Genomic DNA, 72,089 nt, shown 5'->3' with positions numbered 1-72,089 from the left:
CCAACCAACCAACCAACCAACCAACTTTATGCAAGTGTGCTTACTGGGATTAAAAGAAGGAATGCTTTTCGTTTGAATTATCTAGCAACTGCTTCTGAAGGTTGCTAGGACAATCTCCAAATGCCATCAGGGAACTCTTTCATTGCCATTTTAGAAAAAGAGTAACTGTGTCAACACACCACCTACCGCTGGAATCAAAATTTAGGAAGTCTGAGAATTCCTGAGCCAATGTCTCGTCACTGGCAAAGGCACAGATGCAAGCAAAGAAATGAATACACCTCTGGGCCACCTCATCCTTGGAGGCATTCGACTTATGCGATTTCAGAGCCTGGCAGGAGCAGAAGAACCGGCGCTCGGGCAAGCTTTTGGCACTGATTTTCTGCACAAAGGATGTATGCAAATACCCCAAACTATGCTTCTGGCTTGCCTTGCATTTCACCACCAAAATGTTTTTAGTAATCCTCTGTACAAGGGGACCTGTGGGCTCTGTGGCCAGCTGCCAGATGGTCTGCTTGGTTTCTGGGGAGGCCTGCATTGCATTCAGGACTGAGCTTTTCAGAGTCAGAGGGGTGGCTTCTGCCTGGCAGTTCACTGCCAGCTTGATGTGCTGGCACTGATTCTCCACAACGCTCTGGGTGGCAGCTTTCAGGCATGAGGGGACATAACATCGTCCAGAGCTCAGCTGAGTGATGATTGTCCCATCCACCGTCTGGATTGTCGTCTCTGACACACCTAGCTCCACAAAGCACCGGTGATCAGGGCCCCGGTCTCTTTGCCGCACCGAGTAAACCTGCAGATCAGAGCCTGTTATGATTTTGACAGCTTCAACACTAGGCTGCTTCCGTGCACCATAGCGGAATATGGTTCCACATGTCTTGTTCTTACAACTCAGTCCCCGGGTTCCATTGTATGTGCCGCATCGGGGACACTTTCTGATTCCCCTCAATGTGGCCTTCCCCAAATCAGACAAGAAAGCTGGGACTTTAGTCCTCAGAGAGTTTGGCTCCATTTTTCAAAGGCCCTAGAAAGAGCAATAAACCCATCAACATGAATACACACTCATACATACACACACAGCAAGTTAAAATCATTTATAAGATTTAGTACAGAAAATAAAATGTAAAGAAATAATCTACCATTTTCAAATTGTACCTTCATAACAGAACATTCACTTAAGCCATCAAGCAAAAGGAAACTTTGCCTTTCACATTATTATATATTTTTAAAAACATAACAACTAAAGCACTTCTCTAGGTTCAGCACTGTTTTCTACAACAACCTAGATTAGTTAACCTAATTTTTACATGCACAGATGTTTAATTTGAATAAGAACCGGAGAGTTGGAGAGATGAGTTCTTTCCTTCCCAACATTTCCCATAAAACGCAAGCCTATCCTACCTGTATCAGCTGCCACAGCATCCAGAATACAGTGTAACCTGAATCCATAAGACCTGAAAGGTGTTTCATTAGTTTAGGATGATCATAGAAGACAGGCAAAGACACAATCATTTGCAGAGTAAATGATACTGTTTAACCCAAAGTCTTTTGAAGTTTGAACTCTATGGTGTAACAATGCAGACATTCTGCCTCCCCTTTCTTGGCCAGCCAATGGCAAAGCTCCTGCCCAGTGTTCCAGAGTCGAAGATTCCCAACTGCCCTAAGTGGAGATCTTGGCAGTCTACAAAACAAGAAAAAATGTTAAAGTTATACAAAAGTCTCTCCTCTTAGAATAGGAATCTAAGTCTTCCATAGATATTTGAAAAATATTTGACAGAAATTCTTATTCTTATGGAAATGCTTGGCTTGTACTTCTAATTTAAAGCAGGTAAAACAGTGCTAATGTCATTCATTACACAGAGAGTTGTCAAGAACACCCAGAGCCATGATACATAATCGGCCAAATACTCATCCTTCTTAATAATAATGTATTGCATCTTAGAGTGCTTTATGCTAGTCAAAGCGCTTTCACATTATTTCATTAGAACCTCACAATACTAGGATCTCATTTGAGCCAAACAACCACCACTCTTCATATGAAAATTAAAAAGTTAAGTAACTTGAGGCACCTGGCTGGCTCAGTCAATAGAGAATGTGATTGTTGATCTTGGGGTCATGAGTTTGTGCCCCACACTGGGCATAGAGATTAAACAAAACAAAACAAAAAACAAAACAAAACAAAACAAAACAAAACAAATCAAAACATGGCTCAGCTGGTTGATCCTCTGATTCTTGGTTTTGGCTCAGGTCATGATCTCACAGTTCATGGGATTGAGCCCTGCACTGGGCTCTAAGCTGACAGCGCAGAGCCTGCTTAGGGTTCTCTCTCTCTCCCTCTGCCCCTCTCCCCTACTCTCTCTCTCTCTCTCTCAAATAAGCTTAAAAAACAAACAAAATGCTAAAAAAACTTTAAAAACATTTTTTTTAATGTTTATATGTTTATTTTTGAAAGAGAGATAGATAGAGAGCAAGTAGGGAAAGGGCAGAGAGAGAGGAAGACAGAATCCCAAGCAGGCTCTGCACCATCAGCCCAGAGCCCGATGCTGGGCCTGAACCCACGAATCGCAAGATCATGACCTGAGCCGAAACCAAGAGTCAGATGCCTAACCAACCGAGCCACCCAGGCGCTTCTTAAAAAATTTTTAAATTTATATAAAAAGTAACTTGCCTGAGGTCACCCAGCAAAATCAGCAATGTGGTTTCCAGTGTCTGTTAGGAAGAGTGTGAATCTCTGCTTTTAATTTCCCCTCTAATATTATGAAAATTTTCAAATATAAAAAAAAAAACAAACAGAATTATACAGTGCACCTCCATATGCCCACCCACTAGATTCTACAATTAACATTTTACTATATTTGCTTTATCACATATCTATTTATTCCTTTCTCCATCCATCAATCCCTCTTATATTTTACTGTATCTCGAAGTAGTTTGCAGACATCAATTCAGCATGCATATTATTAATTAAAGTTCAACATTAAAAAAATTTTTTTAATGTTTATTCATTTTTGAGAGACAGAGCATGAGCGGGGGAGGGGCAGAGAGAGAGGGAGACACAGAATCAGAAGCAGGCTCCAGGCTCTGAACTGTCAGCACAGAGCCCAAAACGGTCTCAAACTCATGAACCAATAAGATCTTTTTTTTTTTTTCTTAATGTTGAACTTTATGGGGAGCCTGAGTGGCTCAGTCGGTTAATCGTCCGACTTTGGCTTGGGTCATGATCTCAACGGTTTATGGGTTCCAGCCCCTCATCAGGCTCTGTGGTCCAGCTCAGAGCCTGGAGCTAGCTTCGGATTGTGTCTTCCTCTTTTCTCTCTCTACCCGTCCCCCGCTCGCATTCTGTCTCTCAAAAATAAACGTTAAAAAAATAATAAAATATTTTATTAAGATGGGGGGGGTGGCAGGCGCCTGGGTGGCTCAATTGGTTAAGCGTCTGACTTTGGCTCAGGTTATGATCTCATGGTCTGTGGGTTTGAGCCACGCATTGGGCTCTGTGCTGCCAGCTCAGAGCCTGGAGTTCAGATTCTGTCTCCCTCTCTCCCTGCCTCTTCCCCACTTGTGTGCGTGCTCCCTCTCCCTCTCTCTCTCAAAAATAAATAAACATTTAAAAAAAAAGTTTTTTTGGGGGGGTGCCTGTGGCTCAGTTGGTTGAGTGTCTGACTCTTGATCTCAGCTCTGGTCATGATCTCATGGTTTGTGGGTTTGAGCCCTGCCTCAGACTCTATGCTGACAGTGCAGAGCCTGCTTGGGATTCTCTTTCTCTCTGTCCCTCAACACTCTCTCTCTCAAAAATAAACTTAAAAAAAATATTTAAAAAAATCTTTTTTTTAAAGTTTGCCCAGGGGGAGGGGAGGGACAGAGAGAGAGAATCCCAAGCAAGCCCCACATTCAGCTTGTAGGCTGATGCAGGGCTCGAACTCAGGAATGGTGAGATCATGACCTGAGCAGAAATCAAGAGTTGGACACTTAACTGACTCAGCCACCCAGGTACCCCTTTAAGTAATCTCTACACCTAACGTGGGGCTTGAACTCACAACCCTGAGATCAAGAGTCATGTGCTCTACAGAGTAATCTAGCCCGGTGCCCCAAATTTCAATATATTTTTTTTAAATTTTTTTTTCAACGTTTATTTATTTTTTTGGGACAGAGAGAGACAGAGCATGAATGGGGAGGGGCAGAGAGAGAGGGAGACACAGAATCAGAAACAGGCTCCAGGCTCTGAGCCATCAGCCCAGAGCCCGACGCAGGGCTTGAACTCACGGACCGCGAGATCGTGACCTGGCTGAAGTCGGACGCTCAACCGACTGCGCCACCCAGGCGCCCCTCAATATATATTTTTAAGGCAATCTGCTTGTGATGTTGAAATTGGCTGTTACTATTGCTCTTGCCCCCTGACCCCAAAGGATGATGTTGATGAAGTATTTTCCTTCCACATTTTCTATAGTCTATTTGCTAATCAACAAATTGTAAAGTACAAATAAGGAAAGTCTAAGAATGCCCACGTTTTCATTAGTGCTATAAATTAATGGCCCAACTGTAATATGTGTTGTGATGTATCCACTAAGTGAATAAAGCTTTGTGAAATATAATCTATTGCAGTTTTCCACCTTGGCACTCCTGACATTTAGGGCTGACATTCTTTGTTGTAGGGAAGAGTTCTATACATTGTAGAATGTTTGGTAGCATTCAGGGTCTCTACCCACTAGATGCCAATAGCAGTCAACTCTTCCTCCCTATGTGTTAAACAAACAAACAAACAAACAGTTTCCAGATATTGCTGAATGTCCTCTGGGAGGCTAAGTCACCCATTAAACACCCCTAATCTAAGAGAGCCAGGGTGGCTCAGTCTGTTAAGTGTCTGACTCTCGATATCGGCTCAGGTCATGGTCTCACAGTTCGTGGGATCAAGCCCTGCATCAGGCTCCATGCTGACAGCATGAGCCTGCTTGGAATTCTCTCTTTCCCTCTGTCTATTCCCCTCCCCCCACACACGCTCTCTCTTTCTCTCTCAAAATAAATAAGTGGGGCACCTGGGTGACTCGGTTAAGCATCTGACTCTTGGTTTTGGTTGAGGCCATGATCTCATGGTGAGCCTGCACTGGGCTCTGTGCTGCCAGTATGGAACCTGCTTGGGATTCTGTCTGTCTCCCTCTCTCTGCCTCTCCCCCCACCTCTCTCAAGATAAATAAATAAACTTTTTTTTTTAAAAAAAAAATTTTTTTTTTCAACGTTTATTTATTTTTGGGATAGAGAGAGACAGAGCATGAACGGGGGAGGGGCAGAGAGAGAGGGAGACACAGAATCGGAAATGGGCTCCAGGCTCTGAGCCATCAGCCCAGAGCCTGACGCGGGGCTCGAACTCACGGACCGCGAGATCGTGACCTGGCTGAAGTCGGACGCTTAACCGACTGCGCCACCCAGGCGCCCCAATAAACTTTAAAAAAAGTTTAGAAAGGGGAACCCTCTTGCACTGTTGGTGGGAATGCAAACTGGTGCAGCCACTCTGGACAACAGCATGGAGGTTCCTCAAAAAAGTAAAAACAGAATTACCCCATACCCAGCAATAGCACTACTAGGAATTTATCCAAAGGATACAGGAGTGTTGATATGAAGAAACAGATGCACCCCAATGTTAATAGCAGTGCTATCAACAATAGCTAACATATGGAAAGAGCCCAAATGTCCATCAACTGATGAATGGATAAAGAAGATGTATATATATATACACAATGGAACACTACTCGGTGATGAAAAAGAATGAAATCTTGCCATTTGCAACTACGAGGATAGAACTGGAGGGTGTTATACTAAGCAAAATGAAGTCAGTCAGAGAAACACAGATACCATATGATTTCACTCATATGTGGAATTTGAGAAACTTAACAAATGACCATAGGGGAAGGGGAGGAAAAATAAGATACAAACAGAGAGGGAGGCAAACCATAACAGACTCTTAAATACAGAGAACAAACTGAGGGTTAATTGGGGGTGGACGACTGGGGCAGTGGGGATAATGGGTGATGGGCATTGAGGAGGGCACTTTGTTAGGGTGAGCACTGGGTGTTGTATGTAAGTGATGAATCACAGGAATCTGCTCCTGAAGCCAATACTACACTGTATGTTAGCTACCTTGACAATAAATTAAAAAAAAAAAAAAGTTTAAATAAATAAATAAGGTTTAAAAAAACAAAACCCTAATCCAGAGACATTAGTTTGTTTACACAGCATTTCCTTTCTAGGCCAATAAACTTCTTTAGCAGGTATTTTCATTCAGCCACACGTGGGTTCTTAAGAGAGAATGTTGTTCCAAAGTCAAAAGATAGAATATTTAGTTTGCTCTTTACCACCAGTTATTTCTTTGACCAAGTTTAACTTCTGAGTTTCAGGTTGGCTTTCATTTGCAAAATAAAAAATATATATGTATATATAAATAAAATATAAACATATAAAAAATATATATTATAATATATGATATACAAAATATAAATATATACAAACATATAATATACAATATATTAATTAATATCAATATAATTATTTACATATTAACATATATTTATATATAAATATATTAAAATATAGAATATATAATATACGAATATATATTTATATACATTTATATAAATATAAACAATAAATATATATTATATATAAATATATGTATAAATAAAAATATATATGAAATAGCTTAATAAAAATTTATTTCTATTTTTAAATAATTCTTTTTAATTTTTTAAATTTATTTATTTTGCAGAGAGAAGCAGGCATTCCTGTGCACATACATGAGCAGGGGAGGGGCAGAGAGAGAGAGAGAGAGAGAGACAGAGAGGGAGAATCCCAAATAGGCTTCATGCTGTCAGCTTGGGGCCTCACTCAGGGCTTGAACTCACAAACTGTGAGATCATGATCTGAGCCAAAGTCAAGAGTCGGACATCCAACCAATGAGCCACCCAGTCACCCCCGGAATTAATCAATTTCCAAATTACACTGATGATGATGACTTAACATATCATTAAAATGGGAAAAAAATAACTTTGTTCATTAAGGGAGGAACTGGTTTGCCAATTATACATGGTGAAGACTTAAGGTGCTGTAGTTTTAGCATCATCATAGGAATTCCACTCTCCTTTTATTTTTTATTTTACTTTTGGGTTATTCTCTGAAGAGGGCAATTTGTTAGTATCTTTCAAAATAAAAAAATGCACACTTCTTTAAAAATAACTTTTAATTTGGGAATAACTTTAGATGTAAAGAAAAGATAAAAAACATCGGAGAGATTCCTGTATACCCACCCAGCCTCCCCAAGTGTTAACATCTTATCAAATCATGAGAGATTTGTCAACACTAAGGTTTTAACATTGGTACAATACTATCAACTCTACTACATACAGACTTTATTAGGATTCACCAGTTTTTCCACTAATGGCACTTTTTTTTTTTTAAGTTTATTTGAGAGAGAGAGCACAAGGAGGAGAGGAAGAGAGAGAGAGGGAGAGAGAGAGAGAGTCCCAAGCAGGCTCTGCACTGTCAATGCACAGCCCCATGTAGGGCTCAAACTCAGAAACTGTGAGGTCATGCCGAGCTGAAAACAAGAGTTGGATGCTCAACTGACTGAGCCATGCAGGAACCTCCTAATGGCACTTATTTAAGAATAATTTTTTTTTAAGATTTTTTAAAATATTCTTTTTTAATTTAATTTAAAGTGATCTCTACACCCAACATGGGGCTTAAACTTAGAACTCTGAGATCAAGAGTCGCCTGTTCTACTGACTGAGCCAGCCAGGCACCCCAACAATAAACTTTTTATTTTAGAATAATTTCACATTTTCAGAGAAGTTGCAAAGATAAAATAGAGAGTTCCCAGATACCTTTCACTCAGTTTCCCCCAATGTTAACATTATATATTATTACCACAGGGCATTCGTCAAAACTAAGAAGCCAACATTAGTACATTATTATTAACTAAACTAGACTTTCTCCTTTTTTCTGTTCCAATCCAAAATACCACATTGCATTTGTCATGTCTTCTTAGTCTTCTTGGAGCTATAGTTTTGTCTTTCCTGGTTGTTCATAATCTCGGTAATTCTGAAGAGTCAGGTATTTTATAGAGTGTCCCTTAATTTGGAGTAATCTGATGTTTTCTCTGCATATTTAAAAATTATTTTACTTTATTATTACTTTTTTTAATGTTTATTTTTGAGAACGAGAATATGCAAGCAGGGGAGGGGCAGAGAGAGAGAAGGATGGGGGATCTGAAATGGGCTCTGTGCTGACAGCAGAGAGCCCAACACAGGGCTTGAACTCACAAACTGTGAGATCATAACCTGAGCCAAAGTTGGATGTTTAACCAACTGAGCCATTCAGGTGCCCTTACTTTTTTTTTTTTTTAATTAAAAAAATGTATTTATTTATTGAGAGAGAGAGAGAGAGAGAATGTGTGTGAACAAGCAGGGGAGGGGCAGAGAGAGGTGAGAGAGAGAATCCCAAGCAGGCTCCATACTATTAGTGCAGAGCCTGCCACGGGACTTCAATTCACAAACCTATGAAATCATGAACTGAACTGAAATCAAGAGTTTGAGGCTTGGGGCACCTGGGTGGCTCAGTTGGTTGAGGGTCCAACTTCAGCTCAGGTCATGATCTCACAGTTGGTGAGATCGAGCCCGGCGTGGGGCTCTGTGCTGATGGCTTGGAGCCTGAGGCCTGCTTTGCATTCTGTGTCTCCCTCTCTCTCTGCCCCTCCACCACTCATACTCTGTCTCTCTCTCTCTCAAAAAATAAACATTAAAAAAATTTAAGAAAAAAAAGAAGGAAATGGTTGAATTATGGTATATCCATATAATTGGAATACTTTCCAAAAAATAAAATATTCTACATTTATTTAAATAAAGACTGAGGAAGTTTCTTATGTGTTGATTTTTCAGATCTTTAAGACATGTAGAAAGGCAAGGTATAGGGGCGCCTGGGTGGCTGGGTCAGTTAAGCGTCCGACTTCAGCTCAGGTCATGATCTCACGGTCCGTGAGTTCGAGCCCCACGTTGGGCTCTGTGCTGACAGCTCAGAGCCTGAAGCCTGTTTCAGATTCTGTGTCTCCCTCTCTCTCTGCCCCTCCCCTGTTCATGCTCTGTCTCTCTCCGTCTCAAAAATAAATAAACGTTAAAAAATTTTTTTTTAATTAAAAAAAAAAAAAAAAGAAAAGAAAAGCAAGGTATAGAACAGCCAAGTATGATATGCTGTCAACATATCAGGAGAAGGAAGGAAACATATATACACAATATACATATACAATAAAATAATTTCCTAAAATTTCTTTAACTTAAAAAAAGTCTCCTAAAATTATACAATATAAAGGCAAAATTTAGGGGCAAAAATTATCATTAAACATATCTTATCCTATCTCACTTTATATACTCAAATAAATTCAAGGCAGATTAAAATGTTCAAGTATAAAAGTTGGAACTGTTAACATAGTAGGACAAAGGGAGGGGATTTAACATTTTTTAAGGATATCAGAATGATCATGGCCTAAATGACACAAACCCCAGAATCCTGACTGTATTGGTGTGTTTGTGTGTTTTTTTAAGAAACCTCTTTATTGGGGCGCCTGGGTGGCGCAGTCGGTTAAGCGTCCGACTTCAGCCAGGTCACGATCTCGCGGTCCGTGAGTTCGAGCCCCGCGTCGGGCTCTGGGCTGATGGCTCAGAGCCTGGAGCCTGTTTCCGATTCTGTGTCTCCCTCTCTCTCTGCCCCTCCCCCGTTCATGCTCTGTCTCTCTCTGTCCCCAAAATAAATAAACGTTGAAAAAAAAATTAAAAAAAAAAAAGAAACCTCTTTATTGAGGTATATTTTATAGACCACAAAATTCATCCATTTTAAGTATACAATTCAATGACAGTATAATGACAGTATAATGACATCCATCACTACAGTCCAGTTTGAGAACACTTCTATCACCCTAAAAAGACCCCTCTGGCCATTTGCAGTCAATTACCATTCCCACCCCCAGGCAATCACTAATCTGTCTTATTGTCTCTATAGATTTAGATTTTTTGGACATTTCATATAGATGGAATCATACAATATGTGGGATTTTGTGTTTGTATTCTTTCATTCAACATGCTGTTTTCAAGGTTGAACCACATTGTAGCATGTATTAGTAATTCATTCGCTTATATTGCTGAAAAGCATTCCATTGTATGGATATATCATTTTGCTTATCCATTCACCAGCAGACAGATAACTGTTCTGTTTCCAATTTGTGGCTATTATCAACATGCTGCTGAGAACATTAACATGCAAGTCCCCATGTAGACAAGGATCTTCATTTCTCTTGGGTATCTAGATACCTAGAAGTAGAATTACAGGGTCATAGTTTAACTTAAACTTTTTAAGAAATGACCAAACTGCTTTCCAAACTGAAAAGCATTGTTATATTCATACCAGCAACATAAGAGGGTTCCTGCTTCTCCTCTTCTCTTCCTGGCCAACATGTATTATTATCTTCTTCTTTCAAAAAAAAATGTTTATTGATTTGAGAGAGAGCAAGGGAGGGACAGAAAGAGAGGAAGAGAGAGAATCCTAAGCAGGCTCCTTGCTTTTAGCACAGACCCTTACATGGGGCTCACTCGCATGAACCACGAGGTCATGAACTGAGCTGAAATCAAGAGTCTGACGCTTAACCGACTGAGCCACCCTGGAGCCCCTTGTCTTATTATGGCCATTTGGTTATAGTAGGTGTAAAGTGGTACCTCCCTGTGCTTTTAACTTGCATTTCTCTAACGAATAATGATGTTGAGCAACATATTACATGCTTCTTTAGCCAGATCGATCTCTTTGGGGAAATACTATCAAAGATTTTGCTCGCTTTACTTTATTATTCATTTTTAAAGTAGGCTCCACGCCCAACACCAGGCTTGAACTCACAACCCTGAGATCAAGAGTCAGACCCACGGGGCACCTGGGTGGCGCAGTCGGTTAAGCGTCGACTTCAGCCAGGTCACGATCTCGCGGTCCGTGAGTTCGAGCCCCGCGTCGGGCTCTGGGCTGATGGCTCAGAGCCTGGAGCCTGTTTCCGATTCTGTGTCTCCCTCTCTCTCTGCCCCTCCCCCATTCATGCTCTGTCTCTCTCGGTCCCAAAAATAAATACACGTTAAAAAAAAAAAAAAAAAAAGAGTCAGACCCTCCCCTGACTGAGCCACCCAAGCACCCCTCACCCATTCTAAAATTAGACTGAGGGGGTTTGGCTGGCTAAATCAGTCGAGAATGCAACTCTTGATCTCAGCATAATGAGTTCAAGCCCCACATTGGGTTGTAGAACTTACTTTAAATAAATAAATACATACATACATTCTGATTATATTTGATTACATAAAAATGAAAATTTTCTGCATGGAAAAATATATCATAAGCTAAGTACAAAGGTGAAAAAAAAACTTGAAGAATAAAAGAAGTGCAAGGCTTGTACACTGAAAACTTCAAAAGTCATTGAACGAAATTAAAGACCTAGCAAAATGGAAATGCATCTCATGCTTGCAGACTGGAAAACTAATATTGTTAGGAAGGCACTACTCCCCCAACTGATCTACAGATACAACATAATCCCTATCAAAATCTCAGAGTTTTTTTGCAAACTAACAAGGTGGTCCTAAATTTTATATAGAAATGCAAGGCACCTGGTAGAGCCAAAACAATCTTGAGAAAGAACAACACAGTACAAGGACTCACACTTCTTCTTCTTCTTCTTTTTTTTTTTAATGTTTATTTGTTTTTGTGAGAGAGAGTGAGAGAGAGAGAGTGAGAGAGAGAGAGTGAGCAGGGGAGGGGCAGAGAGAGAGGGAGACACAGAATCCAAAGCAGGCTCCAGGCTCCGAGCCACCAGCACAGAACCTGACGCGGGGCTCGAACTCATGAATCGTGAGACCATGACCTGAGCCGAAGTCAGATGCTTAACTGACTGAGCCACCGAGGCGCCCCTCACACTTCTTGATTTCAAAACTTACTATAAAGCAAATTAAGGCAATGTGGACAGAGAAGACAAATACTGTATGATTTTACTTACATGTATAATCTTAAAAAGCCAAACTCATAAAACAGAGGATGGAATGGACTGCCAAGGATTGAGGGGTGAGAGAAATGGGGAGATATCAGTCAAACGGTACAAACTTCCAGTTATAAGATGAATAAATTCTGGGGATCTAACGTACAGCATGGTGATTATCGTTAATAATAGTATATTATATTGCTAATATACTTCAGCTAATAGCTGAAAGCTGCTAAGAGAGATGTTAAACGTTCTCACCATACACAAAAATGGTTATTATATGACACGATGGAGGTGTTAGCTAATGCCTTGGTGGTAATCATTTTGCACTGTGTAAGTGTATCAAATCACACTGAACACCTTAAACTTACAGGATGTTATGTCAATTATATCTCAAAAAAGCTGAGGGCCAAAAAGACAAGAAGGCACTGGCACGAGGGCAGATATACAGAGCAACAGCATATAATTAATTAATCAAGCATATAATTAAGAGGTCAGAAATAATCTCTCACATTTATGCTCCACTGATTTTTGACAAGGATGCCAAGATCATTTAATGGGGAAAGAATAGTCCGATGAACAAAAGGTGCTAGGACAAGTGGATATCCATCTCTAAAAGAATCAAGTTGGAAAAAAAAAAAAAATTAAGTTGGACCCATACCTCACACTGTATACAAAATTTAACTCAAAATGGATCACAGACATAAATGTTAAGAGCTAAAACTATAAAACTCTTAGAAGAAAACTTAAGGGTAAATCTTTGTGACCTTGGATAAAGCAATGGCTTCTTATATATGCCACCGAAAGCATAGATGACAAAAGAAAAAAAGAGAAAAACTGAACTTCATCAAAATTAAAAACATCTGTGCTTCAACCAGCACCATCAAGAAAGTGAAAAGACAACCACAGCCTGAGAGAAAATATTTGCAAGTCATATGTATGATGAGGGCCTTGTGTCCAGAATAGATTACAAGACTTTGTTACAAGTCAACAATAAAAAGACAGATAATCTAATTTAAACCAGGAAGGGGCACTTGGGTGGTTCAGTCAGTTTAGTGTCTGACTTCAGCTCAGCTCATGATCTCATGGTTCGTGAGTTCAAGCCCCACATCTGGCTCCATGCTGACAGCGTGGAGCCTGCTTGAGATTCTCTCTTTATCCCTCTCTCTCTGCCTCTCCACCACTCATGCTCGCTCTCTCAAAATAAACTATAAAAAAATAAAAATTATAATAATAAAATAAAACCAGGCAAAGAGGGGTGCCTGGGTGGGTGGTTTAGTTGGTTAAGTGTCCGACTCTTGATTTCAGTTCAGGTCATGATCTCACAGTTTGTGGGGTTGAGTCCTGTGTCAGGCTCTTTGCTAACAAAGGGAGCCTTCTTGGGATTCTCTCTCTCTCCCTCTCTCAAAATAAATAAATAAAACTTTTAAAAAGTCTACAGGGGTGCCTGGGTGGCTCAGTCAGTTAAACATCTCACTTTGGCTCAGGTCATGATCTCATGGGTTCATGAGTTCTGGTCCCACATGGGGCTCCAGGCTGACAGTGCAGATCCTGCTTGGGATTCTCTCTCTCTCCCTCTCTCTGCCACTCCCCCGCTTGTGCTCTCTCAAAATAAATAAACTTCAAATACACACACACACACACACACACACACACACACACACACACACACACAGGATCTGAATGGATATTTCTCCAAAGAAAATAAATAGCCAAGAAACAAATGAAAAGATGTTCAACATCATGTAATCAGGAAATTGCAAATCAAAACCACAATGTGACGCCACTATACAGCCATTAATGACTAAAAAAGGCAGACAATAACAAGTATTGTCATGGATATTGAATAACTGGAGCCCTCACACATTGTTGATGGTGTTGTAAAATGGCAGTCATTTTGGAAAACTGATTGTCGGTGGTTCCTCAAAATGTTAAACAGTGTTACCATATGACTTCCAAGAGAATATATACCCAAGACAATTGAAAACACACAAAAATTTGTACATGTATGTTCACAGTAGGAGTGTTCATAATAGCTAGAAAGTGGAATCAATCCAAATATCCAACAACTGACGAATGGATAAACAAAATGTGGCATATCCACACAATGGGATATTATTTGGCCCTAAAAGAGAATGAAATTCTGTTACATGCTTTATGAACCTTGAAATATACTAAGTAAAAAAAGCCAGACACACCCCCGAACTGTGAGATCATGACCTGAGCCCAAATCGAGTTGGATGCCTAGCTGACTAAGCCACTCAGGCGCCCCCAAAAAAGAAAAGTGATTTTAAACATCCAAAATTATGTCTTACAATGAGCAAGAGGCAAATTAAAACAAGACAATACTTTGGCAAAATGACAAAAAGGATAACTGTTATTACTGTGTTCATGAGGATGTGGAGAAGCAGGTATTGCACATTGTTGGTAGGGACATAAACTGCAACATCCCCTTTAAAGGGATGTAAATAAAATAAATGTAAAACATATATTTGTACATAGCAATTCCACTTATAAGATTTCATGAATTCTACTCTCACATGTACACAAAGCATGTACAGGGGTACTCCATGCAAAGTTATCCAGAACCGCACAAGAATGGAAACAGTCTTAAGAGCTGACTAAAAAATTATGGTGCAGGCATACAACATGCTACTATAAAGGGATTAAAAAGAATGAGATAGACCTATATGTACTGGTAAGGAACAAATATCAAGATATACTGTGGAGCGAAAAAAGGCACTTCATATATGATACTCCTGGTTTAAAAGAGAAAAAAAAGATAGGGTGCATGCACGCACACATGTGCACACACACACAGACACACACACACACACACACACACACACACACACACACACACGTCCATGGTCCAGAAGTGACTTAGAACTTGGGAAATCGTAGGAGGGAGACTTACATTTCACTGTTCTATACTATTTGAATTTTAAACATGAACTAGTATTACTTATTATAGATTCTATACTGCAAGCATATACAAACAGGTAACACAACTTGTAAAGAAACTGTATTTGCCAAAGAAAATGAAAATGCTAATTTGAAAAGATATATGCAGCTCTATGTTCACTGCAGTATTATTTATAATAGCCAAAATATGGAAACAACCTAAGTGTCCATCAATGGATGAATGGATAAAGACTTGTGTGAGCATGTGTGTGTGTGTGTGTGTGTATAAAATGGAATACTACTCAGACATAAAAAAGAGGGAAATCTTGCCATCTGCAACAATGTGGATGGACCTCAACAGTATTATGCTGAAATAAGACAGAGAAAGACAAATACCATGTAACTTCACTTATATGTGGAATCTATAAAACAAAACTCATACATATAAAAAAAGACTGGTGATTGCCAGAGGGGAAGGGGGTGAGAGGGTAGGAGAAATGGGTGAAAGCGGTCAAAGGTACAAACTTCCAGATATAAAATAAGCAAGTCATGGGAATGTACTGCATGATGACTACAGGAGATAATATTATATTGAATATTTGAAAGCTGCCAAAGGACTAAATCTTAAAAGTTCTCATCACAAGGAAAAACAATTTTTTTTTGTAGCTTTGTATGGTGACTGATAACCAGACTTATTGTGGCCATCACAGTGCATACAAATCTTGAATCATGTTGTACATCTGAAACTCATATGTTACACATGAATTTTACCTCAATTAAAACAAACACAGAAAAAAACAAACAAACAAAGCACCTGGGTGGCTCCGGTGGGTTGAGTGACAGACTCTTGATTTTGGCTTAGGTCATGATCTCATGGTTTGTGGGTTTAAGCCCTGCACCTGGGTCTGTACTGACAAGTACAGAGCCTGCTTGGGATTATCCCTCTCCCTCTGCCCCCCCCCCCCAGGGAGATAAATAAATTAAAACAAAACAAAAAAAAAGGTAAGAAAAGAACCTGTATTTGAATCCTGCCTAAAAAAAGAGGTCTCTTTTCATCAAGTTCACAAAACAGCCTCCTCAGCAAGATGGTGTAAAGGGACTAGTGCTGGCAGAGCTAACCCACCCACGATTCCTGGAAGTGGTGCATTTTCATCCAGGTACTGTTCAGCTGCAAAGCCGTACAGTTTAGGGGATGCTGTTTAATGCTTGTGAAGCAACAGTAACTCAAGAGAACGTATGATTATCATGAATAAAAAAACTTGCTAACTTTTACTGAGTACACGTAAGCCCCTCCCATGCATTTACTCAGGTATTGCTCACCACGATCCAGTAAAGTGGGTACTATTTACCATCTTACAGTTGAAGAAATTGGCTCAAAGATAATGATTTGATGAATGCTCACTGCCAGCAACCAGACAATCTAACGAGAGTTTGTAACTGATAGGATTCCTTGTCAAACCACAAGGGGAAGGGACATGCCTAGTAGCCAGGACTCCCGACTCCTGCGCCAGACAGCTTCCATCAGACCCGCGCGGTTTCGGAGTAGCAGAGGAAGGCCAAAGCAGCCCTGCGGGCACGAGTCTGGGAACCCCGCTTCCGGGAACCGGCCCACCCCAAGAAGTACCACTCGGGGACCTGCTTCCCGGCATCCTTCCCGCGCGACTGCTCACTTCCGGCCCTAAGTGGGCCTAAGCATAAGCATCACCTGGCCAAGCACCCTGCTCCTTGGACACGCTCTCCGCCGGGATTCCTGGCTTTACACCCTCGTCCCACCGCCGCCCCCGCCTTCTGTCAACACGGCCCCCTTTCCTGCTCCGCGCCCCCCGCCCCGGTCCCAGGGCCCGAAGCTGATGACCGCCCTCACCTCCTCTCTCTTCGCCTGCCGCGGCCTTTTACAAACGCGTCCAAACTGTTCGCTGTAACGACAGTCGTTATTGGTCAGGGCCGCCCACGCGCGGTAAATACCCGCCCACTCCGTTCGCGTTGTCTGATGGGAGTTGTAGTTGACTCCTGTAGGCGGGTAAGAATTGTGGCGGATTGCCTTGGTGGAGTCTGAGCTAACCTGGAGGCTGTAGCGCTCAGTGGGGCCGGAGTGCTTCTGGCCGACCCTGCTGGGACAGAAAGCACCGATAGGGTTCTAGGGCTGATCATGACTGCTTCAGCCCTGAGAGAACCCTGTTTCTGGTAGAATTCATTGGTAATTGATTTAAAAAATCGCCTAAGATGATCTGTATTATTACTATGATTTATCGTTTTGTCAAGGGAGGTCGTGTTCCAAAGTATTCACTGTTCCTAATACTTGTGTGTTTATATCAAGTTATCTTTTTCTACCTTCCTCACATGCTGACATACTAGAACGTTTTCCCTTGTAATGAATTGAAATCGGCTTCCTATGTGTTTTAGTTCTGTTCCTTGGAATCACACAGAGTAAATCTTTGTTCATTGTTGAAGAAAGCTTCCGAGTGCAGTGTGTTAAGGATGAGGCCTGTGTGTTGGAGAACTCTGGAATGAGATTTCCTGAAGTTTTGGGCCTTGATTCTGTTACTTTATAGGGGTGGCACGGTGGGCAGGTTGTGTAAGAACCTTAGTCTTCTCATCTATTAATAAGAGAAATGGTTCTTTCCAGGACTCTAATTTGCTATATTGTTTCTCAAACTGGAGGAAAGTGGATTAGGGCACACTTTTCCAGAGTATTTTTCCAATTTTGTGACTCTGTTTTGATTATAAGCTTTTAAAATGATGATCAGTATATCCTGGGTCATCTGGATGATCACCTAATAATACCGTAGAGTTTCAGTCCCGGTTTGTGTTTGATTGTATCCGTGCAAAGTGATTCTCTAGAGCAGTTGTTCTTCTTCTGGGAGCATTGCTACAAGCATCTAGTGAATAGATGCCATGGATGTTATTTAGGATCCCATGGGGCATCAGACTAGCTCACTCAGTAGAGCCTATGACTTTTGATCTTGGGGGTTGTGGGTTTGAGCCCCATGTTGGGTGTAGAGATTACTTAAAAATAAAATCGTAGGGCACCTGGGTGGCTTAGTCAAACATAAGTCTCTTGATTTTGGCTCAGGTCATGATCCCAAGCTCATGGGATCAAGCCCCAAATCAAGCTCTGTGATGAGCATGGAGCCTGCTTGGGATTCTCTCATCCTCTCCCTCTCTGCTTCTCCCCATCTCCTGCCCTCTCTCAAAATAAATAAACATTTAAAGAAATAATAAAGAAAATAACATCTTTTTAAAAATCTTACAGTACACAAAACAGCCGAGCCCTCACAACAAAGAATTATCTGGACCCAGATATCAATAGTGCTGGGGCACCTGGGTTGCTCAGTTGGTTAAGCGTCTAAGAGAGAGAGGGAAACACAGAAAGGGAAGCAGGCTCTGTGCTCCGAGCTGTCAGCACAGAGCCCGACGCGGGGCTCAAACTCACAGACCATGAGATCATGACCTGAGCCAGAGTCAGATGCTTAACCGACTGAGCCACCCAGGTGCCCTAAATAAATAGACTTTAAAAAAAGAGTTAAAAAAAAAAAGCCACTAGTGCCAAAGTTGAGAGACCCTGTGTTAGAAAGTGGGGAGAAGGGACTGTAAGGTATCCTCCAAACTGAGAAGGCACTTTGAAACCAAAAAATGAAGCAGGCAGGCAACTCCATACAGTTTACAGAATCTTATTCAGGGTAACTTACTGACAGGGAGGATCCAGAGGGTGATGATCCAGGCAGCTGTGCAGCTAGTCTTTGCAAAGTCCAGATCTAAATTTGCAGATTTTATAGAAAGGAGGGGTGGTCAGGAGGGCACTGAGGTGAGGTCAAAGGGTCTGCATACAATTCATTGATAGCTAACCTTTAACAGACCTCATGGTGCCATCTGTGCATCGAGGAGGTAGGTGGAGGGAAACTGTTATCTCTACTAGTTATCTAAACACATTTAGGGAAAGCAAGAGCAAGCCTCCCCACATTCTGGTCATGGCATACATCAACCTCTAAGGCGCCTGAAACGGCCCCAGGGGAGGTCATCACAGGTACATGGATAGGTGGTGGGGCCAAAGATGGAGTCAGTAGTATCAGAGCTCCTACACTCTGTTTTAGAGAGAGTGGTTACAATGTTTTCAATGGAATTGCCCAAATGTGTCCTAAGAGATTTGTGGGTTTTCAGTTTAGATATGTTGTATGTTCCAGTCAGGAAGGAAGCTGTCAAGCAACCCCATTCTATTTTTAAGTAGTTTTTTAAGTAGGCCCCACACCCAACGTGGTGCTTGATCTCATGACCCCATGATCAAGAATTGCATGAGATACCGAGCCAGCAGGGAACCCCTAAGCAACCCTATTCTAGAAGAGGTTTCTTCCTTCCAAGCCATACACTCAGGGTTCTTCTAAGAAGAAGAACCAAAGAAGGGCCTTTGAAGAAGCATTACCATCCTGGAAGTCCCTTCTGAGCCTTCTTATAAATAGAATTCTCAGATTGCATAATATTCTCATTATGGTTTGACACAATGAGACAAAATGAGGACACAATGAGCCTTCCTTCTCTATTCTCTGAACATCATTTTTTTCAGCCTCGAGGTAGATTTTTTCTTAAAGTTTATTTTATTTATTTTGAGAGAGAGGGAGGGAGGGAGAAGGAGGGAAAGAGGCAGAGAGAGAGGAAGAGAGAGAATCCGAAGCAGGCTCCACACTTTTAGCACAAAACCCAATGTGGGGCTCAATTCCATGAACCTGATCATGACCTGAGCTGTTATCAAGAATTGGACGCTTAAACCAACTTGAGCCACCCAGGCACCTCCATTGTGATTCTTGAATCTGAGAATTCCTAGCTTTCTACAATTGTGGAAAATTCTCAATCATTATCCCTTCAAATATTATGTATCTCATGTTGTTTTATTTTATGAAAGTCTAGTTTAAATGTATGGTAGGGGTGCCTGTCTGGCTCAGTCGGTAGAGCATATGACTCTTGATCTTGAGGTTGTGGGTTTGAGCCTCACATTGGGGTAGAGATTACTTAAAAACAAAACCTTTAGGGGCACCTGGGTGGCTCAGTCACTTAAGTGTCCAACTTTTGATTTCAGCTCAGGTCATGACCTCATGGTCATGAGATGGAGCCCTGCATGGGGCCTTGCATTGGGCTTCACACTGGGTGTGGAGTCTGCTTAAGATTCTCTCTCTCTCTCTCTCTCTCTCTCTCTCTCCTCTGCTTGTGTGCACTGCTCACTCTGTCACCCCAAAAAAGGAAAAAAAAAACTTTAAAAAATGTATTTTAGATTTCTCATTTTATTCAGTCAGTCCACTGAATTTTTAATTTTGGCTGTTGTATTTTTAAGTTTATTTTATTTATTTTGAGAGAGACAGAGAGAGCATGAGCTGGGGAGGGGCAGAGACAGAGGGAGAGAATCTTAAGTGCGCTCAGCACAGAGCCAGAGGTGGAGCTCAATCCCAGAACTTTGAGATCATGACCTGAACTGAAATCGAGTTGGTCACTGAATGGACTGAGCCACCCAGCTGTCCCTCAGTTATTGTATTTTTAATTTCTAGAGGCTTTATCAGTTTCTTTTAAATTCAAGGGGTGCCTGGGTGGCTCAGTCCGTTGAGCATCCAACTATTGATTTTGGCTCAGCTCATGATCTCTTGGTTCATGGGATTGAGCCCCACGTCAGGCTCTGTGCTGATAGCAAAAGGAATCTGCTTGGGATTTCTCTCTCTCCCTCTCTCTCTCTGCCCCTCCCTTGCTCTTGTTCTCTCAAAATAAATAACGTTAACAAAACAATGTTGAAGCACCTGAGCTTATCCTCCATCATTTGCTAACTCTAGCATCTCTCTGGGCGATTTCCATCCCATAGATCAAACTATCACCTAAATGCTGAGGACTCCCATCTCTGGAGTATTCAGTCTGGATCTCCCTTCTAAATTCCGTACCATTACCTACTGGTGATTTGATTGTCACACACATTCAAGCTGCCCATGTTGAAGGCTGGAACTCATTAGCCTTCCTCTCCTGCCCTCTAAGTAACTTCTATCCTTACCTGCCCTCACAAACTTCTCCTTTTCCTTTTACAACCCCAGTAACTAGCCCCACCATCCATCTGATTGCTCAAGCCAGGAGCCGGGGAGACATCTTAGCTAAACACAAACTAGATCAATGGCTCCCTGGGACCTTTACAATAAAAAGTCCATCTCACTTGGCATAGCATAAAGAATTGGCCTTGATTTGGTCTTTTAGTTTTAGCTCTTATCACCTCACACCTAGTACTCTAGCTGGCAGTACTATCAGCACATGGCAGAAAAGCCATCTGGTCAAAAGCAGATTGTACAAGATAACAATTTGATTGATTTATTAAGTTCAGTAAACATGTATTGAAAATGTATTATTTGCCAGGTACTGGCCATATATGGTATTATTGAAAATAGTCACCAGCTTTGGGTTTAGTGAAAAACGTGTTTGTTTTTTTTTTAAGAACATAAGTTTTAAAGATATAATCATACAAATAAATATACCAGTTGGCCCTCGATCATGGGTTTAAACTGTGTGGGTCCTCTTATAGACTTTTTCCAATACAGTACAGTACTATAAATATATTTTGATTTTTAAAAAAATTTTATTTAAACCCAAGTTAGTTAACATATAGCGTTAATAGTGGTTTCAGGAGAATTTGGTGTTTCATCTCTTACATCTAACACCCAGTGCTCATCCCAACAAGGGCCTTCCTTAGTACCCATCACCCATTTAGCTCATTCCCTACCCACCTCCCCTCCAGCAACCCTTAGTTTGTCTCCTATTTTCTTAATAACTTTTCTCTAGCTTACTTTACTGTAAGAAAACAGTATATACTTATAACTTACAAATTATGTGTTGATTGTATTATTGGCAAGTCTTCCAGTCAACAGTAGGTTTGGGGGAAGTCAAAGGTTATACACGGATTGTCGACTGAACAGGGTGTTCCTAACCTTTGCATTGTTCAAGGGTCAACTAAAAATTGTGACAAATGCTATAAAGGAAAAGCTTTATAAGATGGTATGAGAAGCTATTGACTTATGACTTAGATTGTGGGTAAAGGAATGCCTTTTAAAGGAAGTGACATTAAAAAAAATTTTTTTTTTTTTTTTTTTGACAGGGAGAGAAAGAGAGATCGTGAGCAGGGGAGGGGCAGAGAGAGGGAGACACAGAATCTGAAGCAGGCTCCAGGCTCTGAGCTTAGAGCTCAGAGCCTGACTCAGGGCTTGAACCCATGAACCGAAACAGGAGATCATGACCTGAGCCAAAGTTGGAACCTTAACTGACTGAGCCACCCAGGCGCCCCTAAATGAAGTGACATTTAAGTGGAGACCTGAGGATACAGCAGGCAAAAGGCATTTAGGTGGCAAGACCCTATAATAGGAGTCTCTCAGTCCCCAATCCACTTCTTTGTTTTGTCCAACATGTCTCCTCTCCATCATTGAGCCAGTTGGCTCAATGTTAGGGTTTGTCAGTAGAGGGCACTGGGGGAATAATGTGAGGCAACGGTGTTGGGAAAGCACTTCCCTTATGGGTGCCGATTCTCTTCTCTTTTTCAGTGTGGGAGCCAGTGGGTCAGTGTATGGAAGACCCAGTGATGCTCCTCAGTGGAGCATCTCAGACCACTCTCTCCCCTGCCTACAGCTGCCTTCCACGGGAGTTTTGGCTGTACCAGCTTACAGATGTTTCTAGGAGTGACAGATAAAATACAGAATGCCCAGTTAAATTTGAATTTCAGTTAAACAAAAATGTTTTTAGTATGCTACATGCATTATTTGGGATTGTGGTTTTTTTGCTACTTCTGGCAACCTTGGCTGTTTTCCCACCTGGTGGACTATTGCTACAGACCAGCTCTAGCTGGTTCATGCTCTCTGGCAACAGATGATTTCTATGGACCAGCTATGGCCCATGCCCTCTGGCAGGTTTCTTTAGCAAGCTGCACGTTCCTGTGAGAACCAGATCTTCTCTGAAGAAGTCAGAATGTCAGGGCTCTCCTAAAACCCTAGTTCTTTCATTGTCCACTCTGTTTATAAGTAGTAGCTTTTTTCACCTGTGACTTCTGGCTCCCTTTAACAAAGTCCTTGTTTTACCCCATTTAGTAGTTAACCACTCTTGCTATTACTATTAAATTTCCTTTTCAAATTTTTAGTGTTGGTTTCTGTCTCCTGACATAAAGTGTTAAAGATGAGTGTGGAACAGAAGGGCTTACGGGACAGTGAATGGCCTGCTGTCAAGATGGAAAGCACAAATCACACAAATGGCAATGCAAACCATATTCAAGATTAAAAAAAAAAAAATTTAAGTAATCTCCACACCCAATGTGGGGCTTGAACTCACAACCCTGAGATCAAGAGTCACACGCTCTGCCAACTGAGCCAGCCAGGTGCTCCCTCATATTAAAGATTTTAGATTACATCCCAAATGCAATTTGAAGCAAATTTCCAAGGGGAATGGCATGTGTCACAATCAGATTTACTTGTTTAAAAGATTCTTTTGGGCTTCTGATTCTGTAGAAACATGTTAGCAGCCTGGATCTAGATCTTTCCACTCCTCGTAGAACATAGACCAACAAGGAAAACATATGACCACAGACCCACAAACAATATCTTAAGTGAAACTAAGGAGGCAGAGAAACTTAAAATTCCACATTGAGTGGTACTGGATGGGAGGTCAACAGAGAACAGTCGGGAAGAATGGGGTGAGAAGTGGGCTGGTGGCACATCTCAGAAATTGCCAGCAAATATTCACTCTGAGAAGAGCCACACCCTGCATGGAGTCTGCTGTGAGGACTGGACAAATGTGGGAGTGCTGAGAGATACGTGAAGTACCCGGGGTTCCAGAGGTCTTTTAGAAAGCAAGTTATGGGAGCTCTTTGAAAGGCAGGAATTAGGTTCCTTAATGTAGCAGATGAAGGAACTCAGGGAGCTGAGAGCCTGCACAGAAGTCCTGAGCAAGGTCACATCCCAAGAGAGACAATTTATTGTAGCCTAAGGAGAAAGTGAGAAACCTAAATGGGGTCCCTCTCTTTTATTCTCCTGCTGGTACTTTGTCTATGAAAATCCAAAGGTTTCAAATACAAATAAATAGAAAGGAATAAACACAGCCCTTGTGCAGACACTCTAAAAATAAGAGTAGCCAAGCTTACTTAGAGTTTCCCTGGAGTAAACACACAAGAAAAATGTTCCCACAAAGCAGCTGCCAATACAACATTCTAATGTGAATTTAAAAAACAAAGCAAATACAGCTAAGAAATACTAGAATCCTTCACCCCTTTCAGGATGGCTAAGATAAAAAACACAAGAAACAGAATGTGTTGGTGAGGATGTGGAGAAAAAGGAATCCTTGTGCACTGTTGGTGGGAATGCAAACTGGTACAGCCACTGTAGAAAACAGAATGGAAATTCCTAAAAAACTGAAAATAGAATACCATATGATCCAGTAATTCTACTATTAGGAATTTACCCAAAGAATACAAAAACATTAATTCAAAGAAATATGTGCACTATGTTTATCGCAGCACTAATAGCCAAATTATGGCAGCAGCCCAAGTGCCCACCGACAGCCAAATGGATAAAGATGTAGTGTGTGTACATAACTCAGCCATAAAAAAAAAAATATATTGCCACTTGCAACAACATGGACGGATCTAGAGAGTATAATGCTAAGTGAAATGAAAGACAAATGACTTGACTTACATGTGGAATTTGAGAAAAAAATAAATGAACAAAGAAAAAGTGAAACCAAAAAAAGCCAGACTCTTAACTATGGAGAACAAATTGAGAGCTACTGGAGGGGAGTCGGATGGGGTGGGAGGAGATGATGGGTTAAATAGGTGAAGGGGATTAAGAGTACACTTTATCTTGGAGCACTTGGGTGAGCGTCTGACTTCAGTTCAGGTCACGATTTCAGTTTGGTTTGTGAGTTCCAGCTCCACAATGGGCCCACTGCAGTCAGCACAGAGCCTGCTTCGGATCCCCTGCTCGCGTACTCTCTCTCTCAAATACAATATTAAAAAAAAAATAGAAGAGTACACCTATCTTGATGAGCACTAGTAATGCATAAAACTGTTGAATCACTACTGTACATCTGAAACTACTATCTATCACTGTATGCTAACTATACTGGAATTAAAAAAAAAAAGAATAATTATTCAGGGAAGTTACATCCCTGAGGTAAAACAGAAATTGGTATTAACCTAGGACACAAAACATGACAAAACCATTTCAGAAACGAAGACTAAATTAAAAGGAGCACAAGTGAGTCTGGATAGCACAGGAAGCATGTTCAAGGAACAGAGATTAGAAATGAGAAAAGCAAACAAAAAGATAAAAACAAACAATTAAGAACAAATGATGTAAACAGATGACAAGCAGAGGAGATCCAATATACGATATCCTAAGCAGTGGAGTAGTACAATTATTTATGAATGTAAGTTAGGAAAACTTTCAAAACATCTTAGTACATGTATTTGGCCCAGAAAGGGAATATTTCCTTTCTGGTAGGATTTTCTTCCAACATTAAAGTCTTCTCACATCCTCCACCAATGGCTCACTCTGGATTATCTACGTTGCCCGATCTAACAGATAATCAAGTTGAGCCCTCTCACCATTAATCTGGACTGGCTGCCAAGTTGCTTCACAGCTGCTATCCAGGATTCCCATACTGGATCCCATTCCTAGACATGTATTTTTTTTATTTGCTCTCATTTTAATGGAATTTATCTAGTAACTGAGAACCAGCGAATTCAGGAAGAAAATCTTTTGAGAAGTTGCAGGTCAAAAATGTCTATTCTATGGTCACCCATGACAGCACGTGTGTATAAAATATCATTGGATACAGAACTCAAACTTTTGAAGACACTACCCCACGGATCCCTAGTTTCCAATGTTGCTGTTACTATTCTCGATTCTTTTGATCTATGGTAAACTTTATTCTCTTTATGTCTCATGTCCTAAAATTTCATGGTGGTATGCTTTCTAACGGGTCTTTAATATTTATTGTGCTAATTTAATAATAGCCTTTTTTCAATCCTGAGACTCATCACTTTATCAAGGAAATTTTATTTTCTAATAAATTTCAACCACTGCCTTATTTTCTCAGTTCTCTTCCTTAGAACACTTATTGGTTGTATTTAAACTTCCTGAATTTATCCCTATTTATTTTTCCCCCTCCACTTTTGATTGCTGTTCTAGAACATTTCCTTCTTTTTTAATATTCTCACTAAATGTATTATTTTAATTTCTGACACTTTACTAAGTATCTCTTCCAATTTCTTAGAGTATCCTCTTTTATCTGAGGTTATTACACTTTGAAGTTTTTCACATTCCTAACAATTGCTTTTTGTTTAGATCTTTCAAAAAGTTTTTCCTCAATTTCTGGTGATCTTTAGCAGTCTTTATTTAAAAGTGAAGCATTGTGGGGGGCACCTGGGTGGCTTAGTTTGTTTAGTGTCCAATTCTCGGCTTCAGTTCAGGTCATGATCTCCCGGTCATGGGATCGAGCCCTTTGTCAGGCTCTACGCTGGGAACATGGAGCCTGCTTGAGATTCTCTCACTTCTTCTCCCTCAAAATAAATGTATTAAAAAAAAAAGTATGAGCGCTGGCTCAGTTAGAAGAGCATGTGACTCTTGATCTTGGGGTCATGAGTTCAAGCCCCACGTTGGGTGTACAGATTGCTTAATAAACTTAAAAAAAAAAAAAAAGTGAAGCACTAAACATCTGTTTGGAAGACTTGTGTACATAGGCAGGGCTTACTGATTGGCATTCTCCACTGTAAAGGGATTGGTGGCCAGTTGGCTTTTTGGTAGGGACCTTCAAATGTCAGCATCTGTCTTTTCTTTCAAGAGTTGTTTATTTTTTCCATATAAAGATCCTCCAAATCCTGCATGGTATATGTAACCATGGCTGTTGGTACTTTAGAACTGAAAAAGGATAAGCAGCTTTGAATCTCATTTACCCAGTATTAGTAAAATAGTATTTAATCCCTATTCCTAGCCTAGTAATCCTGAGTCAGATGTCTAAAACTTTTTCCTTTTTTAGTTGAATTACTATCAGAACAGCTTCAGCTGCCTCCAAAGTTGGAGACCATAATATAAAATCCTATTCAACTGAGACACATTTATATACATTTTATTAAGGCTGTTAAATTAAAATGTGTTGTTTTGGAGATCAGTTCTTCCAGTTCTAAACCCAAAAGTAAAAATGCAGTGATTGGAAAAAATGGAATAACCCTTACAAAAAAGTGATTTTATTTTTAGAAATCATTGCTCTTCCATTCAAAAGAGTTTGTTGTTTTTTTTTTAAGTAATTTCTATACCCAACATGGGGCTTGAACTCATGACCCTGAGATCAAGTGTCACATGTTCTACCGACTGAGCCAGCGAGGGTTTGCTTTTTAACTCCTACAAGCACACTTTACTTTTCCAATGTAACTGTAACCTAAGGAGCACTCCACAGCACATAGCGAACGTAACTTTCTTTGTATATGTAATCTAGTCCCTGCCAACTGCCTTCTCAAATGTCAACTGAACTCTAACACATACAAAAGGAAGACAAGCCAAGCACAGGGACAGAACAGGAGAATAAAACTGGAATGTGGAACTCATTTTCAACAGGGAGATAATATCAACAAGGAAAATGAGATCCTGGTTTCATAATGAGTTAAATCTATGTAATTCTTTGTGGTATTAAATAGTAACCCAATGAAAACCATGGTTTCTGGAATAAGATTAAAAAAAAAAAAAAAACCTGAGTGAATATAACAATACCACTAGACCAAAAAAATCTTTCACACACAATAATCACTGCAAGAAGATCCCACAGGTTATAGAAAACATAAAGGAACTTTAATATCCAAACAGTCAGGGCAAAGAATACTGGATTAATGACCCATTAAATGTGTATCACTTCAGGTTCTTTACAGTACCAGATGTATTTTATAGTAATCTGAATGAATATTGCAGACAATGAAGCCATTTTTAAAACTTTAATTTCCTTACCTGATACTAATACCAGTATGATTTTTAGGCTAAAAAATCTTTAAATGATTTAACACTAGGAGTAAGATTTAAACCAAAGTTAGCAATGTTCTTGAAATGTCAATTTGTTCAGTAGTAACTTTTTGAGAAATACTTTCTTCTCAAAAAGTAGTCAATGTACACTTTAAGACTTGTGCAATAAGAAAATATACTGACTAGTAAAAAGTATTATTAAGATAGTCAAAATGAAAGAAAAATTATACTTTTGTTTAAATTACTTATGCCCAAATAATTTACCCTGCAGTCCACAGGTGTACAGGAAATAAAGTATTTTTGAGTAAGAAAAATAACGAGGGTCCTAAAATAGAAACATAAGCCAGAAGAATCTAAAAATAGTTTCCTGATAATTTATTTTATTTTTTTGAGTATTTCATTTAAGCTGCTTCTGGTTGCATGCCCTGATCTGTAAAATTTAACAAGGAAATAAAATTCCCAAGTATTTAAAAAATTTACTCATCTTCCATAAAGCAACTTTTAATGTATCAACACTTAAAAATACACAGTGACTTAATGAAACATCAGTACAACTGCATAGAATTGAGCTCCAGAGAATTATACACTTATGAGTTGTCTTTCCTGGGCTCTGGTTTACATGAGTATTGGCTTTAGAGACCACCTTAATTTGCTCCTACCTGGAAAAGACAGTTCAGGAAACCAAGATTTCACAGGCTTTTATTTGTTCCTAAATACTAGGAGCTCTCTGAAGGTCTTAAAAACAACGGAACCATCCAAATATGTATACTGGGGACTCTTCCCCTTTGTGAGTCAAGGAAGAATGAAGTTTGTGACTTTCACTGAAAACAAAACAAAATCTCCCACAACTCTTTGACGACACTCTGAAATGTACTAGAAATTTCAAAACTAGAATAATGCCATCAAAGATTAAACCTCTTAATGCTCGGAGCCACCCCAAAATAATAAAATTGGGAACTCCAGGAAAACAGGTACCAAAAGAATCAAAATAATGATTGCACTGAGGATTCTCCTCTTTGAAGGCTGTTTAAGGAGGTAGGATTTTAAGGTTTTTTTTTGTTTGTTTGTTTATCTTTTGGCCTCTGAACATTTAAAAAACACTTTGCCCGGCTGGTCCTTCAGGCTAATTTTGAAGTTCAAAATGAACCCCAAGCCTGATATTCTACAGTTTCACAGCTATCATTTGTACAAATTAAGTTGATTCACTCTTTTTGAGTAAATATAACTAGAAAATGGCAAATTAATATCTTCCTTTACATACAACTTTGTGTCTCAAAATTCTTGAAAAACAAGAGCAGATGACTTTGTATTCAAAGACTACCAAAGTGTGTATTTGATATTCACATGCAAACAACTTAGAACCTTATGAATCTCCTGTCAACTCTGCAGGATGCCTTTAAGAAGGAAATGACCTACAAAGCTTGCTAATTGTGCAAAATATTAAACTGCTAAAACATTTTACAGAATGAAACAGTACATGTAAATGTAGAAGTTGACACATGGAATTAACACGGGCTCATAAGAACTTATCACATTTCAGAGATTTTCTTGAGTAGCAAGTTTTTGTTTTTATATTTCCTGGTACACAGCAAAGTATATCACAGAAGATAAAAATCCTTTTAAACAAATCCAAGAGGGAATTCTTGAGGCACCTTCTCATATAAAACACAAAATGAATGCAATTATCAATCCATCTGAGAAAAGTTTTCAAACTAAGTGAACATCATTTTTTCCCATTTAAGTATATTTTACAGAAATTTAATAAGGCAAGACAAATTTGTGAAAAATGTAGTTACAAAAATGATGTAAACTAATAATTTATATTTAAAAAACCCCAAGGGAAAACAGTGGAGATGGGAGAGTTCAAACAATGCCTTAAAAACAAAAAACAAAACAAAAACCCCTAAAACAGAATTGTGCACAAGCTGAAGATTACAAAGAACTTCTAGACTCTGCACAGTTTTGGTTCTTCATTTTTTTTTAACATCTTTATATTACATGTTTTAAATCATATCAGGAATGCAAACTAGAACTGCACACTACTTTAGTGGAAAAAAGTTCAACATTGTGCAATTTTCTGCCTCTTAATTTTAAAAAAGTGGCAGCAATCCCTGCATTTGTATTTGAAACAAGGATCTGAGAAACTTTATCAAAAAAGGTAATGAAGGCAAAAATTGGCAGACATCCAGCATCTTGTTTCTTTTTAAAACAATGTGGATGATAAGTAATTTCATGATTAAAAAAATGAATCTTTTAAATAAATACATTGTATCTGACATTTGCACTGACTGATTTGATAAATCTTTTAAGTAAACAACGGCTTTACTACACTCCCTGTAGCCTCAAGCCACTGGCTTTAGATTATGGAGTCCTTTTTTACTGGGTTTCATACCCTGCCACTCGATACCCTGCAGGCTGATTAGGCAACATGCTGCCATTCTGTCCTGGAGGTGGCTGCACTCCGTAATTGGGTCCCATCCATGGTGCCGAAGACTGTGTCTGACTGGTAGAAAACACGAAAGGAGCAAAGAGGGGAAATCCACTGATTAAAATAAAATGTAATGCCAAGAAGAAGTAACATATACAAAGAAAATACACTTTCCTTAAGCCCAAATATAAGAGTAACGGTTATGCCAGAGAAAGCAAAGGCAAAAGCTATTTTTCCTAAAAACAAGCATCCTGGGGTGCTGGGTGGCTCAGTCAGCTAAGTGTCTGACTTTAGCTCAGGTTATGATTTCACAGTTTGTGAGTTCCAGCCCCGAAATGGGCTCTCTGCTATCAGCGCGGAGCCCACTTTGGATCCTCTGTCTTTCCCGGTCTCTCTGCCCCTCCCCTGCTCACCCCCAATCACTCTCAAAATGAAATAAAGAAAAAAGCCAAAAAAAGCAAGCATCGTCACAGGTTTAATTTATGCAGTTTAATTTTGTTAGTTTAATACAGCTACAAAAAAATAAATACCCTTTACCTGTAAACATTTATCCCCTTTGAATTCAGAAAAAATTCATTTCTAATCTCAAAAAGGAAAACTGTCCACCTGGGTTGGACATACACTGAACAAACAACTACTCGAAAGAAACAATCATTTGGTACAATAAGGACTAGCATTTTTATCATTCAAAGAAGAAATTAAAACAATTATTAGCATATGTAAACTCAATTTTTTTCAACATTACAAACACAAGACTCTTTTTTTATTTTTCCTTTTTAGAAGATTTTGTTTTTAAGTAATCTCTACACACAACATGGGTGTGAATTTACAACCCTGAGATCGAGTCACATGCTCTAATGGCTGAGCCAGCCAGGCACCCCAAAAATGTAAGATTATTTTAAAAATAGAAACTAAGAACTATTTTAATTTTCAGTGTTTCAAAAATTTAAATAAAATTTAATAATTCAGGGTGTATAAAGAGGCATCCATATAACAATGTGTGCATAAATCCTTTTGCACAGAAAAATAAAGGCATAATGAATAAAACAACTAGCATCAAAATAACTGTATCCAAGAATGGCTAAATGATCTTTAGTCACATAAAAAGCTTAGTAAATATTAAGCTCTCATTTTCTTAAATATTAGTTGATTCATTATCAAGCATTACCAAAAATCTTATAACACTGGTTATACCTCAAGGCAGCACATTTCCAGACAAATTTTTAAAGAAACACACTTAAAACTATAAATTAAAAACCACTCTAAACTAAGTCCTTGCTTTAGACTGAGGACCACACTACTTACTAATTACTTAAAATCTCTTCCTAAGTTCTTGACTTTTTCAAAGGCTAATAATAAAGGAAAAGAGCAGGTATGCTTACTTAAATCCCTGTTGATTCCACGCCTGGCCATACATTCCATATGCAGGTACTTGCCAACCATTAGGCATATACTGGCCAATTTGTTGTGCATTTCCATACCACTGGCCCCACTGGCCATAAGCTTGTGGATATCCAATCTGATTCTGCTATTAAAATTTTAACAGGTAATTTAGTATTATTTGAAGTTGTATGTACACATACAGTCCTAATATACCACAAATATATAGCCATTATACACAGGGCCATCATTACAATTAAAATGAAAGGACGGGCACCTGGGTGACTCACTCGGTTAACCATCCAACATTGGTTCAGATCATGATCTTGTGAATTCGAGCCCCACGTTGGGCTCTAAGGGGTTAGCCCGCTTAAGATCTTGTCTCCCGCTCTCTGTCCCTCCCCCAACTCGAACGCACGTGCCCTCTCTCTCAAAAACATTTAAAAAAGAAAAAAAATAAAGGATAAACAAAAGCTTATAAAATGAATGCTAAAAAAGAAAAAGAAGCGAAGTTATAGTGTTGTAACTCTACATGATGCTCTGAATGGCACATTCTGTAAGGTAGCAGGTAAGGCCCTAGTAATAAATATTAAACACCCAGTATAATGTTTAAATGTTTTGTAAACTAGATAGGGAAGATTTAAAAATTACTTATTCCTATATTCAGTTTACCTAAGAAACGTACATAGTTTAGGATTTTCCTACTCTTGTCTTGGTGCTCCATTTACAGTTTCTTCACAGAAATTTTTATGGGATTACATTTGAAACCACTAAAGCTGCCTGGAAAAACAAAAGCAGCAAAAATCTAGAAGAAAATGCCAAAGCTCTAAATATGTTTATAGGTTTTGTTTCAACTAAGTCAAACACGCTTGTGAGTTCTCCAAATACTATGTGAATAGATCTACCAAGTGTTAAGAAAAAATTGAATACCCTGCCAGGTAAACTACCACTCTAGAACTATAATACATGTAACAAGAGCCCTTACAGATAATCACTTTAGCTAGAAACAAAGACTATCAACAATTTCATTTTTTAAAAATTTTTTTGAGAGAGCGAGTGAGCGAGCATGTGAGAGCACGTACATGAGCTGGGGAGGGGCAGAGAGAGAGGGAGAGAGAAAATCCCAAGTAGGCTCTGGAATGCAGCACAGAGCCCATCTTGGGGCTTGATCTCACGAACTGTGAGATCATGACCTGAGCCAAAATCAAGAGTAAGCCGCTTAACCGACTCGGCCCCAGGCATCCCTCCAACAATTTCATTTTAAAATAACCTATTGTTAGCCCAGCAATTACTGTGAAAAGTCAAGAACCCTCTCACCTGTTGCACAGGATTTATCATGTCAAGAGTTTCTTTGCCCCAATAGCATTTCACAACATGGCCTTCAATGGTAGTTCCATTAACAGAGACGATTGCATGTGCTGCACTTTCATGAGAATTGAACCTATTGGAAATAATACTAAGAATCACCAATATTAACTGTTTACTTATGAATAAAGTCTATTTTTAAAAATCAAACTGAGCTTGACATAAAACAGGTAGTTCATACAAAAGAATCAATACGATTGTTTATTTTCTTTGCTATATTTTTTTTCAAAAGTCTTATAGTTTTGGAGAAACTTCTTAATAGATAATGTTTTATTGGCCTTGTGGTAACAGGGAGGGAACCAATTAAAAAACAGTGGCAAATACTGCTAAATGCTAGAGAAATTTCTATTTCTCTAACCAAGGTAAATTTTTAAGAAAACTACTAAGTTAAATATTCAAACATTTTTTGGGAGAAAAAATTTTTTTTTCGAATAAACCACCCATACCGAACAAATGAATATCCTTTATCTGGAAAGACTCGAATTTCCATTATTTGTCCAAATGGTGAAAAAGTCTGACGCATTAGTTGTTCTATTAGACAAAAAACAAAAACAAACCACACTAAGTTATATAAAATCCTATACAGATATTAAGCTTTTCAGTAAAAACATTAACCTCAAGATGCCACACAAGTAAACCTCCCATACCTGTCAGTCCAGAAGTGACACCTCCACAGTATACAGTACAGTTGCTTGGACTAGACTGATTTACAACTTCATCATACGACAGCTGTTTGGTGTTTGCTGGGGAGGGAAAAGTTTAGTATTTTAAACTCATGAAATGAAATGTTCAGAAAGAGAAAAGTAACATTGACTACACTACTGTAGTGGTAAATTTTACCCTGACCAAAATGCTTATAGAATACATACTACATTTGCTTGAGGATTAATCCCCCCGCCCAAGATTATCTAAAAAAAATTACTCAATATTCTCTCTTTAATAGGAGACTTGACATTAGAAATAATATCATTTATTATTTAAAATCACAAAAATGAAAACTAAGTACATTTTGGACAGTAGTCTTGATTTGCTTCTCATCTATTTCTGCAATAAGTCTCCAGGAACAGCTCTAACATTTAAAATCTAGCGTATTTTCCTCCAAAATTCCACATTTCCTTTTCTTCGCCAATACACCTACACTCATATGTACTCTTTGGAGCTGGAGGCTTTCGGGTTGCCCAGTTAGTTCTGATTTGTCTTCCACCAAGCCACTGGCCACCCATCTGCTGAATGGCATTTTCGGCATCCTGTTCCGCACATTAGAAATGACAAAGAAGCCACTATTAATTGATGTTGAGTGACTACAAGCAGTAGAGAAAATTCAGCTGTTTTCACAATGGTTTTCTGAATGAAAATGCTTTATTTATAAAATACACAATAGTTAACTAACTTGCATTTAAATAAGTAAATTTTAAAAATACACAATATATGATAGGTTTCTTAAAATGTAATGGTGCTTTTAAATTATCTTTCTTTTATTTGGATATCAGACTCTGGGAATGTGAATTCCCTAAAAAAGTTCAAAGCCCCTTATAAAGTTCATTTAATAACTCAGACTGTGGATGAAAATCTCACTTTACACAATCCAACAAGCTTGTTAATGACAGTATTTCATTTCTCATTCATCTAACAAGTAAACACTGAACATCTACCATGTTCTAGGTAGGCATCAGATTAAGTGCTAGGGATTCGCTGGTTAATGAGACAGACATGGTCTCTGCTGCCTCAGAGCAGACATTCTTTTGGGGCCACAAATTAAATTATCACAAATTGTGGTAAATGCCATGACAGAGGCAAAAGGATGGGATAGAGAATATGGGCTTTGGGATCTACTTTAGACAGCATGATTAGGGAAGGTCTCTCTGAAATATAACATTTACACTGAAATTGAGAGGAACAGGAGCTAGCCAAGTCAAAACGTCAGGGAACAAAGCCCTGGTGGAGGGAAAAGCACTGCAAAGTATGTTATAGCAGGAAACAGTTTGGTATGTTTGGAATAAAAAGGCATGTTAAAGGCAACTAGTTTTAGTGGAATCTAGTGAGCAAAAACAGGTACCAGAGGAAAATATTAAAAGATTTTAAGTAGGAGACTGTCATGATCTGATTCATGTTTTAACAAGGCCATTCTTAGCACTAGGAAGAGAATGGTTTACAGATATGGGTAGTAATAGGAAAAAGACACTCTGAAACTAACTCAATACCTACAGCAAAAAAAAAAAAAAAAAAAAAAAAAGCTGGTGACTAGGATTAGTGCAGTAGCAGTGCATATATCTACAGGAAGACTCAACAGAATTGTGGTGATGCACAGTAAGTAAAAGGGGAGGAATCAAAGATAACCTATGTTCCTGCATGGGCAGTAGGGAGGACAGTGTTAGCTAGCATTTACTGAAATAAGAAACCTAGGAGGGAGGAGGAAAACAGTTTGAGGAAGAAACAAAGAGCTCCATTTAAGACACATTAAGTTTGATGGGGCACCAGGGTAGCTCAGTTAAGCATCCAACTTAGGCAGGCTCAGGTCATGATCTCACAGGTTTGTGAATGGTGAGCCTGCATCAGGCTCCCTGCTGTCAGGGTGGAGGGAGCCAGCTTCTGATCCTCTGTCTCCTGTCTTTGCCCTTCCCCTGATGGTTTCTCTCTCTCAAAATAAACTTAAAAAAAAAAAAAAAAAAAAAAAAGGACACATTATGTTTGAGATGTAGGACATCTAAATTAAAACTATTTGTTAGTAAGCATGGTGCACAAAAAAGTAAACTGCTGAACTGGAGATATGAAATTCAGAGTCATGAAGAAAGACCAGAAAGAAAAAAGAAGGCATCCTGGGACAGAGCCCTGAGAAACAACAAAATCTGAAAACTAGGTAAAGGAAAAATTACTAGCTAAGGTGATTAAGAAGTTCCCAGTGATGAAAGGAAGAAACTCACAAAAGTGTACTGTCACAGAGCCAAAGACATAGAAATCTAGCAGTAAACCTGAAAAGAGTACTGTTGGTACAGAATGAGAACAAAAGCCAGCTTACAGTGGACTGAAAAGTAAATGGGGTGCAATTCTTATCTGTTATGTCAAAAGTAGGCTTAATCTACCATGAAAGAAGAAACAGATTCAAGGCTAAAGGCTATTCTTGAGATACATGAAAAGGAAATGCATATTCTTAAAAAGAAACACACATTGTTTACCACACATACCAGTCTGCAATTCATGAAATGCTTACTGTTGTGGGTTGAACTGTGTCCCTTTAATTGATATAAAGTCCTAACTACCATCTGCTCCCCCAACTGTGAAGGTGATCAAAATTCGAAATAGGGTCTTTGCAGACGAATTAGTTAAGTGAGATCATCCTGGATCAGGGTGGGTCCTAAATACAGTATGACTGATGTCCTTATAAGAAGAGGAGAGGAGTGCCTGAGTGGCTCAGTCGGTTAAGCATCCAATTTCAGCTCAGGTTATGATCTAATGGTTCGTGAGCTCAAGCCCCACATTGGACTCTGTACTGACAGCTCAGAGCCTGGGGCCTCCTTTGGATTCTGTGTCTCTCTCTCTCTCTCTCTCTCTCTCTGCCCCTCCCCCACTCCTGTTTTCTTCCCCCTCTCTCTGAAATAAACAAACATTAAAAAAAATTTAAAAACAGAAGAGGAGAAGACAGGGGCATCTGGGTGGTTCAGTTGGTTAAGCATCTGACTCTTGGTTTCGGCTCAGGTCAAGATCTCATGGTTTGTAGTTCAAGCCCCACATCAGGCTCCATGCTGATAACAGGAGCCTGCTTGTGATTCTCTTTCTCAAAATAAATAAATAAACTTAAAAAAAAAAATACTTAGTGTGCCTGGGTGGCTCAGTCAGTAAGCATCTGACTCTGGATTTTGGCTCAGGTCATGATCTCATGGGATTGAGTCCCGCTTGGGGATTCTCTCACTCTCTCTCTGCCTCTTGCTTGGATGCTCTCTCTCAAAATAAACTTAAAAGGGCCATGTGAAGACAAAGGCAGAGGCTGGACTTATGTATTTACAAGCCAAGGATACTAAGGATTGCTGGCAACTGTCAGAAACTAAGAAGAGAATGTTCTTCCAGAGTCTTAAAAGGGAGCATAGCCATGACAACAGCATTGGTTTTGGACTTCTACCTCCAAAACTTTTGAGAAAGTAAATTTTGGTTGCTTTAAGTCATTCAGCTTATGGTACTTTGATACAGCAGCCCTAGAAAACAAACAAAGCTACTCATAAGAGAAGGAAGAAACTTTTTATGGCATGTGCATGTGTTTGTGTAGACAGTTGTGAATGGGAGATGAAGTGAAAGCAGTATGGAAACAAATCTTTTGAGAAGTTTGATTCTAAATTACGGCAGAGAAATGGAGACACAGCAGGAAAGGGATATGGAATCAAGTTTTTTTTTTTTTCCCCCAAGTAGGCTCCACACCCAACATGGAGCTCGAACTCATGATCCCGAGATCAAGAGACCCACGTTCTACCGACTGAACCAGCCAGGTGCCCCAAGTGTGGTTTTGATTAATATATACTAGAACATGTTTTCTGGTCGATGGGAATGATCTAACAAAGGGAAAGACTGATGACAAAGGACAAGAGTATAGCAAAGAACATATTATACAATTCTGTTTACAGAAAACGTTCGAAACAGAGAAATCTATATACGTAGAAAGTAGATTAATAGTTGCTCAGGGCTGGGGCACCTGGGTAGCTCAGTCAGTTAAGCCTCTGACTCTGGATTTTGGCTTGGTCATGATCTCATGGTCCATGAGTTGGGAGTCTTGTGTGGGACTCTGCTGGCAGTGAAGAGCCTGCTTGGGATCTCTCCCTCTCTCTCTGCCCCTCCCCTGCTAGCACTCTCAAAATAAACAAACTTAAAAAAAAAAAAAAAGTTGTTCAGGGCTGAGGAAGTGAGAGCATAGAGGGAAAAGGACAGTGACGGTTTCTTTTCGGGGTACTGAAAATATTCTAAAATTGTGATAGTTGCATAATTTTGTGAATATTCTAAAAACCACTGAATTATACACATTAAACAAGTAGATTTTATGGTATGTGACTATACCTCAATAAAGCTATAGTAGGAAAACAAAAGAATAAGCATAGGAACAAGGTCCCTGAAAAGGCAAGAGAGGCAGGATCCCAACTGTGAGGGATTTGGCCTTTTACAGGAAGGACATGTCTTCTACTGTAATAGAGGAAAAGGAAGGTGGATGAATTCTATGTAGGTTTGGTGGTTGAAAGCTGAGGGAATTCCTGTATGATAGTTTCTATTTTTTCAGTGAAACATAAAGTCGTCAGCTTGGGTGATGATGGAGAAGGGGAAGGAATATTTGAGGAGACAGCAAGAGACAGCAAACAATGGGAAGTCAAACTAAAGAACAGGTTTACAAAGATAGTACCATGCACTCACTTAAAATGTGTTAAGTGTTAAATTAGAAGTAAAACCAGTGGACTCAATTTTTCTTTTTTTTTTTTTTTTTAATTTTTTTTTTTCAACGTTTATTTATTTTTGGTACAGAGAGAGACAGAGCATGAACGGGGGAGGGGCAGAGACAGAGGGAGACACAGAATCGGAAACAGGCTCCAGGCTCTGAGCCATCAGCCCAGAGCCCGACGCGGGGCTCGAACTCACGGACCACGAGATCGTGACCTGGGTGAAGTCGGACACTTAACCGACTGCGCCACCCAGGCGCCCCTGGACTCAATTTTTCTTTAGCAGTATTTAGTTACTTCGGAGTAGGCAGAAAAGCTACGTTCCATCGGTATTGGCAATTGTCCCTAAAACGTCCAACGTAAGAAGAGAGGCAAAGGAGTTGGGGGTAACTGCAATTAGGGCTGTGGCACTTCACAACACCAGAGCACTGCCAATCACATAACACAAATTTTACAGAAGCTGAAATACTAACTTAGGAAATTAAATTATTTCCTCAAAATTAACATACCATAGGAATGGCTATTAGGATACAAATCCATCTCTTGGAGACTCCAGAGGCCATATATAGATATTCTGACTCTCTTATTTTAAATATGATTAGTGATTTTTACATAGTAGGGGTTTATATGCCATAATCTCAAATGGAAAAAATTAGTTCCTAGTCCACCAAAGCCCTCAACCTATTTCCCCAAAATAGCACAAAATATTAAAATCCTATATATCAATCCTCCAAGGAACTCATACTAATTGTGGCTATCAACCCATGGTATCAAGTATTTTTCTACCTTTCCTAAATATGATGCTATGATTAACAGTAAAGCTTTTGAGGGGGGCGCCTGGGTGGCTCAGTTGGTTAAGCATCCGACTTCAGCCCAGGTCATGATCTCGCAGTTCATGAGTTCGAGCCCCACGTTGGGCTCTGTACAGACAGCTCAGAGGCTGGAGCCTGCTTCGGATTCTGTGTCTCCCTCTCTCTGCTCCTCCCCTGCTCAAGCTCTGTTCCTGTCTCTCAAAAATAAATAAACGTTAACAAAAAAAATTCAACAACAACAAAAACAGTAAAGCTTTCGAAACCAACAACACTCTTGGTTGTTATTTTCTCATCTTACATAAAAAATTTCTTAAATTTGGTAGGTAACATATGCATATGGCAGAACTTTTATCTTTTTACCTCTCAATATGCTTTACCATTTTCTTTCTTTTTTTTTTTTTAAATTTTTTAACGTTTATTTATTTTTGAGACAGAGAGAGACAGAGCATGAATGGGGGAGGGGCAGAGAGAGAGGGAGACACAGAATCGGAAGCAGGCTCCAGGCTCTGAGCCATCAGCCCAGAGCCCGACGCGGGGCTCGAACTCACGGACCGCGAGATCGTGACCTGGCTGAAGTCGGACGCTTAACCGACTGAGCCACCCAGGCGCCCCTGCTTTACCATTTTCAAGTTATCTTCTAATACATGGGTTTTCCCTGACCTCTCAGGCTTACTCACTTTCTTCACAGGTTTACCTACTTTCTTAGAAGACATTTTCACTTCATGAAAGGAAGATGACAGCTACACTGCATAACACATTTGAACATATCCCAAAATATGATGTTACTATGAATAGCTGAGATACAATTGCAGTACATTCTATATTCTCTTACCCAAACTTGCAAGCCATGTAAACATTGTTAAGGCAGATTTCTGATTTAGAAAATAAATTCTGGGCAAAATGGTTGCAAGCTGTTATAGAAAATATCTGGATAGTAAGAATTCATTGTGAGGAATAACCAGACATTAGTTCCACTGTAAGCAGACAGAGTAACTAGAAAGTTTGACAATATTTGGCATAACTGCAAACAGATGTATTTTTTAAAACCCAGAAGAAACTGGCACCGTAACATGGTCATAAACCTGACCGGAAGCCATTAAGAAATGACATAGTATCTATTTCATATAACTCGTTTATTAAAGAAAAATATTTCTTTAAAAAAAAATTTTTTTTTAACGTTTATTTATTTTTGATACAGAGAGAGACACAGCATGAACGGGGGAGGGACAGAGAGAGAGGGAGACACAGAATTGGAAGCAAGCTCCAGGCTCCGAGCTATCAGCCCAGAGCCCGACGCGGGGCTCAAACTCGCGGACCGCGAGATCGTGACCTGAGCCGAAGTCGGACGCTCAACCGACTGAGCCACCCAGGCGCCCCAAAGAAAAATATTTCTAAAATACATTGCATACTATCAAAAACTTCTATTTTTTTAATGTTTATTTATTTTTGAGAGAGAAAGAGACAGAGTGCAAGCAGGGGAGGGGCAGTGAGAGAGGAAGACAGAATCCAAAGCAGGCTCCAGGCTCTGAGCTGTCAACACAGAGCCCAACGCCGGGCTCGAACCCACAAACCGTGAGATCTGGACCTGAGCTGAGGTTGAACGTTTAACAGACTGAGCCACTCACGCGCCCCTATCAAAAACTCTTAATGGTTCATTTTCTTCAAACTTTTTCTAAGTAAACTCTATGCCCAACATTGGGCTCGAACTCAATCTTGCATGAGATTAAGAGTCACATGCTCCAGACTGAGCCAGCCAGGAGCCCCTGCTTGCTCATTTTCTAAGACATTTTTTTTTTTTTAACTCCCTAAGGCGTTCTTATACAGAAAGTAGTGTTTCTGTTATTTATCTTTGGAATGACAGTTGTAACATAAAAGCAACACACTAAGATCTAAAATTAATGAAATCTTAGCATATATTCCAGTGCATATATATTCTCCCACGATTCACCCCTGTATTTCTGAAGTGTGATATCTCTGGCATTTAACTATTTTGAATCTTGAGTTATTACACTAAAATAAGTAAATCATTTATTTGAATTTATAATCTATTTACAAGGTTCAATATTCAAACAGTATAATGTGAGAAGCTTCCCACTCTGCCCTCCACTTGCCTCTTACTTCCTACCTCCAAATAGGAAACTCTGCAGCAAGTTTTTTGTTTATCCCTGCTAGAACAGATACCCAACAAATGCATGTTTTGTTTTGTTTTTTTAACACAAATGAGACTTTTCATCTAATTTACCAGGGAAATCTTTCCATAATTAGTAATTATAGAGTTTCTTTATATTGTTCTATAATTACTGGTTACGGAAAGATTTCCATGGTGTGTGTGTGTGTATTATTTTTAAAAACAACAGCACATGATTACATTGTATGTAGGATGTAGGATATGTCAAAGATTTCTTCCAGCTGTCACACTAAAGGGTTTCCCTTTACCCTACCCTTGCCTCTCATTTGACAAACTGCACTATCCTTCCTTTTCCACAAAACCTGAAAATTTCAAGTGCATGCAAATTGGTGCTCAGTAAATGATTGTTAAATGAAAGAAATGAGAAGACATTTTCAAGTACATTAATATATAATTTTTTAAAAGTTCCCACCAACTGGAGCATTTTATTTATTTATTTATTTATTTATTTAGTAATCTCTGTACTCAATGTGGGGCTCGAACTCACGACCCTGAGATCAAAAGTCATATGGTTTTCTGACTGAGCCAGCCAGGTGCCCTAATGAGTTACTTTTTTTTAGATAAAATTGTATATATGTGCAGATAATAGAATTTTATATTTTAGAAATTCATAAAAAACAAAAAAACCCCACAAGAACCAATGGAAAATTACTACAACTAAGAGAAATCAGTAAAATAACATATATAAAAATCAATTTATAATAATCAAAAGCTATACATATTCATATATATGAAGCAAACACAGAAAATGTTATTAGTTACTTTTAAATTATCATGAGAATACAAAACAGGGAGATAATGAATTAACTAAGTAAATGAGATTTTCAATATCTACCTTTGGCTGATAATTTAAACATCTCTACTTTCTACATTTTGAAAACATTTTATCAGTACTTGGCATACATCAGGTGCTAAATAAATGCTGAATAAATGACCAAACAGGAAAAAAAAGATACCCTCTTGTGAAGGCATTAATTATCAGTGAAATGAGCAAATGGCAGATGAAATAAAATCATTAAAACAAAATGAGTACTTTTATTCTTTACTCTTAAAGGACTGCACATGCACTTTTTAATTGAGCTCACCCATTTGTTGAAAAAGGAGACAAAGCCATATCCTTTAGACTTCCCTGTTGCCATGTCTTTTACCACTCTGGCATCTCTGAAATCAGAAATAATCAGAAGTTTAGGTTTACACACTCTCCTCTGTGTATCAAGTGAGAATGTCATACACAACTCATTTTTATGTTTCATCTTCATTAAAATGAACCTTTAATGCATATTCACCTTTTTATTCTATAACATTTATCATGTATTAGCAAATGAGGCTTTATAAACATGCAAATCAATAGCTACTTAACATATATGTATATACTGTACAAAAACTGCCTCCCACTTCAAAAAGTTTTTAAACTTTCAAATCTTAAGCATGGTAAAAGCAGCTATTCGTATGAAATTGCTTAACCATTTATAGGGTTCACAGGCACATTAGATGAATGGCTTTCTTTAACCATGCAATTTTTAATTTTCTATTTGATACCACATACTACCTAATCATTAAAAAATTAAAATATAAAACTGGAAACTGAAAGAATGAAAAGCTGTATATTTCCTAAATTAATTAAATTACTTCATTTTCTCAGATCAATTGACACCCCCCTTTTGGACTATGGGTAAATTTTGAGAACTTGATGTTTTCAGAAATGCTAAATCATTGAAGAAAAACAGTAGACACACACTTTAGTTTTAAACTATATAAGAAAAGATTTTATACTGAATTTTAAAATAGCAATCATATAAGATTGATTGGAAACTACAAGATATAAAAGCAAAATTTTAAAAAGTCAGAAAGTAAAAAAGCACGCCAACATTTATCCACTGTGAACCGTAGCTTGTAGTTAGCCAGGGCAATTCTGTCCATTCTTCAGAGATACTCTGCAAAATAACCAGAGCCCTATTATTTGAGATTGAGTAAAAAAACCCAGCCATGATAGCTAAAACTCCATACCTCAAAAAATTGGGACTCAAATTGTGCTTCACAGGCAATCTGCTTTTAAGTTAGCCAGGTATGTCACAATGCTTGTTCTCTCAGGACACATGAACAAAACAGGCACTTTCACAACAAAAACCCAAGTCAGAAAGCCATGCAATATAATTTTATATTAAAGTATACATAAGCACATTTCGATCAATTTAGAAGTGATTTATTAAGTGTTTAGAGTCAAAATGACAAAGAGGTGGTGGTGAAAGGGAAAACTAATGCAAGTCACTTCTCAATATGAAAAAATACTTATATTAAATTATCGGTATGGTACACATGCATTTAATTTGGTAGCTGATTCACTTCTATAGCAAAATTTGTTAAACTACTCTAAACTCAAGGAATATAAACTGTATAAATTAGGGCACAAAAGTACTATATCTTTTATACTACATATTCTAATAGGCCACCACTTACTGCACACCATCTATAAACTGAGCACTGTTGTAGGATTTCTACAGAGAATACCTGACTATCATGACGAGAACCTTTCAATATATATTTATCTCCTTTAACAGAAAAAGGAAATGATGCTACCAACTGAGAATGGTTCTTTTAAATTTAGGAACGCTAACTCCTTGGGTAGCCTAAAACTTAAATGTTATATGTTACCTCAAATTAAAAGTAACATCTGTAAGTTATAAAGAAAGGACTTACCAAAAAAAAAAAAAATATATATATATATATATATATACACACACACACACACACAAACACACACACACATCAATAATTATGGTTAATCATAAGAAAATCTAGACTATAATTATTATACCAACATATTTAACAAAAAGAAATTACTGATACATGATTAAAGTCATGAAATTATTAAAATCTGAATGTCATTTAACTGAAAATCACTGACTGTTAAACAATCTTTATCTAATCCCAAACTAAAATCCCCATGTTTTCACAGAAGCTACTTCAACCAAAATCAAAGCATTTAATAAAATAGCTGTTTGAATCTGTTAAAATGTTAGAAAATTTTTTTCTTCTTAAAGTTAAGTTTCAGGATATGTTAGCCTTGAAATATATTTAAGTCTTACTTATTTCTGAAAGGATTCTCTAAGGAAGAAGCAGCAAAGATCTAGATCAGGGTTCTTTAATCCTTCTTTAATCCTTTTATGGTCCTGTGACTACTCTGAAAATAGGATAAAACTTACAAAGATACTCCATACCAAAATGAAAACAAACACAAAATTTTGTATACAGAGATTTATAGAGCTTTTGAGAGGCCACAGGTTAAGACCTTCCAGTCTAGATATTTGAAAGCAAGCTAACCATCATGAAAACCCTAAGATTAAAAGCAACAATCAGTAAATTAGAACTTTACTTATTTTCCTAATCAGTTCTCACAAAGAAAAATGTTGCCTAACAGAAGAGTCCATTTATAAACCCTAATCTTCCAGCCATTCCATGTTCACTGTTCATTTTCATCCTACCAATGAACTACAACTCTTCAAATGAAAACTCTCCAAATCTACCACCAATACTATTGGCATTTATTTTCCAGTGTCCTCATCTTTTCATCTCTGCTGTTGGTCTGTTTCTCAAACTAAACCAAAGCTAACATGCCCTTTTTACTACTCTTTCTAGCTAGAAAAATAATAAAGCAACGAGAAATCCCAAAAATCTGTTTTCTAAATTCAACAAGTACCTATAAGTAAATACTGTAATCAACTTATTCTTACTGTATTATGGCATGCTTTTCAAAATACTGAAGTTCTCTTATGATGAACACTACCTTCAGTGAGCTATTTACAAAGGGCCTAAACTGTATGATTAATAACAAATGCAAGCAAGACAGTGCTCCACAAAATACATAAAAGCATTATTATTAACAGTAACAACAACCACAAAAGAGTAGATACCTGGGGATTAACATTTAACAACTGCTTTTTAGGGTCAATTGTTAAGGTTTCTTTTTGTTAAAATATATTGACACAAAATGCATGGTATCATAGAAGTGCCCCAACGGTCCAAATACCTTAGTCACAGCACAAGGTTACTAAAGATTATGACCAAGTTAGCAAGACACTTATATAAAAGAAACAATGTGGACAATAGCAAATTTGTCTCTTAAGAGCTCATGCTAACTGAAAAAGGATTTTAAAATAATTGAAGACCGAAGATTTATTTATCAATGGGAAAACAGTCTTGGGCTATAAACTGCTTAAATAGTCTCTAAACGAAATGTATTATATTCAAATATTTAAAAATTAATGTCCAAAATTCATAACAGATTTTCAAATTACTTCTACATAAGACTGTTTCTAATTAAAATCAGTTTAAGTTTATCTTCTATTACTTACGATATTCTTCCAAATGGTGCAAAAGCAGCTTTTATATCTTCAGTTGTAATTTCAGGACTGAGATCACCAACAAAGACATGGAAATGATCTTATAAAAGGGAAGGAAGGGGAAGTGAAAAGAAAAATAAAATTTTAGAATTTAAAATATATTAACATTTATTCAATAAAGTAATCTTAATTTATGGATTATAGAAAAGTTTAACACTATCCTATGTCTATACAAATTCTATCAATTTTACACATAATGAATCAAGGTCATAATATAGGAAAGATTCTCTTAAAGACTGTGACATATCTAACTGGAAACTGACAATTCTATTTCTACTTACAGCCAATGACTACACTGGTCTAAGACAATAAACTAGTATAAGTTTCGCAAAAAAATTTAATGACTTAATTACCATTCTAATAGTAATTATTTACATTTATCCAGTTTACCACTACATTAAAGTTTTAAAATTAAAATAAAATAGTGGTACTGTGAGATACGTAGACTAGATTTGCCTCAGTTAAGACAATCTGCTGAAGCTAACTACATGATATACTTGGTTTAACCATATTTTGTGAAGAACAATCAAAGAAATACCTTGCATTGCAACAGTTTGATGTTAAAGTATTTGACAGTTTTCTCAAAAGCCAACAGTTTTGGTTGCCCAGACATTACACCATTCAGTTTATGTGAATCCATGTGCAAGTGAACTAAGACTGAAGGCAACAGAATGAAAACAGTAATCCCTTCACTTTATATCAGAACCATTAAAAAAGCATTGGAGAGAAATAACGATCCCATATGTGAAGTTTTTTTTTTTTTTAAAAAGACAATGTTCACAAAAAAGGAAACATTTTAAAAATACAAAATAGTTGGATCAACACTTTAAAGGAACACATACATCAACTTTGACAAAGTATATTTGGAAAGAAAAGTTACCCCCATTTGGCAGGCCTTAAGCAACATATTGGATTGCCATTTGGGAAACACAGTTTCAGGAGCAACTCAAGCAATCAGAAGATCTGGGTATGAAGCACAGACCATGACCTCAAGGAAGCAGGGTATCTTGCCCTTTAGTTGGTGAAAGTATTTCTAAGGCATCAGCTGCTACCAAGGGGGTCAGAGAGCTTGAAATAGCACCAAAGTAGTGGACAAGCCACACTTGGTCAACACTGGGAAGAAGGGGGAAAAATATTGCCTGAGAGACAAACAGAAATATGACCTCCTCCCTCCCACCTCCCCCCGGTATCAAACAAAAAACTTCAAGTGGTTAGTGAATACCCTTTCAAGAGATTTCATTTTATGTTTAAGAAGATACAATTACCTTGTGAACGCTGTGTGCTGACAACGGTACTACCTGATGACAAAGATTAGATTTGTTCTTAAATTTATTAACACAAACACATTCAATCATATCTTAGGATAACGATCAAAACATTACTGCAAACATGTATGATGTTTATATGCTTTATAATAAAACTACTGTGTACAATAAAAACAAACGTTCAAAGAGTATAAAATATACTTACTGCTTGTATCTTTCTTTTGACTGCTGGGGGTTGTTGCCCAATTCACTTTGACTTCCTAAAAAAATTTTCAACATTTATACTCCATAAAAATAAAGCTCAAAATCAGTTATTAACAAGATTTATATCTATAAACAAATAGAAAAGTATATGTTGTAGATGAAACATTCAAGGGGATACCAGTTCTGGTCAGTTTTAATACTTATCTTTTAACCTACACTTGCGCAAATGTTGGCAAATCCTAATCTTACGTACTTCTGTTAACATTCAACTAACCTTTCTTATCTAAAGTAACAATAAATTCTTTCCTTTTCTTCTTCCCTATTACTATCCAAAGTTCTAGACGTTTCATCCAAGCTTGAGTAATTCAACAAATATTTTAGTATTTACCATGTGAGGCACCATGAAGAATACCAACATAAACATGTCCTCTAAAAGCTTAATCCCATCTTTCAAATATTAAATGTGACCTTTTGCTATAATGTGAATATAGCACTTCCAAAAGATAAACAAAAGTGCATGCAACAAAAATTTTCAAGTCACATTCATTCATTCACTTTGAGAGAGAGAGGGAAAACAAGTGGGGGAGAGGGCAGAGAGAGAGAGAGAGAGAGAGAGAGAGACAGAGACAGAGAGAGAGAGACAGAGAGAGAGACAGAGAGAGAGAATCCCAAGCAGGCTCCATGCTCAGTAAGGAGCCGGACACAGGGCTCAACCCCACAACCCTGGGATCATGACCTGAGTCAAAATCAGGAGTCAGACGCTCAACTGAGCCACCAAGACATCCCTCAAGTCACCTTCTTTAATTATGATAGCTTACCTTACCCATTATCTTCCGCCCATTCATAGCAGCTAGCGCTGCAGCTGCATGACGATGCTCATAAAACTCCACAAAACAATATGGATCATTTCCAGCTGTCTGTTGAAGAAACACAAAAGTCAAATTTAAGTTGTACACTCTTATTACCTTGGAATTACGTAAAGTTTTGTATATCTCAATAATTAGGCCAAGGAGAATGAAGGGTCCATTCTATAAGTAAAACCTTCAGATAAGGAAGTAAACACTTAAAAAATGAAATATAGTAATTTTATAGAACATTATCTTCTTTGGGGCACCTGGGTGGCTCAGTTGGTTAAGCCTCTGACTTTGGCTCACATCATGATCTCAGTTTGTGAGTTCGAGCCCCACATCCAGCTATGCACTGAGCGCAGAGCCTACTTCAGATCCTCTGCCTCTTTCTCTGTCCCTCCTCAATGTGAGCCCACACCTCCCCCAATAAACCTTCTCTTTTTAGTGTTTATTTTTGAAAAAGACAGAGAGGGAGCACGCAAGCAGCGGATGAGCAGAGAGAGGGAGACACATAATCGGAAGCAGGCTCCAGGCTCTGAGCTGTCAGCACGAGCCCAATATGGGGCTCGAATTCATGAACCACAAGATCATGACCTGAGTCAATCGGATGCTTAACGAACTGAGCTACCCAGGCACCCCCTCAAAAATAAACATTAAAACAAAACAAAACAAATTATCTTCTTCAACAGGTTATACTATACTACTACGTATAATTGAATTTTGTATTAATGATTAAGTGTCCTACTTACGGATGGATGGATATATAAGCTAAACACACATTTCTTATCATATAATTATTTTTTTATGCTACAGACATTAGTTAAGTTTGACCAGACTCATGGTTTCTCAGTGCTGGCTTTTAATGATCTTTTCTCTCCCTTCCCTGTTATGTGTTACCTTTATTGCTATAAACACACATATATCCTTACTGCTTCTAATTTGCTAAGTAGAAAATCTCACCCAACCTTTTTAAACCTGTTTCGGGCTCTGAAAACTAAAGAGGTTTTCTGGTAAAGGAAGTTTTTAGATCTTAGAATGTGGATGGACTTTCTGGGGCGCCTGGGTGGCTCAGTCGGTTGAGTATCTGACTTGCTTTTGGCTTAGGTCATGATCCCAGGGTTGCAAGATCAAGCCTTGAGTTGGGCTCTGTGCCGAGTGTGGAGCCTATTTGAGATTCTCTCTCTCTCCCTCTGCCCCTCTCCCCAGCTTGCATGCTCTCCCTCTGTGAAAAAAAAAAGGGTGGGGGGCGTCTGGGTGGCTTAGTTGGTTAAGTGTCCAACTTTGGCAAAAGTCATGATCTCACCGTTCAGGAGTTCAAGCCCTGCATTGAGCTCTCTGCTGCCAGCATGGAACCTGCTTTGGATACTCTATCCCCTTCTCTCTGCCTCTCCCCTGCTCTTTCTCACTCTCTCTCAAAATAAATAAACTTAAAAAACAAACAAACAAAAAGAATGTGGACTTTTTGACAATTTTTTGCCTGCTTAGAAGTCTTTTAAAAATTCTCTTCTTTTCTGATGTTTCAAGTATCTGAGGTCTGATAATAGGTGAAGCTTGGATGCTTTACTGTAAATTAAAGCGGCAGAAAAACACCCCTATTTTATTTTTTTATTTTATTTTATTTATTTATTTATTATTATTTTTTTAATTTAATTTTTTTTTCCAACGTTTATTTATTTTTGGGACAGAGAGAGACAGAGCATTAACGGGCAAGGGGCAGAGAGAGAGGGAGACACAGAATCGGAAACAGGCTCCAGGCTCTGAGCCACCAGCCCAGAGCCCGACGCGGGGCTCGAACTCACGGACCGCGAGATCGTGACCTGGCTGAAGTCAGACGCTTAACCGACTGCGCCACCCAGGCGCCCCAAAACACCCCTATTTTATACCTATCTGGAAAATATAAAATGACTTTAGAGTCCATTTTTTTAAATTATTTCCATAATCTAAGTATAATTGTTAAAATAGGAAACTAATTCAAAAGACCAGAATGACACTAAAGAAATATACTATTTTGTTTCAAGCACAATTAATTTTTTAAACAAGTGATTGGCAAGGATTTGTAAAAACGTTAGAGTAAGGAGGCAACCACAAGGCAATCATTATTTTATTTTAAAACCATCAGGGTGGCTCAGCCGGTTAAGCGTCTGACTCTTGGTTTTGGCTCAGGTCATGATCTCACAGTTCGTGGGTTTGAGCCCTGCATCGGGCTCTGTGCTGACAAGGCTGAGCCTGCTTGGGATTCTCTCTCTCTGTCTCTCTCTCTCTCTGTCCCTCCACGCCGCATTTCTCTCACTCTCAAAATAAATAAAACTTAAAAAAAAAAATCAGAGAATATAAAAATGTTTTAAAAATTGCGTAATTCAAACTAATGCTACACTTAATGGTAATTCTATTAGAAAGGTCAGTGTTGTCAGGCATCAGAATGTGATCAGAAAAAACAGCTTACATTTAAGTGTAATCAAATGAAAAAGTATCTTCATTTTACTTAATCTGTACCCAGAAAAAACTGTATTTCTCACATAAAAAGAACCTAAGCATTCACACTATCAGCCTTCATATTCCAAAGACTATAACATTCATAAATATGAACACCTTTGTCCAACAGTGTGAATAGACTGGAATTCAGTCTTTTCTTTTAATTTTAGAGAGAGAACTCGAGAGTAGCGGAGAGGGGCAGGAGAGAGAGAATCATAAGCAGGCTCCATACTGAGCGTGGAGCCCAAAGTGGGACTTAATCCCATGACTCTGGGATCATGACCTGAGCCAAAATCAAGTTTTATGCTCAAGTGATGGAGCCAACCATGTGCCCCAGACTTGCCTTTTTATGCATACTATGCTTCAGGGTTAACAGCAATCACAGATGAATGAATTCAATGTTTTTTTCTATACATTATGGTCTGATCAATGGGAACTGCCACCACACAAGAAAAGCTTGAATTGTGACATTTTAAAAGTTAAAAACACTTTCATAAAAAAACAAAAAAAACCCACTTTCACAACCCATTATTTTTGACCTAATTTCTCAATGTAATCGTAATAACTGATTTTCCAGATTAGCCAATGACACCACATATAAAACAATGCTGATGCATCAGTGCACATTAAAACAAGAACCTACTATAGTTGTCATCTGCTCAGGAAATGATTAGTTCCATTCTCTTCTTCCTTTATTTATTAGTAAAACAAATTAAACTCATTAGCTAAGACTGATTCAAAGATATTAAAGTTACTAGGAATTTAGACTATATGACCTAATTTTTTTCCTCAAGTTTCATTTATTTAAGTAATCTCTACACCACATGTGGGGCTTGAACTCACAACCCCAAGACCAAGAGTTTTGTGCTCTTCTGAGCGAGCCAGGTGCTTTTTTTTTAATGACCTTGCAGGTTTTATTTTTTATTTTTTTTAAGTAATCTCTATACCCAATGTGGGGCTCAAACTCACAACCCTGAGATCAAGAGTTGCATGTTCTTCTCAGCCAACCAGGCACTTTTGTATAAACTAAGTTCATGGAGGAGGGGCACCTGGCTGGCTTAGTTGGGTGAATATGTGACTCTTGACCTTGGGGTTGTGAGTTCAAGAGTCCCATGTTGGATACAGAGCATATTTAAAAATATAAAACTATTCTTTAAAAAAAATTCCTGGAAGTCATGGGTTTAAATTATGTATTAAAAAAGAAGAAAGCTGGGGTGCCTGGGTTGCTCAGTTGGTTGAGCGTCCGACTTTGGCTCAGATCATGATCTCACTGTTCTTGAGTTCGAGCCCCACGTTAGGCTCTGTTCTGATAGCTCGGAGCCTGGAGCCTGCTTCAGATTATGTGTCTCCCTCTCTCTCTGCCCTCGCTCATACTCTGTCTCTCAAAAATAAACATACATTAAAAAAATAAAATAAAAATAAAAACATAAAAAAGAAGAGAGTTAACTAAGTAAAATACCCTTACATCCATAATCATTTTGCAGTTTTTACAAGGTCCAATCTGGCTAAAGAGCTGGAGAATTAGAGCTTCTGTCACATCTCTGGAAAGGTTGCCGACATATCTGAAACACAAAGAAAAACAACTTACCATTTTAAATTTGCTTCTTTTGCATCGGTTTCTAAAGGTGCTTACTGAAAAAGAAATTTGGGGAATAGGTAGATCTCTGCTTTAAACTACACTATGAGGAAGAGATTCTAAGTTTGTGAGAACTTCAAATTTTCTTTCAAAGCAGATGTATGACATGTTACTTGTAAATACGTTGACACCACTAGTAGAGGATAATCTTACGTATGTGTGTTTAGTCAAGGTTTTGCAAATTAAACCTGTTCTTTGTTTCTAAGTTTGTAGGCTTACCTTAGGAAGATACACTTTAAAAAATCTCAAATGAATTATTAGATGTGTAGAATATTTTATACAATTGATTTTGGGAAGCTTTGCAGTTAGTTCTACTTCTACAGTATTACTGAGAACATTAAAATTTCCTCAATTTTTAATTCATACAATTCCCCTTATACTATCCAACCAATACTTTGGTTTACACAATATATTTTTGAAAAATCATGGGTAAATCACTTAGCACCTGTTGCACATGGTCATGAAGGGATGGGAAATCTTCCAATGAATATTACTAATCAGTGAAGTATAGAGGGAAGAGGATTCCAGGAGACTTTTAACAGATAATATGCCTTGGTGACTAACAAATGTAATTAATGTAAATGGTGTATTACAGGACCACATGACTGGGATAATCTTTAAAGGGTTTAAAGAAATTTTAAAAATGGGATTTTGAAATGAGATTACTTCTAGATATAAGAGTTGGAGGTCTATCACTTCTGAAATCAGAAAGCGTCTCCCAACAACTGTAATTGCTCATTTTTCTCCCCAGAAAAATAAACATCCACACATGCCAGAAAGTATAGATTCAATTCCTTCCTTCCATTTACTCGTTCAATAGACATGTATTTAGTGCTTACCACCAAAGCATTGGAATAGGTTAAAATGGCAAAGGGAGAAGGACTGAGTCTTCAGAAACAATGAACATTTAAAGATCAGGTAATGATACTCAAAAATCAACAGCAACATCTATACCCAACAACAATTTTTCCAGTATCAGAGGTTATTACATCAGGTCCTTTTCCTGAACATTGGTAATTAAAGGGAAGGAATTAAGCATTCATCTTGCCCTGAGTAGAAACTCCAGTGTGGTATAATCTAATAGCTCTAGTTGATGAGGGTGAAACTCTCATTTACAGAAAAATGCTGGTCAATAAGTGTAGAGAGAATTAAATTAGTAAACTATGCATAAGCCCTACTGAAATGATTAAGTCAGGCAAGAATCATTAATGGATGCAAAACCATTACATGAAAGGATGGTGTGAAAATGGATATTTGCAGGGTCCCAAAGTTATAACACAGATTACTTAACATTGTAAAGGGAAAACTCTAACCTAAGAGAGAGCTTTGGCTGTTTCACCACTGAGGGCCAGTGATCAAAACTTTAAATCATTTTATGGATGGACGAGAAATTGTGTTGTGTTGTACAATATAAATTACACAGTATCACCTATGAAGTATTCAAATAAACTAACTTGAATCTAATCAAGGTTAAATTCAGACCTAAGTTTATAGAATATTGGACATATAAAACAATTATACAAATTCAGATATGAAGTATTATACAAGACAGCTTGTTTGATCTATTTATTATTTGAGGGAGAGAGGGAAAGAGAGAGACCACACGCATATGAGCATGGGGGAGAGGCAAAGGAAGAGAGAGAAAAATCTTAAGCAGGATCCATGCTCAGTGCTGAGCCCAATGCAGGGCTCTCGATCCCATGACCCCAGGATCATGACCTGTGCGGACATGAGACCTGAGTGGGAATCAAGAGTTGGACACTTAAACTCACTGAGTCCCCCGGTGCCCGTTTGATCTCTTTTAAAAAAAAAAGTTGTCCTGGGGTGCCCACTTGGCTCAGTTGGTTAAGCATCTGACTTTGGTTCAGGTCAAGATCTCATGGCTTGTGCCCTAACACCACACAGCCCGCTTCAAATCCCGTCTCTCTTTCCGTCCCCAACTCGTGCACACGTGTGTCCTCTCTCAAAAAATAAACAATGATAATAATTTAAAAATTGTCCTAGGGGTGCATGGGTGGCTCAGTTAAGTGTCTGACTCTTAAAATAAATAGTCCTAAAAAAATTAAAAAGAGTGGGCTGTTCTTGATTAAAAGAAACTTGAGGGGCACCTGGATGGCTCAGTCAGTTGAGTGTCAGGACTCTTGATTTCAGGTCATAATCTCAGGGTCATGGAATCAAACCTGTGTCAGGCTCCACACTGAGCATGGAGCCTACTTAAGATTCTCTCTCTCCTTCCTCTGCCCCTCTCCCTGATGAATATGCTGGCTCTCTCTCTCTCAAATAAATAAAATGAAAACAAAAAAATTTTTTGAAAGACACGGACAACCAAATACAATGACTAATCCTTAACTGTAACCTAGATTTGGGGAGGAGGGTTAGCTTTTTCTTGCAGAATTCTAATCAATAAATGTAGAAGGAATGAGGGAAATCGCCACTAAACCACTACAGTAATAACTGCTATTGGCAAGATCCACCCATGGATCTTTTACTTGATGGAAATGTTTTTTATTTAAAAAAAAAAAATTTTTTTTTTCTTAACGTTTATTTATTTTTGAGACAGAGAGAGACAGAGCATGAATGCGGGAGGGTCAGAGAGAGAGGGAGACACAGAATCTGAAACAGGCTCCAGGCTCTGAGCTGTCAACACAGAGCACGACGCGGGGCTCGAACTCACGGACGTAAGATCACGACCTGGGCCGAAGTCGGACGCCCAACCAACTGAGCCACCCAGGCGCCCCTCTTGATGGAAATTTTAAGCAGAAATAGAATATGTGTAGAGCCTCAAAGTATCTCCTCTGAAATATTTAATGATTGGTTCTAACCAATGAATCGGTTCTCTTAATGTATATCCACATCTCCCTCTATGAAGTGAAGCTTAGTTTCACTCTTCTTGAGTGTAGGCTAGTCTTAGTGACTCAATTCTAATGAATAGTGTTTAAAAAAAAAAAAAGTAGTCACTGTATAGTGGGAGAAACCCTCTCAAGAATGCCACAGTCATGAAAGACATCTCCTCCTCACATATTAAAGGAGAGTGAAGAGATGAGACGACTATATGCAATGCAGTATCCTGGATTGGATCCTGGAATAGAAAAAGGACATTAGTAGAAAAACTGAGGAAACTGGAATAAACCTTGTAGTTAATAACAGTATTGTACCAATGCCAATTTCTTAGTTTTGATAACTATACCATGGTTTTGTAAGATTTTTACATTAAAGGAGGCTGGGTGAAGGTTATGTGAGAACTCTGTACCATCTTTTCAACTCTTCTATGCCTATTTTCACCTGACTCATAGCTATAAGAAAACCTTAGGATTGCATATGTGTAAATGAAAAAAAAAATGGCTCTTCCGAAAATTTAATTCTACCATCTACTCTCCTAAAGCTAGATAATCTAGTGACAAGCGGGCAGTATTTAGGGAACCAAAATGCTGTCATCTACTCTTCCCAAAATTGTCCAATTTTCTGAGATATATTCTGAGTGATATTACCTACTTTGAAGATATGTAATTTTTAAAAAAAGCTACTTTAAAAAGCACTGGGATTTGTATTGCTTTACAATTGTTTATTTAATGCAGACTGCTGCTTACTGTAAGCTCCAGGAGCCTCTTACATATAAATTTTACATACACCTGTTTAGAGAAATGCTTTTTAGGAGAAGTTACACAAACAACTTGCTCTCAACCTTCAACACCATTAAAATAAACTGCAAGTAACATATATAACATTTTCATATCAAACAAATCAAACAGCAAAATATTTTTCTTCCTCATGCAAATAAAAATAACCCATATTAGTTTTGCTTCTTAACAATAAGTTAAAATAATACCTACCTACTTCAAATTTTTATCAGCTTAATGTTTCCAAATCTATTTGCTAAATAAATATTAATCTGAAACAGAAAGCCCAAATTTAAAATCTGCAGACCCTTTTTATACTCATGATACTTTCAATGGAAAAATAAACAAGTTTCTTATAGTTTGTAGAACACGCCATACTTCACAAAATTCATTCTCATTTAGTTTCTTTAGCTGTTCCATACTTTGTCACATACTACTCTGTTACTGAAGCCAAGAGGATTTCCAATTAACAGCACAGATTTAAGTTACATGTGTAGTTGGTTACTTATTTTTTGGGGAGCGCTGCCAAACATCTTGCTTCCTAGTTTTAGAGAAATCCTCATTCTATGGCAGAGGCTCACTTCTCTATAGAAGCCGGAAAGTCTTGATAGGGTTTTGTAGTCTCCCCTGCATGTGATCTAGGCGAGGTTGATTAGAGTAACTAGTCCTGAGAACAGAAGACAAAGATAGACAAACAGAAGACAAAGAAGCAGAGACTGAAGAAAATCCATTTTGGTGGCAAACAGCAGTGGAGTCCCATGTCCAGTGAAAGTGGAGGCTGTGTTATCTGGTTCTCAGTGGGTGTGACAGTAGCATCCTGAGAGTTTGTGGCCTGACAGCAGTCTCTCTTTCCTGAACATTTTCTAAGTCAGGTTCCATAACCTTCCTGCAAATGTGGGAGTTTCCAATAGCTTGTTTTTATAAATTCTTTTACTGCTTAAATTTTTTGCTCCTTGCATTAAAAAAAATCCCAGCTGATACAAAAATTGATACCGGAGCAGCAGTAAGCCAAGGTTCTCTGTCATGTCTATTAGACCACTAAACAAAACATGTAATTTTCTTACATTTATATAAGTTTTTATTTTTTTTATTTTTTATTTTTTTTTTTAATTTTTTTTCAACGTTTCTTTATTTTTGGGACAGAGAGAGACAGAGCATGAACGGGGGAGGGGCAGAGAGAGACGGAGACACAGAATCGGAAACAGGCTCCAGGCTCTGAGCCATCAGCCCAGAGCCTGACGCGGGGCTCAAACTCCCGGACCGTGAGATCGTGACCTGGCTGAAGTCGGATGCTTAACCGACTGCGCCACCCAGGCGCCCCTAAGTTTTTATTTTTCAAATGCTTTTTTTTTAAACATTAAACTATCCCTTTTTAGCTGTTCCATGGATTTCTCGTTAACAGCGTAGACTGAAGTATCCCATGTTGATATTTATTATACCAACATTGAGATTATGTGCCAATCCTGTGTAGAACTGTTATGGCAAACAGACTTCCATGGACTAAAAAATGTCTTCGTGGGGCAACTGGATAGATATGAATAGGAACTGTATATATTAGCTAACAATAGTGTACCAAAATAGTTTCTTTAATATGAAAATTGTATTGTGGCTATGTAAGACAATGCCCTTGTTCTTAGGAAATACATGGCAAAGCATTTAGGCCTGAAATGTCAGTCTTTTCAAATGGTTCATCCAAAAAATATACTTGGATAAGGCAAATTTGGCTATTAGCAACTGGTAAATCCACAAAAAAGGTACCTACGTCCTCAACATAGTATTTTTTTTTACTTTTCTGTGGGTTTTAAGTTTTTCAAAATGAAAACTACTCGAGAAGAATCAATGGAAAAAGTCATCAGTACTACCAATTAACACTCAACAGTTCTGCCAGGGATAGGATTTCACACCAATTTAATATACATTTTCGAAGCTGATAATAAAGTTCAAATAGTTATAAAACTGGAATCCAAAATGTTTAAAGTACTCATTTTTATTAGTATAGCTCTAGAAAATTTAACCCACAGTAAAAATTTACAAAGCAGAATGCTGTATTGGGTTTGACATGCAAACATTGTATCGAAGTGCAGAATTTGCTAGGACGCTTCTGTAAATGAGTTAAAAACATGAATAAGTTTTTATCTAATAGCAAATTCCTTAAGAGTAGAGATTCTCACTTTTATTCATAGTATATATCTAGTGTTGAGAGCCCTACCTGGACCATTTTAAGTACTCTGTAAATATCTGTCAAAGAGATAACTGTATGCTCTCAGAATTACTATCGAACATTTCCAATTTGCTAGATAATTATCCCGTTTTGCCTGAGTTATGCTGATTCAGAAGGAAATGTGTGTGTCTTTTACTAATTATGAAATCATGTAGAACAGCAAACGCTTGTACATATACATCAGCTTCATAACCTATTACTTAACAATTGTCACTTTTCTGATACCTGAACCTCTTAGCAGCTGGCACTTCCTTCACTTGGGAGTTCAGACCATATACCTAAACCAGCCTGAATAAATGTATCTAAAGCTGTGCCTCAAGACATCCTAAGACTCCATGCTCTCAAGACTGTTCTCATTTTTATATTTTGCAACAAACTAACATTTTTTAAGATTTTAAAGTAATCTCTACACCCCAGTGGGGCTGGAATTTACAACCCAGAGATCAAGAGTCCACATGCTCTACTAACTGAGCCAATCAGGTGTGTCACAAACTAACATTTTTAATTAACTTTTTAAAAGTTCATTTGTTTTGGGAGAGAGAGGGAGAGAATCCCAAGCAGGTTCCACACTCTCAGTGCAGAGCCCACATGGGGCTCAATCCCACGAACTGTTGAGATAGTGACCCGGGCCAAAATCAAGACGACGCTTAACTGAACCACCCAGCTGCCCCCAAACTTTTTAGATGACTGATATTACACATTTGTAAACAAACCTACTAATTTTTGACTTCATTCTCACACCCCACTTCCAGTCTCTTGGTAATTCCTGTTGCTCTACTTTCAAAATATACCCCAAATCAAACCACTTCTCACAATGTCTCCTAGGTACTGCTGACAAGAAATTGAACACTGGCAATCTCTAAGTTAACAATGATGAACGCTCATCTGTGGCAAATGAAGGTATTTCCTCTGAGCCACTTAGGTACACAGATGACACTGAGATTTAGACCACCTTTTCCTCAAGAATGAAAATCTTGATTCATTGCTTGGAATTATACCAGCTTTTAAAACAAATGTAGTGATCACTTACCACAGACTGGATACTGTGCTAAGAACATATTAAAAAGACCCTGACTTGCAGGATCATTAAAACAAACATTTTATATAAAAAGTAAAAACACTGCTGGGAAAACTTCTGCGTTTAACTAACTTACTCATGTTTAATCAAGACTGGTCTTACTGGAAGAATGGGGAGTTTTGGTTGAGGAGGTAGAAACCAGGGAGATAATAGGCAATGTTAGAGCATGGACTACTTTAGGGAAAAGATTCTTGGATGGAGTGTTCTAGTAAATAATACAAAGCACATTTAGCAGTAAGAGTTAAGAGTTGAGGACAGTAGAGTTGCAGGATGATGAACAAAAAGGTATATGACCCTGGGTGAGTTAAATTTCAAGCTTAGCTCTTCCTCAGCTGCAAAAATGGACTTTTTACTGCAGAGTTCTGATGAAGATTAAACAAGCATATAAAGCATTTAACAAAGAACCTAGCAATCATATGCATTCAGTAAGTATTTGAATAAAATTTCCTTCATTATTTCTCCTGCAATGGTTGGTCCCCTGTCCCCATACTAGTACAATTTAACTACCTGCTTTTGTAGACTGGCCTGAGAAAGCTGAAGTTGTCTTCATTATTTGATATTCCCAAATCAACGTAATAAAAAGGTTAAGTTCCCAGATATTTCTGGCAGTTTCTGAAATTAAAAATTTCAAAATAATGTAAGAATCTTAAATTTAAAGACATTATAAAAGATGAGCAGTGCTTAATCCAATATGCTGCTGGCTATCATACTTCTAGCAAAGAGGCAGGAGGAAAAAACGGTTTCCATAAAGCCTATGAGGCTAATAGTTTTTAAGGAATATTAATCTACAATCTTTCAAAAAACAAGGGACACCCTTGCTTTTTGCAGTAATTCTTGCATCATATTAAGAAGATATTCAAAGTAACAGATTACCAGATAAACTAGCAAAAAGTGCACTGATCTCTTAAGAAAACAAGTGTAACTATAGTTCTCACAGATTAAAAACGGAAACACTTTTGGTGGTGAAAAAATAATCCATCAACTTCGTCACAACTGTAACATCTACAAAGTTTCAGAAAGAAACCTGAAATTGTATTTTTAACGCATGGAGTTCTCAAATCGCCAGTATTCTAAAAATAAAAACAAAAAGCCAGGTCAAAAATTCATCAGGCCTTTTCTTCTTTTCGGGAAAAGCAACAAAGGCAAAATCACCTCTTCAGAGAATACTTTGAAAAACAAAGGAGAACGCTGTGGGGGAAGCAACGTGACAAAGAAAATATCCCCAGCTGAGATCATTTAACACTAACAAATCTCAGAGGTGACTAAATCTGTTAAGGTATTTATCAACTGTTGCTTCAAAAAATCTGCCCGCTTGTTCAGCCAACATGTCAATCACAAAGTAGCAAGCGATGACAAAAATGCATTAAATCCATTTCCCTTCAGTCGAGAGCTATATACACCTCCAGGTGAGATTTCCATTTCAAAAAAAGCAGTTTCCAAATCCTTACGGTGTTGGGTTTTCGGCTTTATGGTCGGGGGAGGGGCACTACAAAAGGAAAGCCAAAGAGAGGTTAAAGAAAACTATTTGGCTTTTTTCCAACTGGCAACTGCAACAATAAAGTTTATCTCACTAAAAACTGAGCACAAGTAGCCTCAAGAGAAAAGCTATCAACAAGAAGCAAATGAAAGGAAGAGGAGAGTTTCTGGAGGAAATCAAAGTGAAATGAAAGAGAGACGGCTATAGAGATCAAAAGAGGTTAATGAAGAAGGTGGGGGGAGCGGGAAAAACAGAGAAGGAAAGCATGGGACAAAGAGAAAGGTTCACGGAGTTCTGAAAAAAGGTTTGAATGAAAAAGTCTTTTCTCCAGGCCTACGACCACAGACGGCCCGTGGCGGGGCCAAAGGCCACGCTATGGTGTAGCTCAGGCGATGCGATTAATTCAGAGGGCTGAGCCCCTCTCCCTCCACCTTGTCCTTTCACAGCCCGGGGCTGGGTCTCTAAGCATCCAGGTGTGCGCTACGGAGAAGAGCCGTGATATCTGGGAGTCCACAGAGAACAATAGGCTGGGGAGCGCGCCGAGCCGAGGCCTCCCTCCGGGACGACCACCATCCCGCCCCCCTCATCGCTGCCCCAGACTCACAGAGTCTTGGGCATCTCGTCCTCCATGGCTGCTGCTGTCGCGGCGGCGCCTCCGGGTCCAGCTCCCTACCCTTTACTACCTCCCAAATCTTTTGAGCGGCTATGGCTGCGGAAAAGCGGGGTTTCTCGGCTAACCGGAGGTTACTCCGTCTACTCCTTCCGCGGCAATTACACTAAACCCCCTGGCGCAACGCGAACAATGAAGCCCCGATACAAGATGGCGGCGAGCCGGGAGTTTAGGAGCAGCCAGCGAAGTGACCCGGGCCGCGCAGGCGCAGAATAATCTTGCACTTTCAACCTCCCTCAATCCATAGGTTCACTTGTTGCGCAGCCGCTCTTCTAGCCGACACTAGGGATGTCTCAGACTGCGCAGGCGTAAGGATTAACTATTTCGGGACTTGTGTAGTTTTTTGTCATACGGTTCCAAGTTCGAATGTTTCAACAGTGAGTTATAATGAAAGAGAAATCTTCTTGGAAATTAAAAATTCTAACTGTTTCCCGAGGAAGAAAAGAGTGACAGTGTTCAAATCATCTCATAGCAAAAGCTACTTGCGCCGCCCGGGAATCGAACCCGGGTCGCAAGAATGGGAATCTTGCATGATACCACTACACCAGCGGCGCTGGTGGCTAGTTACCTTGCTGAAGTATTTTAGAACTTTCTACAGGCAAGCGTTTGTTCCTACATGAGGATGTTTATTCATTCAAAAATAATAAGGGTCTACAGTCTGCTATTTTTCATCGTTATAAAAAAGGATATTGTCTTCTCTCATCCCAATACAGTTGAGTGGGATTCCTATTTCCATTAAATTATTGTTCATTAAATGTGCATTAGGAATAATTTGTCTTGATGTTAACCAAATTTTTGAGAACCAGGAAAATATTTTCAGATATTTTCATTTCCTTGGTATACTCAATGCACTTTGGAAAATACTTAAGAAAGATTTACTTAATGCAAATCGGTCAAATAATCCTAAAACCAAATGAATCTGAAGATATACAAATTTTAGTCCTCCTCGAAGGAGGCGGAAAAATTAGGACTCTGAGATGTGGTTCAGTGTAGTCATTAAACATTTCGTGATGCATTTTATAAATTATGTGAAATATTTTTATATTTGTTTATTTTTGTGAAATATTTTTAAACATAGGAGAATGTACACATCCAAAAACCTGGTATCCTCTTTAGAATAGTTTCTTTAGGCTACACCCTAAGATTTACATTTTTGGAATTGTCTTTCGAATCCGTGGCACATTCTTCATTTTACTCAAAGATACTAAATATTAGTCTTTTGAAGATGAATAAGACAAGAGTTAATAGTGGGTAGTATTTTTAAAATAGCTTTTTGTGATATAATTCACCCATTTGAAGTATACGGTTCAGTGGTTTTAGTTTATTCACAAAGATGTGCAACCATTACTATAATCAATTTTAGAACACTTTCATTACTCCAAAAACAAAATTCTTATAAATTAGCTATCACTCTCTATCCCCCACCCCATCCAACTTCCTACTCACTAATCTATTGCTACAGATTTGCCTATCCTGGGAATATCATATAAATGGAATCATACAACATGTGGTTCTTCGTGACTGGCTTCTTTCACAATGCCTTTTACGGTTCATACAAGTTGTAGCGTGTATCAATACTTCATTTGTTTTTTGGCCAAATAATATGCCATTGTATGGATATAGCACAAGTATCTTTTAAACTTTAAAAACTTTATGAAAAATTTATTATGTTGTTTTGTAAGTTTTAATTATATATTATGTATTATATGAGTATATATTTGTATATGTCATATAAATATATATTATTTGTTAATTTATATATTATATAAATATAAATTTATATATAAAATACATATAATAGGTTACTCCTGCTTTTGTCTTATTTTTCTACTACAATGTTGCAGTAAGCATCCTAGTACCTATATCCTTATAACTCATTCTTTTATTTCTTTAGAATAGTTTCCCAAATGTGGGATTTTTGAATTAGATGGTATATTTATATATACGTATATTATACATATAATATATATACATATAATACATTATAATATATGTTATACATTATATATTATTATATATTATATATTATACATATATTATACATATATACATGTAATATATACATATAATATAATATATATATATTTATAAAACAGATAACTGTTTTTAACAGGTTTTAGTTATTGACACCCCCATCAACAATGTTTAAAAGTCAGTTCCGGGGGCGCCTGGGTGGCGCAGTCGGTTAAGCGTCCGACTTCAGCCAGGTCACGATCTCGCACTCCGTGAGTTCGAGCCCCGCGTCGGGCTCTGGGCTGATGGCTCAGAGCCTGGAGCCTGTTTCCAATTCTGTGTCCCTCTCTCTCTGCCCCTCCCCCGTTCATGCTCTGTCTGTCTCTGTCCCAAAAATAAATAAATGTTGAAGAAAAAAAAAAAAAGTCAGTTCCGGAGATCTCATCCATTCCACTCTGTTTTCTCTTTCATTGAGGTATTAGTCTTATTAATTTTTGCTAATATGATAGATGAAAAATTGTACATGTTGGTTTTAATTTGCATTTTTAAACTACTACTGAAGTTGAGTATCTCTTTACGTGTATTTCATTTTTTGAAGAACTTTATTAAAAAAAAATTGGGGGGGTGCCTGGGTGGCTCCGGTTATGATCTCACGGTTTGTGGGTTTGAACCCTGTGTGGAGCTCTGTGCTGACAGCTCAGAGCCTGGAGCCTGCTTCGGATTCTGTGTCTCTCCCTCTCTCTGCCCCTCCTCTGCTCATGCTCTGGTCTCTCTCTCTCTCTCAAATATAAATGGACATTTAAAAAAAAAAAATTGAGAGGAAGATAGAGATTTCCCACTTACTCCACACCTCCACATTTGCATACATGTGTTTTGGTTTTTTTTAATCATTGGCACTTGTTTTGTCTTTTGTGAAATGCCTATTTATATAGGCTGTATTTATATTGAGTTGTTTACCTCTTACCAATTTGTAGAGCTCTTTTTGTTTCCAATATATGCCACAATCTTGACTGTCATATTAGTGACAGCTATTTTTCTCATGTATTATTTTTTTTAACTTTTCAAATTCTATCTTTTGCCATCTGACAAATATGTTGATCATTTCTTATATTGCTTCTGAATTTCCTGTCTTCCCTAACAGATAGTAAATATTATTTAGGTTATGTAGAATAAGAAAAAAGTTAGATGTGAGGAAGGAAAAAGGCAGAAAATGAATTTTTTCAAGGTAGTTTCAAAAAAGTTAAAAAAACATGGAGCAGTGGCAGAATTATAGATTTAAGTGTTGTCAAAAAATAAGCAAAGCCAGCACTAAAGTTTTACTTTTAATCAGTAATATACTATTGCAATAGGGAAAAGTCCATAGTAAACTGAACTCAACTTTGATTTGTACAGATGTAACCTGGCATTTTGAAGGGAGAATAGGGATGGGGATGAGCAGGGGCACAGTAGAGTCCAGGAAGTGAAAAATTACAAAAGTTGAGAGAAAGGGTGGTAACTTTCTCAGTTAGGCCCCTACCCTCCCGAGAGGCTATGAGACAGGGGCTCTATCTTCATGTGTTGGCTGGAACAAGCAGTAAAGTCTTTTGTCAGCCTTGAGTTTTCTCAGGCAGACCGTTTAAAGGTAGCTAGGGTCGTCCTAAGGACATAGCTTTGAGCTGTTAGAAAATGTTAGTGTTTTGTTCGAGTCTTAATAAGCCAAGGTTGAGGCCTGTCTAGTTGAGAAGATTGCTCAGAGGAGCTTGACTGGAGTTTGGTCAAGGAGAAAACCTTAGTCAGTGTTTAGCCTACTAGGGAGACTGCTTTCTTGAACAGTACTCCTTTGAATGAATGTTTGTTATATCACCTTATTATTACTCTTCGTATATGTGGTAACAGTTTTCCTCCATGGCCTTTTTAAAAATCTTTTGGGGTTTCAGTGGCAGTATTATTTTGAAAGAGTAAGAGTGAAGAATGATAAAGCCTTTGACCCACCTTCCACTTTGCAAGTCCTTTACACCGTCTCTTCACTGAGAGTTCTTTCAGTAAACTCTTTCCCAAGGTTTCATCAGCAGCAGTGAAAGTTTCCAAATATGACACCCATATCAAGGTCACTAACATGGTCAATTCTAATGAACACATATTCATTGAAGGCCTAGTAGGCTTAACACACTAAGGTGTTGTGGGGATAATGTAGTTTGGAAAAAGGAAATTAAAAGACACACAGAGTGTAGTGCTTTCTTTGTAACTTCTAGATGTAGTGAAAAATGAGGCTTAATCTTCATATTTTTATGTTCTTAACTAGAAGTGTTTATTTCTTGTATGATTTGCATCTTGTTCTATGAACACCTTTGCTGTCCTCTTCTTCTTCTGCTTTACTCGCCTCCTTGCTGTTCCTCAAACATGCCAGGTGTTTTTCTTACCTAGAAAGCTCTTTCCCCAGATACTTGCCTGATCTACTCCATCACTTCCTGCAACATTTTGCTCAAATGCTATCCTGTTCAATGAGGCCTACCAGGACCAACCTATCTAAAATTGCAACCCAGGGGTGCCTGGGTGGCGCAGTCGGTTAAGCGTCCGACTTCAGCCAGGTCACGATCTCGCAGTCTGTGAGTTCGAGCCCCGTGTTGGGCTCTGGGCTGATGGCTCAGAGCCTGGAGCCTGTTTCTGATTCTGTGTCTCCCTCTCTCTCTGCCCCTCCCCTGTTCATGCTCTGTCTCTCTCTGTCCCAAAAATAAATAAACGTTGAAAAAAAATTAAAAAAAAATTGCAACCCATTCCTCATTCCTCTTACCCCACTCTATATAATGTATAATTTACTTATTTATTCTAATGATCATATCTCCCTCCAGTAGAATGCCAGCCTCACTAAAATAAAACTTTTTAAAAAATCTGTTTTGTTTACTGATTCTTCTCAAGCACCTAGAACATCGCTTGCCCTCGGAACTCAAAAAAATTTGTCCAATGAATGAATGCTCTTTGCATTGGATTTTACACTCCCTTTTTCCAAGTTCAATCTTTCTTTCTATTCAACTTATTTTCCTTCCATCCATACTATTCTACATATTCATATACTGGGTTTTTGTTTTGTTTTCTTTTTTTGGAGGGGAGGTGAAGAGTGGAGATGGTGTAATTTTAATTACAGAAAGGGATCTTATAAACCCATCACTCACTCAGTCACTAGTTTTTCTCACCTATTTAAAATTTTTTAAATGTTTATTTATTTTTGAGAGAGAGAGAGACACACACACACACAGTGTGAGCAGGGGAGGTGCAGAGAGAGAGGGAGACACAGAATCTGAAGCAGGCTTCAGGCTCCTTGCTGTCAGCACAGACCGGCTCCAACCCACAAACTGAACCCGGAGATCATAAGCTGAGCCAATGTCCAGCTCTTAACGGACTGAGCCACCCAGGCGCCCGGATCCTACATTCTTTTTAATACTTGCATAATGTTCCATCGTGTGATATGGGCACACATGTCTGTCACTACTTTTCACCTTGGACGACCCCATCCCTGGTCTCCCTCATTTTCCCTTTCACCTACCACTATTTAACCATTCATTTTACGCTTATGTCCAACAGTCCCGAAACACAGTGACCACTCAGTAAGCATTTGTTGCTCCACAGTTCTGTTCTTGACAGCGATTTGCTTTGTGCATTCTTTGACAGGGAGAGGTTGAAGTGACAGAAGAGGGCAGTAGTGAAGAAGTAAGGTGCTTCACCTGAATAGATGGGGAGTAAGGCGGCGAGCTTGGGTGAGCCTCCGCCCCTAGTGCCTTTGTTATGTCCCTGAAGCAGGGTGCGTTTCGGAGGGGCGAGGCCTGCCTGGGCACCGGGCTGACCACGCTTGGGAGCTCCTGGAGCGACGCGCAGAACTGGGATGCTGGAGCCCGCGCCAGCAGGAAGCGGACCTGGGCGGGGCTCGGAGGGGCAAGGCCGGCCGGGGGCGGGGCGTGCAGAGCGCGCAGACTCGCAGCAACTGGCCGACGGTGGGGCGCTCGGAGCTGACTGCTGCGCTCCGGTGGCCATGGGGCGCACGGCTGGGCAGCTCGGCTCGTCGCTTCTGGGGCTGTGGCTGCTGATGTGCAGCTGGGGGTGCCCTGGGAGCGCCGAGCTGCGGGCCCCGCCGGATAAGATCGGTAGGTGAGGGGTGGGGCGGCGCGGGAGGGTTGCTGGAGCGCGCCCGGCTCCGGGCGGCCGCTGCGCAGTGCACCAGGCCCGTCGGCTGCGAAGCCCGCCAGGCCACGCGCTCCGAATCCTTCTCGGAGGTCATAGTCTTCTTGGCTCGCCACTGTCGATGCCCCAGGGACCGCGTCTTCCCGGGCGTGTCGATGTGCCCACTTGGGGAACGGGCCAGGGAGGGGGCTTTGGGGTGGGCGGAGGGCAGCCAGGCGTCCCTGCAGCCCCTTGTTCTGGAGGCCTGGGATCTGGGGAGGGGGAGGCCCCTCTCCTCATTCCCTTGCTTCACCTTTGGGAGGCCAGTCTTCTGGTTTGTTCTGGAACTACGAGCCGCCTCGCTGTGCAGATGACAGGCGCACGCGGCCGTAGCACACTGAGCAGTGCCAACAAGCTGACCCTGTTTGCTTCCCTTGATAGGCTGAACTGGAACCCCATTTCCATCACCTGCTTTGCTGAGGTGGGCCTGCTCCTAGAGGCCCTAGCTTGCACAATTTCCCTATCTAGGACTACTACACAGCGGCAATAATCCACTCTCAAGTTTCATTCATGGTTTTTGCTGCGTTTGTTTTGCTTTTTTTATTCCCGGTAAAGCTTTGTTTTGTGGGAACATTAACCTATCTGTATTAATGAGACAGAACAAATCTTAGTAAAAATGGCGGCCACTTTATTGGAAATACGTGCTGGAAAGGCCCACCTCCTCTGTTCCCATGCGCTGGGCACAAAGAAGGGTGTGCGGATCCAGTGGTGCCTTGACAAAGAACTGTGAGAACCCTTGGGGATCTGGCAAAAAAAAAAAAAAAAAAATTCTAATGTCCATTTGCACGTGAATGTAATACCACTTTTGTCGGGGTTGGGGGGGCGGTGGGTGGACAGCGTCTGCCTAGATTCACAGAGTTTTAGCTTCACGGCAACTGTGACTTGCCTCCCGTGCCCAGCTTCCCTAAATTGGTGATTATAGCCTTAAGTAACATCTGTTATTCAAAAACAAAACCCACATAGCTGAGAGGGAAAGAAACTGTTCCTTTTTTTTTTTTCCCCACCCATAGCAATTATTGGAGCTGGAATTGGTGGCACTTCAGCAGCCTATTATCTGCGGCAGAAATTTGGGAAAGATGTGAAGATTGACCTGTTTGAAAGAGGAGAGGTGGGAGGCCGCCTGGCCACCATGACTGTTAGAGGGCAAGAATATGAGGCAGGAGGTTCTGTCATCCATCCTTTAAATCTGCACATGAAGCGTTTTGTCAAGGACCTGGGTATGTCATTTGGTCTTAAGAGCTAAGTGGATTTCTGTGTGACCATCCATGGATGTTTTTATCAGATAGGGATCTGAAGTTTTTCTGCTTTGCTAATTGTTTTTTACAGAGAAATTGGCAAAACTGTTTTCCTCACTTTGCTGCTAGCAATTAGTACAAGTACAAGCTTAGTTAGGAGCCACTTTCCCCGTAATGGGACACTAGTTATCTGTATCTTCAGTTATCTGGAATTACAGCCATTGGGCGGGGGCAGGGGTTGGGGGTGGGGTGGGGATGGTTGCTGTTCTTAGTTCTTAAACCTCTGGGTTCAAGCTGAAGAATCAAAGAATGGTTTGAGTCCGTAGAAACCTTGTGTACTCATTTTACAGCTGGGGAAATGAGGCCCAAAGTTTGAAATGTCTGGCTTAAAGTCACTCACACAGGCATGGGTGCAGACGTGTGCCTAGAACCTGGAACATATGACTACTTCCCTGCCACCAGAGGAGCTAGACAGGTTGTGAGGAAAGGCTAGCAGGCCTCTGCAGGCCCTTTGCTCAGGGAATATTGTGTAATTTATACCTCCTTTTAGTTATTTGAAATACCCAATTATGCAAAATAGGATTTGCACAGGAATGGGGATGCTTCCTTTCTCTTTGCTGCCTTCCACATCTCCTGTGGTCTCTCTTTCCTTCCTGGACAAATGTATGCCAGGAGCAACTTATGCTGGTCATACTCCTGTCTAACATTTGTTTGGAAGTTGAATTCAGTTGGTATTCTGGCATTTTCCTTTCACTTTTTAGTCTTTTGCAACTAAAAATAGCCAGTCTAATTTTGACATATCTGCATGAGCATCTGACCCATCGTTTAGATATCTGCTTTTGGACAATATAATGAATGAGCAGTGTATTACATGCTGTTCTAAAGATAGAGCTCCTTTAATATGTTTTCTGAGAACTGGGGGAAACCTGGAATTCACTCACTTCAGAGTATCCCTGATAGCTTCAGATTACCTTCTTTCATTTGGTCAACACAGAAACCACTGACTTAGCCAACCCTTTCTGTTTTTGCAGGTCTCTCTACTGTTCAGGGCTTTGGTGGCCTAATGGGGGTGTATAATGGAGAGACTCTGGTGTTTGAGGAGAGCAGCTGGTTCATAATTAACATGATTAAACTAATTTGGCACTATGGATTTCAGTCCCTCCGAATGCACATGTGGGTAGAGGATATATTGGACAAGTTTATGAGGTAATTTTTTCCCCTTCCATTTAACTTAAGACCTTTTAGTTAGATGGTCTTTAGAAATTCTAATTTCTTGAAACAGTTCTCTACCTAATTTTAAGGTCTGTTTGTAAGATTGTTAGACAAATGGTTTATATAAAGTATGCAGACCGTTTATCCACTTGAAAATTAAGAGTAATTTTTGCTTCCGACTGTATTTTGCAAATACTTATTTAGTTCTGCCACACACTCTTAAATCCTCTACAAATGTTAATGCTTTGAATTCTTATGATACCTCTCTCAGGTATAGTTATTAGCTTCTTACAGATATGGAAGGTGGAGGCACAGAGGTTTCAAGTGTGCAAGTACACTCACCTAGTGAGTGGTGGAACTGGAGTTCCTACTCAGGCATTCTGGCTTCAGAGTTCTCACACTTAATCTCTGCACTGTGCTGACATTGTATGGATGAATGAGGTAATGTGTGTAAGAGCTGGTAGAAAGGACCACAAAACTTAAATGAACTTTAATTGTGACATGATGTTTCAGTGAGCCAGTAGCCTGAGGCAGAGTATCAGCTGTGTGCCCCAAGAATTTAAATTGATACTAAATTCCAGCACTGTTTCAGGTAGTGAGAATACAGGTGCCACTCCCCACCCCCCCCCTTTAAAAAATATTTTTATTTATATTTGAGAGAGAGACGGCACAAATAGGGGAGGGGCAGAGAGAGAGGGAGACAGAATCTGAAGCAGGGTCCAGGCTGTGAGCTATCAGCACAGAACCCGATGCGGGGCTCGAACTCCTGAACCATGAGATTATGGCCTGAGCCGAAGTCGCAAGCTTAACCCACTGAGCCACGCAGGTGCCCCTCCACTTTTTCTTCTTTAAGTGTTTCTGTATTTTCAAACTTTTCTGTGTATATTGTTTTGGTAATTAGGAAAAATAAAATAACTGGTCTAACTTTGAAAGACGCAGCCTTTTTCCCAAGGCCATTGGCCTGTGCTAATTTTTACGCTTGTTTACAATTTTAGATGCTGGAGAAATTCAGCTTGTAAGTGCTAATGATATTTCATTACTATGAATGTTTCAATGTAGTAAAATTGTTAAAAAAGGTAAAATTACATGTCATATGATTAAGTACTGACAAGGACAGATTTAAGGGTTGAGTAGGATAAATACACTCTAGCTTTTTAACTTAGGGTAGTTGGGGATTTCTCTTTCTTCCTTTAGTGTTTATTTTTTGAGACAGAGAGAGACAGAACATGAATGGGGGAGGGGCAGAGAGAGAGGGAGATACCGAATCTGAAGCAGCTCCAGGCTCTGAGCTGTCAGCAAAGAGCCCGACCCAGGGCTCGAACTCACAGACTGCGAGATCATGACCTGAGCCGAAGTCGGAAGCTCAACCGACTGAGCCACCCAGGCACCCTGGGGATTTCTCTTTCTAAACATCACTGTTGGGATGATTCCTTGAACACCTTTCCAGTGGGCACATTAAGGTCAGCTACAGTGCAGATTATTTTAAAGTAGCAATCTTTCATTCATTCACCAAATATTGACTGCCTAATTATGTGCCAGGCACTATTCTGGATCCTGTGGATGTAGAACCTAGAACACATCCCTGTCCTCAAAGAATATACGTTCTAGTAGACAAGCAATAAACCAGTAACTAAGAAAATATATAGGACTTGGGTGGAAATAGCCAGTAACTTTGTAGAGAAGGTAGGTGGCGTGTTGCTGCATGCTCTACAGGAAAATCAAGTTCAGATGGCACCAGATGCAGACCTGCCTATATCTGTTAGTTTTCTTACCCGTGGCTTGCTTGGCATGTAGAGAATTGCCCTGGGAGAAATTAAGAAATCACTTTTAAAGTGAATTCTGGATATTATAGTACTGTGAAAAAGACCCAGTGATGGGATACATAGATTATACTTTTTTGTTGTTGTTTAAGTAAACTCTACACCCAGTGTGGGGCCCTAACTCCTGACCCCAGAGATCAAGTCACATCATCTATGGACTGAGCCAGCCAGGCGCCCCTACTATTTTCAAATTTAGAAAACAATTACCAAACTTCCTTGAATTACTGCCTCTCTCTGGTCTTTAGTATTTGCTTACACATCAAATATATAGCA

The 72,089-nt window shown here is 39.0% G+C and overlaps 3 protein-coding genes and 1 non-coding gene across 25 annotated transcripts in view; 1 reads left to right on the top strand and 3 right to left on the bottom strand.

The window, feature by feature from the left end:
- The window catches only part of CUNH2orf42 (chromosome unknown C2orf42 homolog), a 33,704-nt gene extending 16,793 nt beyond the window's left edge, over positions 1–16,911 (bottom strand). Inside the window, exons 1-4 of one of the 4 annotated variants that reach the window (XM_040458629.1) lie at positions 16,803–16,848; positions 10,435–10,500; positions 1,399–1,678; positions 187–1,021 (exon numbers count right to left, since the gene is read on the bottom strand). In XM_040458629.1, the coding sequence (XP_040314563.1) occupies positions 187–1,009 (823 nt within the window). In that variant the 5' untranslated portion in view covers positions 1,010–1,021; positions 1,399–1,678; positions 10,435–10,500; positions 16,803–16,848. Of the gene's footprint in view, positions 1–186; positions 1,022–1,398; positions 1,679–10,434; positions 10,501–16,643; positions 16,707–16,802 lie in introns of those variants that run through there. The other 3 variants (XM_040458630.1, XM_040458631.1, XM_040458632.1) reach the window with 3 other exon arrangements.
- Positions 16,912–27,749: 10,838 nt separating this feature from the next.
- Positions 27,750–61,647, bottom strand: TIA1 (TIA1 cytotoxic granule associated RNA binding protein). 19 transcript variants are annotated; one of them, XM_040458618.1, is made up of 14 exons: positions 61,340–61,602; positions 59,766–59,870; positions 52,166–52,268; positions 48,205–48,303; positions 47,388–47,442; positions 47,183–47,215; positions 45,870–45,957; positions 42,603–42,678; positions 34,248–34,356; positions 33,757–33,852; positions 33,556–33,640; positions 33,062–33,185; positions 31,747–31,892; positions 27,750–30,439 (listed from the first exon to the last, which is right to left on the bottom strand). In XM_040458618.1, exons 3-14 carry the CDS (start codon positions 52,181–52,183, stop codon positions 30,313–30,315), a joined length of 1,056 nt encoding a protein of 351 aa, XP_040314552.1. In that variant the 5' UTR covers positions 52,184–52,268; positions 59,766–59,870; positions 61,340–61,602; the 3' UTR covers positions 27,750–30,312. The 19 variants fall into 19 exon arrangements, 17 of the variants coding, with proteins under 17 accessions (XP_040314552.1, XP_040314553.1, XP_040314546.1 ...); XM_040458619.1 differs by having other exon boundaries at positions 52,172–52,268; positions 61,340–61,600; XM_040458612.1 differs by lacking the exon at positions 59,766–59,870 and having other exon boundaries at positions 31,747–31,889; positions 61,340–61,605.
- Positions 61,648–61,888: 241 nt separating this feature from the next.
- Positions 61,889–61,959, bottom strand: TRNAG-CCC (transfer RNA glycine (anticodon CCC)). The gene has a single exon. It is a non-coding gene; the product is annotated as a tRNA-Gly (tRNA).
- A 5,342-nt stretch (positions 61,960–67,301) lies between these two features.
- The window catches only part of PCYOX1 (prenylcysteine oxidase 1), a 9,490-nt gene continuing 4,702 nt past the window's right edge, over positions 67,302–72,089 (top strand). Inside the window, exons 1-3 of the mRNA XM_040458607.1 lie at positions 67,302–67,473; positions 68,560–68,766; positions 69,816–69,990. Coding sequence (XP_040314541.1) covers positions 67,362–67,473; positions 68,560–68,766; positions 69,816–69,990 — 494 coding nt within the window. The 5' untranslated portion in view covers positions 67,302–67,361. The remainder of the gene's footprint in view (positions 67,474–68,559; positions 68,767–69,815; positions 69,991–72,089) is intronic.

The sequence above is a fragment of the Herpailurus yagouaroundi genome, unplaced genomic scaffold (assembly GCF_014898765.1).
Source record: "Herpailurus yagouaroundi ecotype Mexico unplaced genomic scaffold, PumYag 221, whole genome shotgun sequence".
Lineage (NCBI taxonomy): Eukaryota > Metazoa > Chordata > Mammalia > Carnivora > Felidae > Herpailurus > Herpailurus yagouaroundi.
The sequence above is the reverse complement of the archived record's forward strand: the minus strand, read 5'-3'. Positions and strand labels throughout refer to the sequence as shown.

Excerpts from the sequence above, each read along its gene's own strand:
- TIA1 (XM_040458610.1), bottom strand. The coding sequence starts at position 61,365 with ATGGAGGACGAGATGCCCAAGACTCT. Across the intron at positions 52,269-61,339 it reads GACGAGATGCCCAAGACTCT|ATATGTCGGCAACCTTTCCA; the intron begins GTGAGTCTGGGG and ends TTTGTGTTTCAG. Across the intron at positions 47,443-48,204 it reads GGCGGAAGATAATGGGTAAG|GAAGTCAAAGTGAATTGGGC; the intron begins GTAAGCTATCAT and ends AAATTTTTTTAG.